General features: G+C 32.4%; 2 protein-coding genes and 1 long non-coding RNA gene across 3 annotated transcripts; 1 reads left to right on the top strand and 2 right to left on the bottom strand.

Moving 5' to 3' along the window:
- Positions 1 to 24,008: 24,008 nt before the first annotated feature.
- LOC120577153 (uncharacterized) lies at positions 24,009 to 24,268 on the bottom strand. The gene is made up of 2 exons (XR_005643206.1): positions 24,212 to 24,268; positions 24,009 to 24,110 (listed from the first exon to the last, which is right to left on the bottom strand). It is a non-coding gene; the product is annotated as an uncharacterized lncRNA (long non-coding RNA).
- A 5,255-nt stretch (positions 24,269 to 29,523) lies between these two features.
- On the top strand, positions 29,524 to 33,594 carry LOC25498476 (receptor-like cytoplasmic kinase 176). Its single transcript, XM_024770627.1, has 6 exons — positions 29,524 to 29,863; positions 30,838 to 31,160; positions 31,538 to 31,673; positions 31,814 to 31,956; positions 32,054 to 32,177; positions 32,913 to 33,594. Exons 1-6 carry the CDS (start codon positions 29,812 to 29,814, stop codon positions 33,356 to 33,358), a joined length of 1,224 nt encoding a protein of 407 aa, XP_024626395.1. The 5' UTR covers positions 29,524 to 29,811; the 3' UTR covers positions 33,359 to 33,594.
- Positions 33,595 to 58,510: 24,916 nt separating this feature from the next.
- LOC25498479 (expansin-A6) lies at positions 58,511 to 61,927 on the bottom strand. The gene is made up of 3 exons (XM_013593405.3): positions 61,703 to 61,927; positions 60,782 to 61,100; positions 58,511 to 59,296 (listed from the first exon to the last, which is right to left on the bottom strand). The coding sequence occupies exons 1-3, from the start codon at positions 61,848 to 61,850 to the stop codon at positions 58,987 to 58,989; spliced, it is 777 nt and encodes a 258-aa protein (XP_013448859.1). The 5' UTR covers positions 61,851 to 61,927; the 3' UTR covers positions 58,511 to 58,986.
- Positions 61,928 to 72,089: the final 10,162 nt, after the last annotated feature.

The raw sequence follows: 72,089 nt of genomic DNA on the forward strand, positions 1-72,089 counted from the left end.
TTACTTTCTTAAATATATGATAAATGATGACAGCCAGTCATGCACTATTTTTAGAGTCTTTTTAAATAAGTTTTTAGTCTAGTTTTATTAGTTTAGTATTTAATTTAGAGTCAATTTAAATAAAGTATGGTATTTTTGGACCTTTGAGTCAAGCAAGCAAATGATTGGAATTAATAGGTTATTATCATTATTATTGGTTATATTTATATAATCAAAGAAGAGAAAAACAAGAGGTGACAAAAGCAACATATTAATTGATGGGCTTATAGGAGAAAACGTACAGGAACAAGGAAAGGTGATCACACTTTTGGAAGAAATAAATATAGGATTTACGTTTTGGAAAAGGGACGCTGAGGGGAGAGAAAAAACAAAACGGCTTGCACATGGAAACCGTAAAGAGAGAAGAACAACACAGATTGAAAGAAGATTGAGGAGCAACGCCGATATCGATGAAACTCTATCGGTTTATTTTTTTTATTATGTTGTTTTTTTTATTTAATCATGTCTAGCTAATTCCCTTTGATTGAGCCATGATGAACCTATTGTAATATATGAATATGAATGTAGTTGATACTCTCTTTACTATTAATGTTATTTAGTCTTTATTCAGAATTACTTGTGTTCATTGCTTTTTATATAATTGTTTTGTATGACTATTAACCCTAGCTTCTTGCAATTACATGAATTGATATTAGGAATTAAATGACTATTAACCCTAGCTTTCAATCCTGAAATAGTAATTCTGTTTGATTCAACATAGAAACCTAGAGATAAGAAATTGAGGATCATGACACATGAATTAACGTACTTTTATCGCTTCCGCGGTTATTCAATCGGTTTAAGAGATTAAAAGGTTATAACTTAAGAAAGGGTTTTGAGTCAAGAGATTGATCAAAACTACTTAGTTAATTTGTCGTAAAGATTAAATAGTAATTAGGAATAAAGGGAGGTAAACTACTCATATAAAATAATAGGGGATTCATCGGCTTAATCATTCTTCTCAAATCATCTTTCAACCAACTTTTACTTACTTTTGTTACACTTAAATCTACTGCCTCAGGCACTTATAAAATTTACACATCCTAGATATTAACCTTATTGCTAAGTTGAGATTAACACAGTCCTCGTGGATACGAACTTATTTTATTACTTCGATAGTTTTAGTACACTTGCTAAAATATCTATCAAGTTTTTGGCGCCGCTGCCGGGGACTGTTGAGTCATTTCAATTTGGTAATTTTGTTTTTATTTAGGATTTCTGTCATTTATATTTTGTTTATATATATATAAAAAATAATTAAAAAAAATATACATGAGTTATGCTCTTCTTTTTCTTCTCATTGTACTCTGCTACTAAAAAGTTTATCCAAGTTTTGCAGCTATGATAGACATGTTATACCTCCATGACACAGAAGAGATTGGTATGTTGAAGTATGAAAAATATATGCTATCTTTGAAGATAGGATATTTGGACAAAAAAATCTCGAGATTAAATGAGAGATATGGTCGTTGTGAGGTGGATCAACCATGTAGTAATTGTGAAGAGAAGAAAGAGGTTATCAACATCGATTACAATACTCAACTTCAAAATATTTTAGATGAATTCTTGGTGTCAAATCAAGTTTCATTTGAAAAGTTTGATGTTCAGTGTGGTGATCTTGTTGAGAAGGCACATGAGTCTCAAAGGAAGTTGGTTAAGATGGAGAGAGAATGTCACAAGATTGTGGTGGAAGAAAATCCCAATGTGAGGAGTGTTGATATTGGTCCGAAATCTGAACCAACGGAGATTAAAGAAATAACTCGTGTGCAAATGGATGCACGTCCTTCTGTAAGGTGGGAGAGCTTAAATTCCAAAAGATCAACAATGAGTGCATGGGAGTATCTGATTCTTTATGCCAAATTCATGGAATTCATACCAAACAAGAGGAAGAAGAATGATGATATATTCTTTCTATCGTATTTGCCACCCTAACAGTGGTTGAAGCGTCAAGCTCAATGACGTAAAATAAAGCGCTTGGTGGGAGGCAACCCATCATTTTTATTATGTTTTTATTTTCAGTATTTTATTCCTATTGTTGAGTCAGACAATTGTCAGTGTGTTTGAATAACTCAGTTGTATCCCCCTGTTTTGTAATTGTTCTTGCACTTGTTTATTATTGATGAATTTGCTTGTTTGTTGATTTTTTTTTTCAGTTTAGTAACAAATGTTTGTTCAAGTGGTATTCCAAAAGTTCAAAAGGAGGAGTGACTTGTGTTTTAAAGGCGAAGTGTATGGCAGTGAAAGATAGGTAGTCACAACTTCCAGAAATCATAACTGTCAGGTTCATAGCCAAACTTTATTTTTCCAATTTTACTTATAAAGAGTGTTCCATGCATTTACATTTCTAGAACTTGCAATTTTTCTCTGCTGTCGATTGATCTTTGTCATATACACACTGAGGCAAAAGTGCTTGGTCCTGTGAGCCTTTTGAAGCCTACCCTGATTGTTTTGAAATTTTATTCTTTCTTTAGCCAAATTGAGCCGGTAGGTTTAGATCTTTTTGTTCGGTGACAAACTACATTACAAGCTTAGAGACTTTTAGGATTTATCCCTTTTTGTTTTTATGAGTTAGGCATTGTAGAATGTTACTAAATATTAAGTTTGGGGTTGCTATTGGAATTTGCAACCAATTAAGTTTGGGGTGGGGATACTAGAGAACAAAAGAAAAAAAAAGAGAACATTCTCATGAAACCAATATGTCAAAATGGTGTATTAGAAAAGAAAAAAGAAAGAGAAAAGAGAATAGAATGAAAAAGGGACAAAGAATTGAAAAACCGAGTAACTTCAAACTCGATTGTCCCAATTGTTATAAATAATCTCTAGTATCTTTGCAAGAATTGTTGTTCCAAAAGGTGAATGAATGATGAATTGAATTTTGTGTTTAACTTTCGTAGGAGTGCCTAACTCAAATTTTGTGTAGCCTACTTATCCAAATATATCCCACCTTCACCTAAGCCCCATTATAACCCTTAAAGACCTCAAAGTGTGCATTGACATTGATTTTGATTGACGTTTAGAAACTTTTCAAGCTTATGGTAATATGTAGATTGCATGTCGACTGTGTGTGAACCCTTTCATATGTTTGCGTGGAGTTGTGAATTGGTGGTTGCTAACAAGTCAAACTAGCTCATCTTTAGCTAGTAAGGTGTTGAACTTTTGGTTACTATCGCTTGATCAGGTAATTGTTATTTTACTGTCGATTGTCACTATTACAAGTAAATTCCTTGAGGACAAGGAATAGTTCAAGTTTGGGGTTGTGATGACAGCCAGTCATGCACTATTTTTAGAGTCTTTTTAAATAAATTTTTAGTCTAGTTTTATTAGTTTAGTATTTAATTTAGAGTCAATTTAAATAAAGTATGGTATTTTTGGTCTATTGAGTCAAGCAAGCAAATGATTGGAATTAATAGGTTATTATCATTATTATTGGTTATATTTATATAATCAAAGAAGAGAAAAACAAGAGGTGACAAAAGCAACATATTAATTGATGGGCTTATAGGAGAAAACGTACAGGAACAAGGAAAGGTGATCACACTTTTGGAAGAAATAAATATAGGATTTACGTTTTGGAAAAGGGACGCTGAGGGGAGAGAAAAAACAAAACGGCTTGCACATGGAAACCGTAAAGAGTGAAGAACAACACAGATTGAAAGAAGATTGAGGAGCAACGCCGTCGACGAAACTCTATCGGTTTATTTTCTTTATTATGTTGTTTTTTTTATTTAATCATGTCTAGTTAATTTCCTTTGATTGAGCCATGATGAACCTATTGTAATATATGAATGTAGTTGATACTCTCTTTATTATTAACGTTATTCAGTCTTTATTCAGAATTACTTGTGTTCATTGCTTTTTATATAATTGCTTTGTATGACTATTAACCCTAGCTTCTTGCAATTACATGAATTGATATTAGGAATTGAATGACTATTAACCCTAGCTTTCAATCCTGAAATAGTAATCCTGTTTGATTCAACATAGGAACCTAGAGATAGGAAATTGAGGATCATGACACATGAATTAACGTACTTTTATCGCTTCCGCGGTTATTCAATCGGTTTAAGAGATTAAAAGGTTATAACTTAAGAAAGGGTTTTGAGTCAAGAGATTGATCAAAACTACTTAGTTAATTTGTCGTAAAGATTAAATAGTAATTAGGAATAAAGGGAGGTAAACTACTCATATAAAACAATAGGGGATTCATCGGCTTAATCATTCTTCTCAAATCATCTTTCAACCAACTTTTACTTACTTTTGTTACACTTAAATCTACTGCCTCAGGCACTTATAAAATTTACACATCTTAGATATTAACCTTATTGTTAAGTTGAGATTAACACAGTCCTCGTGGATACGATCTTATTTTATTACTTCGATAGTTTTAGGAATAGTTCAAGTTGGGGGTTGTTGTGCTGCACTAGTTGAAATGATCAAGTTTTTCAATCAGTCTAGCACTAAACCCTTCATCATGTATTTTTATGAATCTAAAATCAAATTATCACAATTTTTTATATATTAGTATTCAAATTCAAATGATTATGTTTTTACTAAATTTGAAAAGCTTTATTAATATGTCTATAGTACCAATCATGTGCCATAGTTTGTAAAAATCATAATAATTGCTTATGGATTCAAAATATTGCACTCTCGTCAATATCTACGGGCATGTTAAATGCAACAAAAATTTCAATAAATATATGATTATTAGCTTTCAGTCTCAAATTTTTAAATTGAGTAGAGATCAAAGAAACTGATAGACATTCAGCTATTGACACCCCCGTTGAAGACAATGCTGGTACGGTTCTGCCAAAGAGACTCACCAAAAGGCCCGGTTACCTCAAAGACTATGTCACCAGCTTGGGATCCACCAAATAAAATCCAGAAGCTTCTAGAAGAATTACACAAGGATGCTGCTGAGTCATTATGCCTATATTACAATCAATCCTTATCTTTTACTGTCCTTTTTATTTTCTGTCATGAGCTGTCCTCAATTCTACAGAATTGGATCCAATGATTGTAAATGATTTGGCTACCTCTTTATATAAATAGAGGAGTAATGAATAAAAGGAATTATTGAAGTTTTCCAATTTAGTATCTTAGCGTAGTGTAGCAGTTCTCTTAAATTGTTAATCTATCAACTGGTGCTTTCATTGCCATCTTGAACCACCATCACCATGTCCGACGACAACCCTCCACCCTCACCATTAGAAGCCGCCGTTCTATCCCTCACCGCCAAAATTGATGCACTCACCGATGAAGTAAATAACATCCGCGTTAATGCTTCTGGCTTCTCTTCTCCCTTCGACTCAAACACACCACCCCCTCCTCCTCCTCCACCACCACCACAACCACCACACAGACCCCATATGAAACTTGAAGTCCCCAAATTCGACGGTCAAGATGCCATCGGTTGGATCTTCAAAATTAACCAATTCTTTGAATTTCACGGCACACCAGAAAAAGACCGTCTTACCATAGCCTCCTTCTATATGGAAGGACCTGCACTGAGTTGGTTTCAGTGGATGAGTCGCAACCAACTCATTAACTCATGGCATGATTTCCTCCTCACCCTTGAAACCCGTTTCGCACCTTCATATTATGAGGACCCTCGCGGCGCCTTATTCAAACTCACCCAAACCAGTACTGTTAACCACTATCTCCATGAATTTGAACGCATAGCTAACCGTGTGGCTGGTCTACCACACCCATTTCTACTAAGCTGTTTTGTTTCCGGACTTTCGCCGGAAATACGCCGGGAAGTTCAAGCCTTCCAACCTATATCACTCCCACACGCCACAGCCCTCGCCAAAATCCAGGAGGACAAAATCAACGACCGTCGTCATGCTTTCCGACAAAAAAACCCTTTTCCATCTACATCTACCTCAAACCCTACACCACAGACTCTCGCCACCACTAACCCTACAACAAACCCAAACCCACCCAAAGTTAATTTCAAAAAACTCACCCAAGAGGAACTGATTTCTCGTCGAGAACGCAATCTATGTTACAATTGCGACGAGAAATTCGTACCAGGCCATCGCTGCAAAGGAAAATTCTTCCTCCTGATTTCAAAAGAAGATGAACAGAACCCCACCACAGATCTCACTCCACCACCCACAATTGAAGAACCAGACACACCCCCATCACCAGATTCCGACCTCACAGCACAACTAAGCTTACATGCTATGTCCGGAACAAGCCAACACAACACCATTCGTTTTACCGGAACCATTTCCAACACACCAGTCACAGTGTTAGTCGATGGAGGAAGCACACACAACTTCATTCAGACACGCATAGCTAACTTCATGGGGTTATCACTCACACCCACAACCATCCCTCTTCGTGTCATGGTCGGCAGCGGAGAGACCATAGCTTGCACACACAAAAGTTCTCCGGTCAACCTTTCCATCCAAGGTCAAACATTCCAAGTGGAACTTTACTCACTTCCTCTAGGTGGAGCAGAAGTAGTCTTGGGGGCCCCTTGGCTCGAAAGCATAAGCCCAATTCTAATGGACTATGCCAATCTGTCCATGGCTTTCACCTACATGGGCCGACCCGTCAAATTTCAGTCGGACGCTCCCTTCAAACCAAACCAACTTTCACTCTCTCAGGTAAAACGTTCAACCCAAACAAGTTCTGTATCCTCACTTTTCCAATTACAACTCATATCCCCTTCTCCACCCACACCAACACCCACAGTCTCTACTACACCACCACAAATCCTAGACCTCCTCACCAAATTTCAACCTCTATTCGATACATCACCTACATTACCACCACCTCGCAACACAGATCACCAAATCCATCTCCTACCAAATTCCGCCCCCGTCAACGTTCGTCCTTACCGCTATCCCTACTACCGAAAAACAGAAATTGAAAAACAAGTCAGCGAACTCTTATCCTCTGGCCTCATTGAACCCAGCCGCAGCCCTTTCTCTTCTCCCGTATTACTAGTAAAAAAAAAGGATGGTTCATGGCGGTGTTGTGTGGATTACAGAGCCTTAAACTCAATCACCATAAAAGACCGATTCCCAATGCCCACCATCGACGAACTCTTAGATGATTTGGGTCAAGCTTCATGGTTCTCAAAGCTCGACTTACAACAAGGCTTTCATCAGATTCGTATGGACAGTAATGACATACCCAAGACAGCATTCCAAACACACCATGGTCATTACGAGTATAAAGTGATGCCCTTTGGTCTTTCTAACGCCCCATCTACCTTTCAAGCCACAATGAACGACCTCCTAGCCCCATTTCTTCGCAAATACGCCGCTGTTTTCTTCGACGACATACTCGTTTACAGCAAAACACTACAAGACCACATCACCCACCTTCACACTATCCTTTCCAAGCTAACCGACGCCCAATTCTTCTTAAAGCGTTCCAAATGCCTGTTCGGACAACGTCAATTGGAATACTTAGGTCACATTATCTCACAACAAGGTATCAAAGCTGATCCAACCAAAGTCCAAGCCATGATTGATTGGCCAACACCATCTTCTATCACAGCCCTTTGTGGTTTTCTTGGCCTTACAGGTTTTTACCACAAATTTATCAAAGATTACGCAGCCATAGCCACACCACTCACTTCCCTCCTCAAAAAGGATGCATTTCTTTGGCAATCCGAAGCCCAATCAGCATTTGAAAGACTCAAACAGGCCATGACATCAGCCCCCACTCTAGCCATCCCAAATTTCTCAATTCCATTCGACCTTGAAACCGACGCTTCCGGCAAAGCAATGGGTGCCGTCCTAATGCAGCAGAGCCACCCCATAGCATTCTTCAGTAAGCAGTTCTGCCCACGTCTTCTTCGCTCCTCTACCTACGTCCGAGAACTACACGCCATCACTACAGCCGTTAAGAAATGGCGCCAATACCTTTTAGGCCACCCCTTCACCATACATACAGACGATAAAAGCCTCAAGGAGCTCATCTCACAAGTCATCCAGACGCCGGAACAGCAGGTATATCTTTCTAAACTCCTTGGCTTCGATTTTAAAATTCAATATAAAACCGGGAAAACCAATGTTGTGGCTGATGCGTTATCCCGGTTAGAGAACACAGTTCAATCCCTCGCCCTTACCATGCCACACTTCATTTTTCTTGATGATTTACGCTCACACCTCATGGCCACCCCAGAATTCACATCCCTTCTCAATTCAATTCAACAAAAACCCTCCCACTACCTAGACTATAAAATTCACCAAGGCCTCATCTTTTACAAAAACAAAATTTGGCTCAATTCATCCAGTACTTTCAAAGACAAAATTCTCCATGAATTCCACAACTCTTCCATTAGCGGCCACATGGGTTTCCAAAAAACATACATCCGGCTTCGTGACAATTTTTATTGGAACGGTATGCGTGAGGATGTCAAGACATTTGTAACCCAATGCCCAATTTGCCAAATCACCAAATATGAAACCAAACGGCCAGCTGGCCTCCTCCAACCTCTGCCTCTCCCAACAGCCGTATGGGAAGACCTCTCCTTAGACTTCATTACCGGCCTTCCACCTTCAAACGGTTTCAGTGTTATTTTGGTAGTTGTTGACAGCTTTTCCAAAGGAGCTCACTTTGGCGCCCTTCCCACTAACTTTACAGCTTTCAAAGTAGCCAACTTGTTCCTCAACCTGATTTGCAAGTATCATGGACTTCCTCGTAGCCTTGTGTCCGACAGAGACCCTATCTTCATTAGTCGTTTCTGGCGCGAATTGTTCAAATTATGTGGCACCAAACTCCGCATGAGCACATCCTACCATCCGGAAACCGATGGACAAACCGAAGTTCTCAACCGTGTTTTGGAGCAATATCTCCGCTCATTCGTGCACACCAAACCAAACACATGGCACCAATTTCTACCACTTGCTGAATGGTCATTCAACACAGCAGCTCACTCTTCTACCGGCATCTCTCCGTTTGAAATTATCTACGGCAAAGCCCCTCCATCCATTCCGAACTATATACTTGGCTCCTCAGTTGTGGAAGCAGTAGATTCACTACTCTCTTCCCGCACAGAGGCCCTCACCACACTTCAACGTAAACTACAAAAAGCTCAAGAAATAATGAAGTTTTATGCGGATAAAAAACGCAGAGACCATACATTTACCATTGGAGACTTAGTTTATGTCAAACTCCGCCCTTACCGCCAACACTCCATCACCGGAGCAACTTACTCCAAACTTTCCAAACGTTTTTATGGCCCTTACAAAATCCTGGATCAATTCGGTCCTGTAGCCTTCAAACTTGATTTACCTACCAACTCCAAAATACACCCCGTTTTCCACTGCTCCTTACTCAAACCTCACCATGGTCCCATAACCATTGCACCAGATGACCTTCCTAGCGACACCATCAATAACAACCCACTCATTCACCCACTAGCCATACTTGATTCCAAAATGGACAACACCACCAATCCCCCCCACCGCACAGTTCTTGTTCAATGGACCGGTTCGCCCCCAGAAGATGCCACATGGGAAAGCTGGGACACTCTCTCCTCCAATCATCACCTTGAGGACAAGGTGATTTTCCCACCGGATGGTAATGATACACATTCAGCTATTGACACCCCCCTTGAAGACAATGCTGGTACGGTTCTGCCAAAGAGACTCACCAAAAGGCCCGGTTACCTCAAAGACTATGTCACCAGCTTGGGATCCACCAAATAAAGTCCAGAAGCTTCTAGAAGAATTACACAAGGATGCTGCTGAGTCATTATGCCTATATTACAATCAATCCTTATCTTTTACTGTCCTTTTTATTTTCTGTCATGAGCTGTCCTCAATTCTACAGAATTGGATCCAATGATTGTAAATGATTTGGCTACCTCTTTATATAAATAGAGGAGTAATGAATAAAAGGAATTATTGAAGTTTTCCAATTTAGTATCTTAGCGTAGTGTAGCAGTTCTCTTAAATTGTTAATCTATCAGAAACCTTCCACAAGCGGCATAGTCAGATTTAATTTCACCAAAAATGCGAAATGGAGAACTATCCTATATTTTAAAGACGCAAAGTGTGAAAACTCGTGGATCAACAAATTGTATAACTAGTTATGATAGGGAATATCAGAACTAGTAAAGCTAATGTGAATAGTTAGTTAACTTAGTTGAATTTACGTTCAACAAAACCATTTCGTTTCAATTTTGCCATGTTATTTCAAATAAGTTTTAGTTTAAGATGAATTCTTTGGTACCTTAAAGATTGGTTAAATACTTGTACATCATAGTCAAAATCCAATCAAAACTGACATGACATTGAATGATGAGTACATACTCGGACAAACTTCAAATGTATCAGAGTGTTCACCTTAATTTAGTCACTGCGTTGATTTGTTTAGTGAAGTTACTCAAATTTAATGACATATCACTCCTGAGTGAGATTGAGACATGTTGACTCAAAAAATTTCATAATGTAATGGCACAATTATGTGCATCTGGAAGATAAAAAAAATCAAACAATGATTGGTTGTATCTTGTTTGTTTTGAATTTGTATTTATCTTTGTTTGCCTTGTGTTAATCTCTTGTGTGTTTGTTTATTGATTCTTTTTTGAGTAAATTACACTCCCCTCCTCTCAAAGATGCTTGAATTACATTCTTCTCCTCTCTTATGTTAAAATATACACTTCCCTCCCCTCTTATTCAAAATATATTAGAAAATATTTCACTCCCCTCCCTTGAGGGAAGCTTGAATTACATTCCCCTCCCCTCTTATGTTAAAATCTACGCTTTACACCCTCAATAATTTTTTTTTTATTTCTACAAATCTAGCAAAAAAAATAAATCTAACGCCCTTTGAAGAAAAATAGGATTACAGGTTAATTTTAATATAATCAAAATTTGAATACATATTTTTCACTATTTTTAATTCACAATTTCATTAATATGTAGTTTTAAACCCTATTAAAATTATGAAACAACCCAAAATAAAATTAAAATGTGTGAAAAAAAATACTAAAGTTAATTAAGTAATGCTTATTTAAACATGAATTTTACACTCCAAATTAGAAAATAAATAACAGCATATTTAAATTTAATTATAATTGACATTTAAATTATAACAAAACGAATTTATGTTTTTTAAATCGTGATACAAAATAGTATATATTATAAAAATATTTATTTATGTTAAAATATATTAAAGTGTATTGTATATTTAATTATTAAGGGAGGGGGTTTGAAATTCAAGCATCTCATAAGTGAGGGGAGCATCAATTTTTCTTTCAAAGGGAGGGGATTGTATATTTTAACATAAGAGGGGATGAGAGTGTTATTCAAGCATCTTTGAGGCGATGTGAGTGTAATTTACTCAAAAAACTATAACCATGGGGTACCGTGTATATGCGGCATCCTCGGAAAGAACGAAATCACCAGCAAGCAGTAGGGATCCCAATTAAAGCCAAAACAAAGCTTTGACACCAGAGGGAATCGAATCTGAGACCTTGAGAGGAGCAAACTCCAAGATTCCAAACCAACCCTTCGGCCAACCCCAAATGGGTTTAGTTGTTAGTTACATTATTAATATATATCAACATATTAACATCTTTAGCATATAAATATGAACATATCCTTTTAAAAAAACATATATGAACATCCTCTACAATATTTTGATTTGATACATGAACATACAAACATTTTTTTTTTATTTATAGAAAGAAAAAAAATCACATTCTTTTTAAAAAATTAATCACTTGTAAAGAGTTTGTTTTTTTTTTTTTTTTTGAAAAGGCCAACAAGATACGAATATATTAAGAAACCAAAATAAGTCCTTTTCGTACAAGGTGTACCAAAAGCAGTTTGCCAAAATTATATTACAAAAGTCAGAAAGCTAGAAAGAAAGAGGAACATGCTAAGACACCGATGTTAAGCAAGATATAGGTTTTAGTCTCCAAAATTGGAAATCAAAATCAAAAGTAACATATTTCGACTTCAACCACAAAAAAGACCAAAACTTCACCCTTTCAATTAACTCCTGCAATTTGCCTCCTTTTGTTGAAAAATTTGTCTGTTACGCTCTTTTCATATAACCCAAACGACGGAAAGCCAAATAATTTTAAGAGAAAGTCGAACATAATTTGAAAAATCTCCTAAGCCGCCAAACTGAATAAGATGATCCAAAACACAACCATGAAATGCCGGAGAGAATCCTAACCAACCGTAAATAATAGACCAAAGTTTACCAAAAAAATCACAATTCACAAACAAATTATCTTTGTCTTCATTTGAACCACAATTCGCCAAACAACCTTGATCATCAATAGCAAGAATTCGCCTTTTAACCAAAATATCCTTTGTCGCCAAGCAAAATAGTGACTTTTAGAGGAACAACCTTTAACCACAAAAGATGAGAGTTATTCGGATAATTGTTTGTAATGTATAATTTCTTTCAGTATTTTTTGATTAAATTGCACATTTGGTCCCTTATTAATTTCTGGGATTCATTTTTGTCCCTTAATTAACAAAAGTTTCGTATTGGTTCTTTAATTTCATCTTAGTTTCTCAACTTGGTCTCATTATGTTATTTTTGACCTAAAATATCTAATGTGTACCAACATTATTTTAGATGGTCCACAATAAACCTTATTAATTTATTTAATATTAAACCTTTGATCATTTTGAAACAAAATAAACCCTTAACGGCCAAATTTGAAGTTCAGTATTTTTATACACTTAACGGCCAAATTTGATGTTAAGGACCAAAAATGCCTAATGTAATGTCCTTCTTACCATTTATTTACTTCCAAACAATAAGAGCATACCACCTACACACACAATGAACACACCTTCCCATCCATCCATACTTCACTATAATAAAGGCCTTATCGTTATGTTTCTACAACATTTCAAAAACTCATAATCATCCTCATTCATTTGCATTCTTTTTTATTACCACTACCTCAATAATGTAACTTCACTCATATGATTTCGCATACCTTCATGATCTGATTGTGCTTAGCATTGCACTTGTTGTTTTTTGTTCTTTTCTTTGTTCATTCTCAAACTGATTTGGAGTGACCAAAATCTGTATTTCGGTTTTGGATATAGTTTGATGAGCTAAAAATACTTTTTTTTTTTTTATTTCTTTAGTTTTTTTAGTTCTTTGTTTCATATATATTTTGGTTTTCATAATAGCTACTCGTGTTGTTGTAGAATGAACAAGCTTGGTTGAACTTGAATATAATGAAGACACTGGGATATGGTTGTAGAGAGGTGCTATATAGCACGACTCTCATAGAGAGAGAGAATAAGTCCAGTGCTAGTATGCCTCATCCAAGGGCCATAAAGCATTCATGTGTTTGTCGTGCATGCTTTGTGTCGTGTGAATAAAGTTGTATTGTGAATATTATGTTGACGAAATCATTGTTTTATTTAGAAAGACTTGACAAAAATAGGATTTACTTTGTCTCTTCTTTTCTCTCTTTTGGTGGCTACTCTTCTCACCAAAAACACTCTCTTCTCAACCCTATTATGACATCTCTCTGTTTTTTTTTTTGTCCAAAGAGATGAGATTATCTCTCCACTTATATAAATGAGACATAATGGACTAACATATTTGGGTTTTTCTCTACATAAGAAGGAGCCCAATACCCAACATGATATGCTTTGAATCCATGATAAATATGTATGATCATCTTAATGAAGCCTTTGAATTCATTGAAAATATGTCATTTGAAACAAGTGTTGATGTATGAGAGACTTTGATCATTTGGTGTCAAGTTGATTAGAATATCGAGTTGGGGTTGTTGTGTTGCAGTAATTGAAATGTCCAAGCTTTTCAATTAGTCTATCACAAACTATTTCAACTTTGTATTCTTATGAATGTGACCCTAACTGATTAGTAGTTTTATCAACATGTACCAATCATGCGCCAGAGTTTGTAAAAAAATCATAATCGCTACTTATGGATTCAACACTCTCTCGTCAATATCTGGCATACTAAATACAACAAATATCCGAATAAACATTTGATTATTAGGTTTCAATCTCAAATTTTTAAATGAGTAGATCAAAGGAATCTTCAACCAGCGACATAGTCAGATTTCAACAAAAATGCAAAATGAAGGACTGTCCTATTTTAAAGATGCCAGTGTGAAAGCTTGTGCATCAACAAATTGTATAATTAGTTCTGATAGTGAATGCCGGAACTAGTAAAACTACTGTGAATAGTTAGTTAAGTTAGATGATGTTATTCTTCCCTAAATATTATTTAGGTTTAGTTATGCGAATGGTATGTCGGTGCAAATATGGATCATTTAAATTTTCGTTCAACAAAATCATTTCCTTTCAATTTTACCATGTTATTTCAAATCACTTCTAGTTTAAAATTTTTAGGTACCTTGAAGTTTGGTTAGATACTACTTGTACCTTTGTCCTCGTGAGTTTAACTCAGTTGGTAGAGACAATGCATAATATATGTAAGATTCAGGATTCAAACCCCGATCACCATAAAAAAATAAAATAAAAAATACTTATACCTCTTAAAAAAAGTTGGTTCAAAAATGACATGAATGATGAGACATATTTAGTTAAACTTTACGGGTATCGGAGTGTTCACCTTAATTTTGTCACCTAGTTGATTTTTTTTGTGAAGCTACTCAGATTTAATGACTCATAAAATTTCTTACTCTAATGGCACAGTAAATAGATCTGGAAGATAAAAAAATCAAACAATGTTCGGTGGTTTCTTGTTTGTTTTAACTTTTAAATCGATATATAAACACTAAAACACACAAACCACAATTTAGAACCATACCCCGAGTAATATTTGTAAATACTATTATTTTTCTTGGTTCATAATTCCCTTGATTTTTTTTTTTGTTTTTTTTTTTTTCGCTTTCGCACCGGTTTCCGATCCACCAAAGGTGAGCGACTAATCTGAGTCATGCGCACTGGCCAAATGTTGTTCCCCCTGGGAATCGAACCCGGTATTCCCCAAGTACGTCCTTGGAATGAGCTCCTTGCCACTGGAGCCCAAACAACTTGGTTTTTTTTTTTTTTCTTTTTTTTTTTGCTTGGTATCAAAACCTGCAATTTAGCACTCACCTTGAATTATTGAAATCTCGACAACTTAATACACCAAATGAGATGTGAAAATAATGGTAATTAATTTGATTTTGTTGATGATGTTACATACATCATAAATATGCTAAAAATAGTTCACTGATTTTTAACTAGTACATAACCTATAAAGATTCTTCACTTACTAGGTTATCAAAATTTATAGTAGTGCTAATCTTTCATGAGTCACACATTAGCATATGAATAAAAGGAGGAAGAAATAATAAGCAAAACCTAGCTTGGCGTGCAAGTTACCCAACTAACAACATTTGAATTTACATGTAATTTCATTTACATTTCACTTTCATTTAGTTAGTTAAGATAGTTACTATGAGCTGGCATTTCTAGACTGTATATAAGCACTTATCATGTACAATTGAAAGCTAATGAATCATAATTGGTTTTCTCCATTTTGGAACTTTTTCTTCTTTCTCCCATGGCGGTTATTTCTACTTTAATTTGATCACCCAAGCTTGATCCTACAAAATACCAAAACCAACAAATGGCTGAAGCCAATAAAATACAACAATCAATGTGAATAAGATAACAGAAACCAAGGGAAATTATTTTCATTAGAAACTAATTAAAAGATATAGTTTATCTACGCGTTCTGTAAATAGTGTTCTCTAAAAAAGCACTGTAATTGTTATTGGCATAACCATTTACCAACATTAATAAAACGTGAATCAAGTTTCTAATAGTTTCAAATTCCTAAAACATAAAAATGAGAAGATATGATAGAAACTAAGAAACCTAAAGACACATAGAGATATACCACTGTTTTCCGTAAAAATCTCATTCTCGTCGAAGCTTCATCCTTCCGCCATAATTTCTTATTCTCCACCAAATAGTAGAAAGTTGGAATTTTTAAAAATCAAAATATAAAGAAGAAGAACAACATTTACTAACAAAGAAAAAGAAACCATAAATCAAAGTGAGGGAGAGACATACTCCTCTTGAAGTAAGAAATGAGCTAGTCGTCAAGGGAAAGTTTCCAAGGTTAACAAAGAATAACGGTTAGCCGGCCCGCTGAGGAAAGTATTATTTGCATACCAATCTACTAATAAAATTAAGTGTTAACTGTTGAAAATTGATGGTGAAGTCTGGAAAAATCGTGGCACGTTTGCAGGGCAACGTGGCACGATTTGATGGTTCAAGTTTGGGTTGTCACTGGAAAAATCGTGGCACGATCCAGGAGGAGCATGACACGATTCAGGAGGAACGTGGCACAATTCAGACGGATAAGGTGTAGTATTGTACTATCACCTGCTCCAACGTGGCACGATGGGTTCGAAACGTGGCACGATGTTGCGTTTTCCTGAACACTATTTAAGCACTTCATGACCCATTTGTTGGGCAAGCTTGGTGAATCTCATGGAAACCAAAGGAGGGAACATTTAGGGTATGTAGATACTAAAGTTTGAGGGTCTTTGGGTGAGGTTCAAAGCTACAAGATGTGAATCTTGGAGAACCAAAAGAGGGGCTCTTGGGAAAGAGTTGGTGCCTTTTGGGGAAGATTCATGGGGAGGGGAAACACATGAGTGGAGAGTCTATTGAGAGAAACTTGGGTGAGTCTTGTGAAACCAAAATAGAAGATCCTTAGTGAAATCATAGGCTATGGGTTGGTTCTCTTTTGGGGGTTAGATTCTAGAGTTGGAAACAATTCTAAACACCTTGGGAGAGTGAAAATTCATGAGTGTCTTGTTCATTGGTGAGATTGGGAAAATGGGTAGAAATTAGGGTTGTTCTTTGTGAGCTTGTTGAAGCTAATTTCTTGTAACCCATTTGTATCTCTTTGTAAGAACTGATTGATAGTGGATTGGAGAGATCAATCTCTCCTCCAGAGTAGGTCAAGTTGGACCGAACTGGGTGAACATCTCTTGGTGTGTTTGTTCCTTTCTTTCATTGTTTATCTTTATTGCTTTGATTATGATTGTGGTTTTACTATGCACTTGTTGTTGTTGCTTGTGGTTAATTTTGGTTGTTGGTTGCCATTGATACTTGCTCCACACATCATAGTTTGTATTGCTGTGAAATTTGAGTCCGAATTCATAACATTAACAAAATAAGGTTTTTTACGTCCGCATAAATATGAACATAAACTAAGCTCCAAACCAAACCAGTTCAAACTTTAGACCAAGATATAAAACGTTAATTACCTTCTTTTTTTTTTATACCTAAAGGATGTTTAGTTTTTATATATCGGTTTTTCTCGGGAGATATGTCATTGTGCTTGTCGCGACTTCAACATGCAGGAGGAAATTTTCTATGCCTCTCGCGAAAAGGACTATGACTACTTCCTCCTCCGTCTAAGTCTTGTGGAGGAGATTCTCCACGATGAGAAGGAGAAAGACATTTCTGGCATGGATTCTGATTTCCGATTTCTCAGAGGTAGCATCCGCTGCTACATTTATTTGAGTAGCGGTTTGTTGATTTTGGCGAGCGACCTCGATTTGAGTTGGTATTGTGGTAGGAATTTTTTCTTGATTTTCTTCTACTCAGGAGAGACTCACATTTTGTTGCTGGAGTAAGTTGACAATGTTTGTGATGTTTGCAAGAACATCATTCAAATAAGTGACGTCGAACTGTGCTACTGAGAGTTGAAAGAATCGCACTTGGTGATTTTGGTCTTGCTCGTTCTGATTAACGAAAGGCGGTTGGAATTATGGAGGATTGTTGAAGCTTGAGGAATCTCTTGATTCCCTTGAACTAGAGTAACCTCCCCTTTAGGAGTTGGAGGAAGAACGGTGGTGTTATGATTTCTACTAAGGGGAGTGATAATGATTTTAGTGAAATTGGCAAGTGCATCAAATCGTGCAAAGTAATAAGGTAGTAAGTTAATCGTCTTCATAGGGATTGTCGTTCAACTCAGTAATTATCATAATATATTTTGAAAAGAAAATAAAAGAGAAAGATTTGAAGTGGTTGCAGGGTTTTAATTTTCGTGTGAAATGCAAGATTAAATTTTTGTGATTCCAAAATGAAATGACAGATTATGAAATCCTTGAATTATTCAGCAATAGGTTGGGTGGCACACTTACACTGAAAATAGAAATAGGCCTGTTATTAAAATTGGTTTGAGATTAGAATGAAAGATGAATCGAATTTTTTAGTGTTTGAAGAAGGGAATTTCTTTTGCCCAAAAATTGATCTTTATTTAGAATTGATTTTAAATTGAAGTTATAATTTACAATTTTTGCCTCTAAAATGGTTGTGTCTATACTTTTAATTTTTAATCCATTTTTACATGAATGTAGTTAGCCAAAAAACTATTTTATGCCACATACATTATGAAGTCCTTTAAGTTTAACGTTTGTAACGTATAATTTCTTTTAGTATTTTTTTGACTAAATTACACATTTGGTCCTTTGTTAATTTTAGAGTTTTATTTTTGTCTCCTAATTAATAAAAGTTTCATCTTGGTTCTTTTCTTCCATCTCGTTTGTCAACTGGTCTCATTCTATTATTTTTAACCTAAAATGTTTAAGGTGGACGGACATTACTTTAGATGGTCCAAAATAAACCTTATTAATTTATTTAATTGTAAATCTTTGATCATTTAGAAACAAAATACACCCTTAAAATCATGCAAGACTGTTGAATCTAATAGTGAACCACTAACACATAATTTTTCATTCCTTTTCTATATTTTTTTATGAGTCATAGACCATTATGATAGCAGGTGCACATCCAAAGACACAACTAGTTGTTTTTCCTATTAAAAATATTTATACCTGAAAATAATTTCTTAAATTTATAATAAACATAAGTATCCATCTTAATCACTTCAAACCAAAAGAGAGTTGGTACAAATAATCCATTGATCAGTCAGAGTCGAACCAAAACAAACCCAACAATTGCATGAGTTCACTTTTGCTATTTTGATCTATAAAACAATATATCTTTTTACTAGTAGTGTCCTTTTTACCATTAATCTACTCCAAACAATAGGAGCATGCATCTTAATAATTTTTTACTCATACATAAAATGAACACCAGCTACACACAATGAACACCTTCCCATCCATCCAGACTTTACTATAAAGGCCTTATCATCAAGAAATACAACACTAATTTTCTAACCACATGTTTCTACAATATTTTAAAAACCTAATAATCATCCTCATTCATAATTTATCTTTGTTTACCTAGTGTTAGTCTCTTTGTCATGCCTTGTTCATTGGTTCTTTTGTGTGTTAGATTTTTATTGCATCAAGTTATAATCTCTATTATCTCAAGTCAACTTTGGTTTAATTTCTTGCAAATAGCATTTTATTTTCTGCATATTTCTTAGAGCACGTCAAATTTCATGAGGAGGACTTATAAATATTAACCTTAATGTAGTTCAAAATATTTTTATGCACGAACTGGAAGTGTCAATGCAGACTCTGGTCAAAGCAACTTGAAAATGCAACATAAAATGTAGTGTCTAATTGTAGTTCATATAATGACAATATGGAATTAGATAGTTTCTATATAGAGGGTAAAGAGAAGAAAGCTGCAAATGTCTAGCAAGTGTTGATATTAACTATTTGACTGAATTCAGATTGTCAAATGTTTGTTGCTAGGATTTTGCTACATGTAATATATTGCTAGTAGATATTGATTAGGGAATGATATGCTTTGAATACATAAGTAGATATAATGGCATTGCACCAACTATAACGAATTTTGTCCATAGACATGATAAGTATATGATCATAAGCCTTTGAATTCATTGAAAATGTCATTTGGAACAAATGTTGAAGTATGAGAAACTTTGATCAATTGATGTATTGTTCATAGAAATATCGAATTAGGGATTGTTGTGTTGCAGTTGTTGAAATGACCAGTTTTTCAATTAGTCCAGCACAACAATCCTTATTGTCGGTTCTCTTATGAACCTGACATCAAATAATTACAACTTTTTATATATAGTCATTCAAATTCAAATGATGGTGTTTTCATTGAATTTAAAAAGCTATACTAATATGCCTACAGTATCATGCGCCATAGTTGGTAAATAATTATAATAGTTGCTTATGGATTCAAAATATTGCACTCTCCCTTCAATATCTACTAGCATACTGATGGCAACAAATATCCCAATAAACATTTGATTATTAGGTATCAGTCTCAAATTTTTAAATTGAGTATATCAAAGAAATCTTCCACAAGCGGCATCGTCAGATTTCACCAAAATTGCAAAATGGAGGACAATCATATTTTAAAGATGCAAGTGTGAAAACTCGTGGATCAACAAATTATATAACTAGTTATGATAGTGAACTAGTAATAAAGCTAATGTGAATAGTTAGTTAAGTTAATTGATTGTTATTCCTCATCAAATTATTATTTAGGCTTAGTTATGCAAATGGTACATCTGTGTAAATAGAAGTCATTTGAATTTTCGTCCAACAAAACCATTTTCGTTTCAAATAACTTTTAGTTTAAGGTGAACTCTTAGGTACCTTGAAGTTTGGCTAAATACGTGTACATCGTAGTCAAAATTCAATCAAAACTAACGTGACATTGAATGATGAGTACATACTCAGTCAAACTTCAACGGTACGAGAGTGTTCACCTTAATTTAGTCGCTAGTTGATTGTTTTTGTGAAGCTACTCAAATTTAATGACATGTCACTGCTGAGTGAGATTAAGACATGTTGACTCATAAAATTTCATAATGTAATGACACAGTTACGTACATCTGGAGATAAAAAAAAAAATAAAAAAAATCAAACAATGATCGGTTGTATCTTGTTTCTTTTAAATTTGTATTTATCTTTGTTTGCCTTGTGTTAATCTCTTTGTTATGTGTTTGTTTAGTGGTTTTTTTTGTTTTTTTGCGCTTGAATTTTATGGCATAAAGTTGCTATCTCTATTCTAACAAGGAAAACATAAATAGGGTCTTATTTTTGCTAATTTCTTGAAGTTCAGGTATGCTCCATTTATCGCTTGTGGAGCAAGTGAAACCGCATTTGGAATACATATAAGTATCAACCAAAATATAGTTCAGAATAATTTGCGAGGGCATAATTGCAATGGCAATGAGAACTCTAGTCAATGCAATATAAAGTTGAGGTATTTAATGATAGCCAATATAGAGGTCCAATTGGTACATAAAGGATAAAGTGATAGAAGCAGCTGAAGTTTTGCAAGTATATTATGGCATTGCTCCAACTATGGTCCATTTTGTTTGTGCAGTGGACACGATAAGCATGTATTGGGCATCTTCAAGAAGACTTTAAATTCATTGAAAATACGTCATTGAAATCTAGTGGCTAGATTTTGATTAATTAGTGCAGAGTTTGTGAAACAACCAAGTTCTGAAGATTTTGTATTGGATTGGTTGAAACGATCTAACCTTTCAATCAGTCTAGCACAACATCTTCATTTCTTGTTGTTTCAAGGTATTTTGTAATGATTTGTCTATGTTCTCATGCATTGATACCAAGTTTTATGACATCTTTCAATGAATTTAAAGGCTTCATAAAGATGCGCCACAATACATATCATGTCCACTATAAGAACAAAATGCGACATAATTGGTAAAATATACTCCATTTCTCGATCTGCTAGCATACTACATGCAGCAAATATCCCAATAAACATTTGACTATCAAGTTTCAATCTAGCTTTTAAATTGAGTAGATCAATGGAATCAGCTACAAACTATATTATCAATTTTCACCAAAATTGCAAAATGTGTGGAAGACTAACCTATTTCAAAGATGTATGTATGAAAGCTTGTGGATCAACAAATTATATAGTTAGTGAATGTCTATGCTAGTAACTAGTAAAGTTAATGTGATAGCTATTTCCTATTTTGTTTTAGTAGTTAAGAGTTAGTTACATCCACTTCAAACTAACTGATTGTGAAGGGCAAATTATAAATAAAACCGATAGGTAAGTGTAGCTACTATCAGTATGATAGGATGATCATTTTTGTGAGTGTTTTCAAGATTATAAAGAGAGATCAAGTGAAATTTAGTGGGCCATTCTTGTAGTTTTTTTTAAACAAAATATTGTTTAGGCTAACAACTCGTACAAGACGTAATTGTTGTGCCACAGAAGAGAAAAAAACCACAACCACGTGTTGCCGTATATATGCGGCATCCCCGGAAAGAACATACCACCACCCGGAGAAGTAGCTGCCAATAAAACAGCAACTTAAATAAGGTGTGTGTTCACATGGAAAAGGTTAATCATTTCCCACCATGGGAAAGTTGATTCAATGATTAGATTAAGTGAAGAACATATTCTTAACATGTTCTCTCAACACTAGATTTTTCTTCACACTATCTTCTAACAATTTAAAAATTTTGAAAATTAATTTTCAGAAATTAAAAATATATAAAAAAATTCATATAATTTTTTTTTAATTCTGTTTTCATTTATTGAATGTTAGAATTTTTTTTTTTGCAAAAAAAAATAATTATTTCAATAAAAATAAAATTTTGGAAATTAAGATAAGTTTTTATTTTTCTAAAAAGAATATATTTTTTAATTTCATAATAAAATAAGATATTCTGAAAAATAAAATAGAAATCCTAAAAAAAATATTTTGAAATTAAAGTTTTTTATTTTTCTAAGAAAATAAAATTCTGGAAAATAAGGTTTTTGAAAATATTTTGAAATAAAATTCTGAACAATTTTTTTTTTCATTTTTTCAAAAAACAAATTCTAACATTCAATAAATGAATTACAGAATTTAAAAAAAAAAAATCTGAATTTTTTATATTTTTTTAATTTCTAAAAATTAATTTTTAGAATTTTAAAATTGTTGAAAGATAGTGTGAAGAAAAATCTAGTGTTGAAAGAGCATGTTAAAAATATGTTCTTCATTTAATCTAATCATTGAATCCAACTTTCCCATGGTGGGAAAGGATTAACCTTTCCCATGTAAAATATTTGCATAGTCACATAATAAAAGCATTAGCTTTGAAATTGTTTTGATCAAGAAATAGAAAGTGGAAATTGATCTCAACCATAATCACATAATTCCTAGTTTGCAGTGTACGCGATATACAATACGGATTTACGGTACTCGACATGAGAAGAATTCATTACGTATGTGATATAAAGTTCCGGTACACGTCGGTTCGTAGTACTAATATTACCTAATTAAGTATATAAGTTATCTTAATATTGCAAAAAAGTAGAAAAATTATAGTAATCTCCTGCAACAAAGTAGTGACATTTTTAGAAACATTTTTTTTATATTCATTTTGTTTTAGTCAGTGTTATTTTGCAAAAATATGTTCTCTTTCTCCAAGCTACAAAGAGATTTTCATGTAAAATTTATTTACTTCATTAAAGCTTTTTCTTTATCTTTTATCTCCTACTCAACTTCTTTATCTTTCTTCGATCTTCACCCATTTTTTTCGATTCATCGATTTTCACGAATTACAGGAGAATTTGTGTGAACCAATTTACTAAAATACCACAAACCGGTACGCACATACCAAATTGCGGTTCACAGCATAAATCATGTTTCCTTTTCTTATATATTATCTACAAGAATTTGATGCAGTACCCGTCACTTTTAAATTCAAAACAATATGTTTGGTAGGAAGCATAGAAAGTTCTATAATAAATAAGTAGTTAGTCCAAAGAAAGTTTTATAAATAAGGTAGAACTTTGTCACCGGTAAATCAAACAAGTAAATAAGAATCAAAGTATTTTCTCAAAACAATATAAGTTTTGCTTTTATCAAATTTTTTCTCCTCAATTCCTTCCGAAAGCACATTATAACCTTCACTTTTTTCAATAGACATACCTCCTTAAATTTGTTTTACATATACTCTAGATAAAATATTGTTGGTGCTATTTTTTTATGATAGGCTGTTGTGGTTTTTTTTTTAACAAACCAAAATGGAATTTATTAACCACCTTTATAGGCAATCTTCTCAGCACAATGTGTGTTAAAAAGAAGCTTTAAAGTTCAATACATAATACAAACAAAAAGAACACACTTAACCAACGCCCAAATAGTCGAAAGACGCTGCCACCAGCCATAAAGACCTGTAGAAACATTAACAATTTTTGTCTTCAACCACCAAAAAGACATATGTTTTACTGAATCTATAAGTTGGGAAAAATATTTTTTCCATAAAATTAAAGACCTTGTTGTTTCTTTCCTGCCAGATGACCCAAACACAAGTAAACCAACATCAAATGAAAAGAGCGTCTTTCTTTCGAGCCACCTGCCATATTAGCATATAAAATGATCAAAATGATCTAAAATAGAATGCGGGTCAACTGAAGAGATACCAAATATTGCCAAAAATATTACAAGTCAAGAGCAAATGATTTGCCGATTCCATATCCCCACATCCAGCTAGACAAAGACTCGCATCAGCAGCAATAACATCGCGCCTTGCCAAATTATCTTTAGTTAGAAGTCTATTTTGATGAAGCCGCCATGCAAAAACTAAAACCTTTAAAGGAACATTCTTATGCCAAACCAAGTTGGAAACTGCAGACGCTTGTTGCGATTGCAAGCTAGTAAGGAAGAGATACACACCACATATTGAATATCGACTGCCCCTGTCTAACTGCCAATTTCATGAATTTGCTAAGTCATCCCGCACCTACAGGTTAGTAGGAAAAGTGCAACACTCCCTAACCAACTCCTCCTCTCAAGCCAACAAACGACATCTCCACCGCCAATCCTCCCCACCCTCATCTCAACCCAAAACAACCATATATGCAATTGAAACCCACCTATCCTTTGCCAAATCAAAAAGCCGTCTAAACCTAATCCAAAATGGAACTTCCCCCAACCACCTATCAAGCCAAAAATATGTATCTGCCTCATTACCCACCCTACGCACCACATTCTCATTGAATCAACTCCCTCCCTGAAAACCGACATCATCACGAATCCTCACGATATCCTTCCACCAACTCGACCCTCCCAGACCCCCCTCCTTCACCCACCCACTTTATACTTCGTACCTCGCCACAGACGTACAATACAACAATCCCCCTGATCCACCAACATCATTTTCCCAACAGTGCAACATTAAACTCACTTAACCACCTCACCCCCATACCTCCTTCCTCCTTACTCAAACAAACATAATCTGAATAAACCTAGAAAATTTACCTATATTCCTCACCCCCACCCCAAAAAAGACAACATAAAATAGAATCGATAGAGGAAATGATACCTGAAGAGGCTTTGAAGAAGTAGATAGCATAAACATGAAAAGATGATGGTACATACTTCAACGCACAATTTCATCTTTTATTTCTAGCCAAAAGTCTTTGAAAAAACTAAAATTTATACCATCCGGACCAGAACTCTTAAAACAGTCCCAGATCTCCACTTTAACTTCCTCGAAATTGAATAGTTTAATCAAGACATGAGACAAACTACGAAAATGTAAATCATCCACCACATGTCTGATCTCATTCCTAGCCTTAAAATGTTCAAAGACAACACTACGCACGTCAGACGCCCCCTCCACCTGAACACTGTCAACTATAACAAAAGATGGATTATGTCCTCTCCAGCGGATAGATTGTTGTGGTTAATGTTATAAAGTTACGTGGTCCTGTATTGTATATACCATGGTTTTAAACTGTGGACCGCATCACGTGAGACTTGTGTGGTAATCGGTACATGTTTCTAAATAGATGCGGAATTGCTTATTCAGATCCTCAGACTCAAAATAATCTTTGTCACTTATCACACACAAAAAAGAGTAATCTCTGTCACACAAATGTAATTGTTTCTTAAAGTTAAATACGACTATTGACAAATCATATCATATAATATCAGTTTTAATCATCAAAACTAATAGTAGCAATAGATTCTCCTATGTATTTTTTATTTTATTTTATGACGGGAACAATGTGTCTTATTGAATATTGTAATTAAACATTCACGCACATGCTAGTGTCTTCTTAACTAGCAAGTGGAAAGATTTCAAGAATTGAATGATCTTTTGAGTGGCCTAAAATTCTAACATCAAATTTAGCTGTCAATTTTTTATTTGTGAACAAGCTAAGTAAATCGTAGTTCAACTTTAGAGAAGAATTAATTGTGTGAATCATAGTAGCTGGTTTCACATGTTAATGTTAAACTTCGATGTTGTCATGATGAACAATACAATTCTTTTTTTAAATTATTCCTTAGTAAGACTTTAATTCAAAAAAATAAAAAGATTATGTAGTGAGACATGGTCCAATCTCGATACACAGCCAAAAACAGTGTAATGTATATTATAATTTTTTCAAGGCATGATTGTATATTATAATGTATAAATACACGTGATTGTGTATACCGTATACGACACGGTCATCTACACTAGTCAACTAAACATGTTTCTAAACACCAAAATTGCTTGTTCAGAGCATAAAATTCCAAGTAATCTTTGTCACAAAAATGTATTTGATTTTTTCTCTCGTAAACAATATAATTGTTTTTTCCCCTAAAAAAATGGTTTGTCATAAACTAAACACGTCTAACGTTTGACAAAGCATTGATGTCAAGTTCCAATCATCAAAACAGGGACAGACAATGCATGTGCTTTATTTGAATATTACTGTATTTAAACAAACATTCACCCACATGATAGTTTTTTTTTTTTTTTTTAATAACCTACATGACAGTATCTTTTACAACTAGTAACTTAATTAAATGAAAATGTTTCGAAAATTGAATGATCTCTGAGTTGAGTGGCCTAAAATACTAACTTCAAATCTGTGCCTTTTTTTTTTTCTTTCTTTCTTCCAACAAATCTATCATTCATGTAAAGGATTTTAAAAAAAAAATATTGACAAGGTAAAGGACTTTTTTTTTTTTTTAATAATTATGTCACTATTGTTAGATTTTCATAATTATCTAAAACGAAATTCTACCTAAATATTAACAACAGAAATGATAATCAGTTATGAAACATATTATAATTGAAATCCAAATTGTCCAAAATATTAGGAGAGAAACAAATACTTATTATGAATTCGTTAAAAAAGTCACACCAATAATAAACTTGATGTGTGGATCAAATTAATCAAACAATTAAGATTAACGTGGGTAACAATTATAATGATAAGCAAAACTTTAAGAGAGAGAGACCACAAGAGAATTTGTTTATCCAGATACTGATCTAGTCTGTGGTGAGAGCAGCTTTCTGTTTCACTATAATGATCAATAACTTTACAAAAGAGATATCAACGGGTTACAAAAATCAATCTTCAGACATACATTTCTGTTTTTCTGCATCAGCGTAATCGGGCACCGATTATATCACTTCGGGCGCCGATTTTTGTTGAGACAAAAGTCTCCAAACTCAGCCAAAATTGGGCCCCAATTTTGCCAAATCGGCTGTCGATTTTGGCAGTCCTGCAGAACTCCAATTTTGAGTCATACAACAACAATACTAACTACCATAATATAATTGAAATCCATAAAAGTCATATCCAAATAAATCACTTAGTTTCCATTAGTTATATTGTCCACTAATTCCTTAGATTTTTATGTAAAAATGCACAGATTCCATATTCTAGAACAAATCCTACTCTCATCATATAACTTCTTTACCACATCTGCTCACAAAGATGTGGAAACTCTTAGTTTATTTTTTACCGCATCCAGACAGTAATGCAACGATCTTTACTCATTTGATATTGTACTCAAACTATAAAACGTATTGTTTTAGGGTAACAGTCTTGCATTCACACTATTACATATTTGACCTATGCAATAGAGATTTGAATCTTTTTTAAGTTCGCTAGAGAAATAGCATGAAAATGAATTGAATTACCTAAAACTTGAAGTTTCTTTGGATAAAACTTGTGTAATTTTTTATTTAATTTTAAATTGGGGAAGCCATGACATCCATGAAATTCCAAAGAGATCCGCCATTGCCTCCAACTACTGCTCTTTTTTGAAGATATTGAAGCTCTTCTAAACTCTCTAAAATCACACTTAGATTGTGTAAATTTTTTATTTAATAGACTTTTTGGTTTAGCGAACCAAAATCAATGAATGTCTAAACTCCTTTCTATAACTTTCGTCCATTACAAAAACGATCGAATATGCAAAAATTATAACTGCTCCTCTATGAAGGGAGTTTTGTAGATAGCTACTAAAAAGAGGGAGAAAAAAAACCTATTTTAAGATTAATTTAGATTGCAACTGTTCACTTGGCTTGCTCCATCATTTATAAGAAAAGTCTTCCATCCTCCGATCACTAATATAAACAAAAATCTAATTTTTAGATATATTCAATTAATGATGTATATGACATATAATAAAGAGTACATTCATCATTAATTCAATGTATTTAAAAAGTAAATTTTTGCTTATATTAATAACTGAGGGTGTACATCATTGACGACTAACTTTCCACTATTAGTAAAAGGAAAAAAAAAAAAAAAAAAAAAAAAAAAAAACTCATTATCTAGTAAGGATTATATGTTCCGTAGCACACAACTTTGACATTATATATTCCGGACTTACATGACCCGACAAACCAAGACCCAATAAGGTAAGACCAAGTAAGGATTGGTCCACAAAGGCAATGGAACAGATTAAGCTCTATGGTCATAATTATAATCAAAACTTTATATTTTCGATTCTTTCATTAAATAACATAACATATGTGGTCTTTATTATAGAGCACATACATCATTTAATGAATAAATCTAAAATACAAAGTTTTGCTTATAATAATGACCGGAGGGTATACTAAAATACACATAATTAGCAATTTAAATTCCTTAAATTAAACTAGTACTCCCTCCGTTTTTAAATATAAACAAAAATGATTTTGTATGTCCATTCATTTAATGATGTATGTAGTTCATCCGGATCTAATGTTAAAGCATACGTACCCTTTTGCAGACGAGTCACCTATTAAGAGTCGAACATCCTCAAAACCTTTTCCAGACGGTAAGCCGTAAAGTGTCACAGCAACAAGGGAAGTCAGCCTTCTGTAATTAAGACTTCAATAAAAGACTGAAAGATATGATTGATATATTAAATTAGACATTATAAATTATACCACCCTTTCCTAAATCTTTTAAAAAGATATGTTTGATTAAATGAAGACTTCGCTTTAAAGACTATTCTTCACTCATTAAAACTGAATGTTTTCTAGCTTTGAGTATTATTTATGATTGAGTCCTTCCCCTCTGGCTAATTTCCAAGAGAAAGTAATATATGTGAACTGTTTACATCATTAAATGAATGAACATACAAAATTATTTTTGCTTATATTTAGAAACGGAGGGAGTACTAAAATAAAAATACACATAATTAACAATTAAATTCATTAATACCCTAAAAAAAACAATTAAATTCCTTAAATTAAACTAGTAAAAATACACATACACATAATTAACAATTAAATTCCTTAACTAAAAATGTTTGTTGGATTGAAAAAGACAAAAAGAAAAGAAACTTAGGTAAAGGTGAAGTCAATCTTCTATTCTATTTCTACTTTTCTCTTTGTTAGCAAAACTAAGTCCAAAAAGCTACAACCCATCATTATTAAAAGCCTCCATTAACAAACTTCCTCTTTTGACCCTTTCTTCTTCTTTCTAAGATCCTTCTCATCAAAACTTCAATAAACAATAAAAAAAAGGTGTTTTTATTTTATTTTATTTTCTTCTTATTTTTTTGTTTCTACCCTTTTGTACCCATTTCATGAATTTTACTTGCATGATTGCATCTGAAAAAGCCTTAAACTTTTATCAGTGATTTTGTTTGATGGGTGCTTGTTGGAGTAATAAGGTTAAGTCTGTGAGTCCTTCAAACACAGGTTAGTTTTGATGAATCTTCTTATACTTCAATTTTGATTCTTTTTGTAATGATTATTATTATTATTATTATGAGAGAGAGAGAGAGAGACTTAAAGTTGTGAACTTTATGGGTAATTTTGTAATCATTTTCATGTACCTGAATCTATGGAATATTCTTGAGATCTTAGGAAGTGAAAGCTGCTATGATTTTTCTCAGATTTTTTGATCTGTGCTTTTTTAATAAAGGGGTTTGATTTTCAGATACCCTTTTGGATTTTAGCTTTTATAACCCTTTTAGAAACTTTACTTGGGGTCAATTTGGTTTAGGAGTGAATTTTTTGGGATAATTTCAGTATAATTTTACAAATAATTTATAAATGTGTCTCCTAGGATTTTGATTCTGTTTTAAATTGATTAGATGAAAGGTTTTTCTTTTCTGTGATATAATTTGGGTTTGGGAAATAAATTACTGTGATTTGAGTCTGAGGGGATTTCTTGTTGAGACAAGATAAGTATGATTTGGATTTTTGTGAGAGCTCATGGAATTTGGTATTAACGGCTTGTTTGGATTGACTTATTTGAACTTATCTACTGTCATAAATTTTGTGAGACTGTTTAGGAGAACTTTTGTATGACTTGGATTTTTGAGAGAGTTGATGTGAATTTGGTATTAATGGTCTGTTTGGATTGGCTTATTTGAGCTTATTGTGAGAGTGTTAATGAGAACATATGAAAACAGCTTATGATAATATAAGCTGTTTTCAGCTTATTTCCATAAGTTCTCTAAGATGGTTTATGAAAACAGTTTATAGCTGATACAAAAACAATTTAACTTTATTTTATCTTTGCTATAGAAATAAGCCCTTGTGCTATAAGTTGCACATAAGTTGTTTATCCAAACATGGCGTAAGAGTGATTATTGTGTTTGGTTCAAGGCCAATGATGGTTGTGATTATTTTTAAGAATTTTTTGTTTATTGGCATTTTTTATGTAGGGTTCACTTCAAGAAGTGTAAGCAGAAGTGGCCATGACATCAGCTCAACTAGCAGGAACTCATCAGCCTCTATATCGGTCACTTCTCGAAGTGAGGGAGAAATCTTGCAATCTTCCAACTTGAAAAGCTTCAGCTACAATGAAGTAAGAGCGGCTACGAGAAATTTCCGGCCGGACAGTGTCTTGGGGGAAGGTGGTTTTGGTTCAGTTTTTAAAGGCTGGATTGACGAGCATTCACATGCTGCAACCAAACCAGGAATGGGTATTATTGTTGCTGTGAAGAGGCTTAACCAAGAAGGGCATCAGGGTCATAGAGAATGGTTGGTAAGTATCATTTCTTCTTTCGGCACTCCTTAAGTTTCTCTCTTATGCTGATGCTGATGCATATTCTTTCGGCTTTATATTATAATTCATTGTATATTAACAAAGTTCTAGGCAACTGATAGTTATTTAGCACTTAGGCTTTAGATTAAAGACATGTCCAATGTCCGACACATGCAGTTACATTCAAATTTTTCCATTTTTCAAATTATTATCAATGTCTGTGTCAATGTCATTATCGTGTTGCTTAAATCCAATTACTAAAACAGTTCACTTTGGGTGTACTTAACTAGTCGTACTGAAGTTCAACCGATGTCCATTAATGATTGTGTAATGCATAATTTGTTAACAGTCTTCATGTTTTGTGCTGTTCGGTTCAGGCTGAAATCAACTATCTCGGGCAACTTCAGCATCCTAATCTCGTCAAATTAATAGGATACTGCTTTGAGGATGAACATCGGCTCCTGGTTTATGAGTTTATGCCAAAGGGAAGCATGGAAAATCATCTATTTCGACGTGAGTATCTACTATTTCAGTTGAATTTATAAATTCCTTATTCCTTCTTTATGCCTGTAAAAGTTTTTTTACCCTCAATAGTGACTTAATCCTATATGTTCTAATACTAACGTCGCTTGAAATCATCATCTTCAATACAGGAGGTTCTTATTTTCAACCATTCTCTTGGAGTTTGCGAATGAAAATTGCCCTCGGAGCTGCAAAAGGCCTTGCTTTTCTCCATAGTACAGAACCTAAAGTCATATACCGTGACTTCAAAACTTCGAATATACTGCTCGATTCTGTGAGTACATAATTTCAACTTTAGCATGACCTTTTTGTTGTTGAATATAATGTATTGAGTAGTTGCTTACTTAACTTCATGTCCTGGGGCTTTGCAGAACTATGATGCTAAACTTTCTGATTTTGGGTTGGCAAGAGATGGACCAACTGGTGATAAAAGTCATGTCTCAACTCGGGTCATGGGAACCCGTGGATATGCGGCACCAGAGTATCTAGCAACAGGTATTAACAGCTCTGCTATTTCCTCCACCGGTTTTCTCTCTTTAATTATATGAAGCACTGACATGGACACAATACTGAAACGTAGACACTAACAATAATGTGAGAAAATAAATTAACTGAATGAATCACACATGGCAGCGTCTGACACCAACATGTGTTGGACACCAACGTGTGTTGGACACCAAACACGTCTATGATCAAAGGTGTTGGTGCTACAGAGGTCATTAACAATGTTGTTCTGGTTGATAGACGATATTATCAAAAGACTTTTTCTGGTCACTTTCTTTTGTCTTATACGCAAATTTTCTTGAGCTGTATTTACTCAGTTATTCTACCAGCAGGGTTATTTACAATACTATAATACTCCCTCCGGTCCTATTTATAAGAGAAATTTAGGTCAACAAAAGTGAATGTATTTGGACTGAATTTTTAAATAGATACATCAACTTTTGTTGACCCAAAATTCTCTTATAAATAGGACCGGAGGGAGTAGTTCCCTGAATCTTTAAGGTTTTTACAGAATAGCAATGACGAAGGTTTTCACCAGTACCATTTTACTTTTGATAAATTTGCACAATCGTTAACTTCATCATGAAATCTTCTCTTGCAATTTTCACCTAGTTTTCTGCCCTCTCATGTGATTTGATTACATCTAAGCGGCTTTATAGATTTCCATATTAAGTAATAAGTGATTCCAATTAAACTTTCATCACTGAATAATTTTTGTTTTGCTAGGCCATCTTACTGCAAAGAGCGATGTATATAGTTTTGGAGTAGTTCTTCTAGAAATTATATCAGGAAGACGTGCCATAGACAAGAACCTGCCATCCGGAGAACACAACCTAGTCGAATGGGCCAAGCCTTACCTATCCAACAAACGCAGAGTTTTTCGCGTAATGGATCCACGACTCGAAGGTCAATATTCACATAGCCGAGCTCATGCTGCGGCCGCCCTTGCTTCACAATGTCTATCTGTGGAGCCCAGAATAAGGCCAAATATGGACGAGGTTGTTAAAACATTGGAGCAGCTTCAGGAACCAAAGGACAGTCAGAAGAAAGGTTCTGATCACCGTGCACGCAATTCCAACCTCGGCCTCAATGCATCCGGCAAAGGTAATGCGGATGCTACTAGAAAGGCTTCTGCTTATCCTAGACCGTCTGCTTCTCTCCTTCATGTTTGAGTTTTTTGTGACGCGGCATATGTAACGTGAACGCAAAAAAGTTTAGAGGTATAGGTGGTTGTAATGTGAACCGTATTTATGTAAGCAATGTATAGTTTCTGCTGTTTTTTGTATGGTTGTATTTTGAGGCACATTAGAAAATTCAGTTCTTGTGGTCCTTAAGTTGTTTATTGCTGTTGAACCATGTCTATATAAAACTGTAGCATTGTCTATGTGGATGATGTTCTACTTTTTGATCTTCCTTGTAAGGCTAAGTCTAGTGTGCACCACCAAGTGGTGAGTAGCGTGCGTATCCAGGACCGTAGTCCAGGGGGTTCACATTTTGAGTTCTCGAGCTTCTTCGGCTACTGGTACAAAATAAAAATTATAGGAGTTTAAAGTGTAAAATATATAGGGGTATATTAGTTTTTCTTGTGATCTGCCCCTCGTCGTAGTGAACCACACCATTGTCAAATTAATTACAAACTGATCCCTCCACTTTACAATATTTTTCCAAATTTCCCCACCTCCCATAACCTTGAATCTCCTTAATAGTATATACATCAAATAACCTTAATCATAAACACCATCTTGAACCAAAAACACCAGAAGGTAACACAATATGGATGGATTGGATATCTCATCCATAAATTTGATTTTATTTAGTGGATGATGAAAATATTGAATTTTATTCTTAAATTTTTAGTGAATTATAATTGAATTGTTTTGATCCATGTATTACCATCCAATCCAAATTCATTGAATCAATCTATTTGGTCACCCCTATTTATGAGATTGTACATGTTTTTGGTCTGTAACATCTTAACTGCAACTAATATAATTCTTGAAGTTGTTGTCTTGATGTGGGGGTGGGTGAGGTGATTATGATGAGGAGTTAGTTGTAGAGGTCTGGTGGCTGAGGCAAACTTGAAATAATATTGTGAAGTGGATGGTTTCATGGTCTATTTACAAATAATTTCTAACCAAGTACTAGTTGTATGCAGAAGATGTTTAATACTGGTATCTTCTATTTATATTCTCTTTTTTTTTTTTATTTCCAAATAATTTAGCGACAAAAATATTCACCATCTTTAAAGTGAATATGTTTGTCAATTGAATTATATATCTGATATTTATCGTGATGTCTCTGACAACTGAACTATATTTATGAGGGACAAATTTTCTCTTCCTAACGAATTAACTACTACATTAAATATGAAGTACATAACATGCTTTCATCACAGAGTGCAATCCACTAGTTTCACATAAATTGAATTGTACTTCCCTCCTATCTCTTTTTGTTAAACTTTACAATTCTTTTTGTCTTAAAAGTAAATATACATTTTTAATGGTAGCGAACAACTTGCAAAGACCATTCGTCGGAAAAAAAACAAAATCAATTTTTGCTTTTGTTTACAATTTTTAATTGCTTTTACAATTATTTTTAAACGTCATTATTAATATTATAATTTTAGAATTCTTCAAAAAAATATTACGGATTTAGAAGATAAATTTGATTTTAAAGTGACTTTTTTTGTGATGTTCGAAATTCAAACTTTAAACCTTACATATATTATGCATTATCGCTACCAATTGAACTAAGTTCAATGGAATAAGGGATGTTCCTTTGGCCAAAGCAAAGAAAATTCTCATTTAATTTTTTATTTTAAATATTGCAAGTTTTACCATAAAAGAATAGAGCTTATAATCCTCAGAAAAATTAACTAGAGTTAATAATTCATATATCTTTTATACATACAGAGACGACATAAATTTTCTCCTCAAATTATTTACTTTTTTTTACTACTTTAAAATCAAAAGGATAGTTTTTTTGTCAAAAAAAAACTCTTGATTAAAAGATAATGGATACCATTGACTGACTACTAGAGTTGTATCACAAACTAACAAATACTGCTTTTTGTCCAGTCGTGGCAGCATTTTAGGTAGGTTTCGTCTCCAACGTGTATAGTTCACTTCATTATCTTTTCAATTTTTGAATACTAAAGCTTCTTAGTGGTTGACCTTTGTCGCAATTTTTATTTATTTTTTTCCATTATCTTTTCAATTATATATTTCTTCATAAATAAAACTAATGATCGGTTTCATGTTGAAGGAGAATGACATAGAATCTGAAAGGTGAACTCCCCTCATAAAGCACGTAATTTGTTATGGAGAATCTGTAGGGGGTGTGTTCCGACGCGTCTCCGACTACAATCACGACATGTACAATGTGAGGTGCTATGTCCGTGGTGTGATACGACTGTTGAGGATGATTGGCATGCGTTTGTGGGTTGTACGGTGGCGCATGAGAGTTGGTATTGGGCAGAACTTTCGAATGTGCTGCAATCACGAGTTGGCACTGCAAGTGGTTTGGTAGATTTTGTTTTTGACATATGTTGTTCCGAAAATCGAGACACAGCTGGTCGGGTGGCTTTACTTCTTTGGCAAATTTGGACTGCACGTAACGATGTCATTTGGAATTACGCTCATCACACTTCAACAAGCATTGGGAGGACAACACTAGATGCATGGCAGCAATGACAGGAGGTTCATAAACAACCCTCATCATCGGTTGTGCAACACGGGCAGAATAGAGTGCAAGCTAACAACTCAGTTTGGGAGAAGCCGCGTGAGACGTGGTTTAAGTGCAATGTGGATGCCGCGTTTCATGACCGTCAACATATTACATCTTTCGCGTGTTGTGTTAGAGATTCCCGTGGGCAATTCATTCGGACTCAGACGAAATGGCAACGAGCAAATATGACAGTTTTGGAGGGGGAGGTGGTTGCCTTACTCGATGCCATTCACTTTGCCGTTGGGAACAAATGGGACCGGGCTGTCTTCGAGTCCGACTCAGCTACTCTAGTGCAAGCGCTATCGTCTCCGGGCCATGGTGATTCAGAATTTTATGCTATTGTTTCTAGTATTATTTTTCAGTTATCTTTACATTCCAACTTCGAGGTGATGTTTGTTAGGAGACAAGCGAACATGGTTGCTCATAGCTTAGCTAGGGCGGCCTGTTCTTGAACTAGTTACCGTATTTTTTATTTTTATCCTTCTTATATTGAACACTAGTTGATTAATGATAATAGTTGATTTACTTTGATAAAAAAAAAAAAACTAATGATGTCTCACAAAGGAAGGCTAACTCGGTAGTATTGTTTTTTTTGGTGTTGAGAAATTACCAATAATATCTACAATTGAATTAAACAAATATAATGCTTTTTATTTTTTTACAAAAAATATAATGCTTTCTTGCATAATACTAGTTTTAGTTGTCAGCTCAAAAAATAATTTATTTCACTTAGGTTTCTTAGAATTGACTAAATTTAAATACAAAAGTGGCGTGGAGTTGTTGGGTATTACAACTCTCTCAAAGTGGCCAAATAGAACCTCATCTTCTTCAAATGTTGTAATGCATAGTATAGTATCAGCAAAACAATCAAATTCTTTCTCTTAAATTTTTAAAAGTTTCTACAAACTATGTGTTTTGTGAATTGTCAGGGAGTAGCAAAGTATCTCTTGTTATATATTTTGGGCTTTTATTTAGAAATAACCAGCTTTTGATTGCTTAATCATTCAAGAAAGAAAATCAAGCTTTTGAATCATTTTAACACAAAAATCTTTTAATTTACTATTTCTATTTATTTGGCAATAATATATTTAACTCAGCCATGCCTTTATATATAATTGATTCAAATAACATGCTTTTGATCAAAACAAAAGCTTCATACCATGGTCAACATTTCCAATCTTGACAATGTTTTCAACCATGAGTTTTATATCATGGTTATTTTGATAAGATGCGACTGTATTTTGCGGATTAAAGTTTTATATCAATGTTTCCAGCCTTTTCAAATTTCTTATACTTGAATCTTGATTATATTGTGGTGTTTGTAATCATTATGAGAGACTTAAAGTTTTGAACTTTTGGGGTAATTTTGTAATCATTTCCATGTAGCTTAGTCTATTGAATATTCTTAAGATCCTTGCCATTTAAGGCTGCTATGGTTTTTCTCATGTTTGGTGATCTGTGCTTTTTTTAATAAAGGAGTTTGACTTTTAGATACCATTTAGGATTTAAGCTTTTATACCCATTTTAAAAACCTTACTTAGGGTCAATTTGGTTTAGGAGTGAATTTTTGTTGTTGGATAAATTCAATATAATTTTACAAATAATTTATAAATGTGTCTTTTTGAATCTTAGTTACATTTCACGTTGATTAGAAGTTATGAAGCATGGAGACTAACATCTGACACGACACTGAAACAAACATGTTGACACCACTAATTTAAAAAATATAGGACACCGATACCACTACATTTATGTTAATTTGTTTAAAGACAGTCTAAAAGGAAAAATAAATTACATATATAAACAATTAACTTAAACAATTTATTTCATTAAAAAAAGTTCTACAACAAGATATCATTGTATTTGACCTTTATTTATTAATCTACTATCAAAAAAGCTAAAAATTATATAATCAACTCTTGCATCTATGTGTGTGGAAGCAAGAGAAAAAAAATTATTTTAGATAATTGTGCGAGTTGTCCTACACGGCTCGTATGAGTGGTATATACGTGTCGGATACCGATCGTAGGAGTGTCGAAGTAAAGAAAAAAACAATTATTTAGGACACCGGTTCAACACGTGTGGTACGGGTGTCATAGGAGTGTCGGACACCGACGCGTGTCGGACACTGCGACATGCCTAGTCCTAGAGGTTTCCGTGCTTCATAGATTAGAAGAAAGGTTTTTATTTTCTACAGCATAATTGGTTTGGGAAATAAATTATTGTGATTGGAGTCTAAGAGAAATTCTTTGCTGAGATAACTTAAATATGATTTGGATTTTTGTAAGAGTTACTTTGAATTTGGTCGTAATGGCCTCTTTAGATTGACTTATTTAAGCTTATCTAGTGACATAAGTTAAGCGACATGCATCGGAAGAACTTATAAAAACAGCTTATGATATTGTAATGTGTTTTCATCATATTTCCATAAGTTGTTCAAGATAGTTTATGAAAATAGTTTATATGTTATAATACTGGAGTTCTGCTGTTTAGCAAGTTTGAATTTGTCCCATTTAGTGATAAGATAATTGTTCGAGTTGGAATGTACATTCCGGAATGTAATGTAATGCAATGTAATGTGATAACATATATAGTTGAATATGCATAATACATTTTGTTTTGAATGGAACAATAATTTTCTTATTTATTCACTTTTCGAATTTATTTATTCATTACGCAATTTTAATTAGTTGAATTCATGTTATATTTAATTAGTTTTTATTCGAATACGCAATTATTCAAAATGCGATTTTAATCAAAATTATTCAAAACGCGATTTTAGTTGAAATTATTTAAAACGCAAATTTATTCGAAGTACCAATATGTCAAGAAAAATGTACCATAAAAAAAGATCCAAAACAATTAGATATTACAACCCATTACATTCAATCATCTTCCTCATCACACAAGTCAATTAGGTTGTCCTCGACAGTCCCTGGGGCACCTGCTTTTGGCTCAGGACCAAAATAGCATGTCCTCCCGCTCCTCCTCAACCTCGAATGATTATACACCAGCACCTTTGAATCCTTCTTTTTGACGGATCCATCACATGTGATTCCGTGCCATGTCATCGGCGATTTTTCTTTCTTCTTGTCGTCACCCTCCTTCTTCTTGTTCAACTAAACGTTTCCCTGATTCTGAGACATATCTACATAAACAAATCGGCGATCAAAACCTACATCATGTCGTAACAATTCTACAATAATTCATCAAAACCTAAGTTAATCCTAAAAATTATACCGTAACTAATCGTAACAATTCTATCACAAATTCATAACAACAAAATTTCATAGCAAACCTAAACTAATCGCAACGATTATACAACAATTCATCTAATCCAAAAAATTCTACCATAATTTCATAACAATTCTACAATTCTAACAATCTAAACAATTCTAACCTAAACCTAACAATTCAAACAACCTAAACTATCATAACATCATAAAATCAATAAAACTCTATAATCACAATTTAACAAAAAAAAAACTATCAAATCAATCACAAAATAGCAACGCAATAGGATTCAAAAAACTTACTTGATTTTGTGCTTGAAATTGGCTTGGAATGGCTTATGGTTTGTGAAATTCGCACCTATGGAAGCAAAAAACGTAACAATGGATTTTTGGAAACTCCTATGTTGTTTTGTTCATATCACGAACACAACGGTAATTAACTGTCGGCGCATTGCCTAACTGCAGTTAACTGCCGCTGAGAGTAAAAGCATCATTTACTTGTGTCAATAGAAAATATTCATTGTCAAAAAAGTAATTTTCTAACTTCAATGTTCCACACTTAAATGTAGGCCAGATTATTTTGTTGACTCAATAAATAGGTAGTAATAATAGGTAGTAATATATTACTTGACTCAATAAATAAGAAAATGATAATTTATTTAAAACGATTCTAAGTTAAGTACTAAACTAATAAAAATAGAATTAAAACTTAATTAAAAAGACTCTAAAAATGTAATATGATAGACTGTCATCACTAACCCAAAAAAGTAGGGTTTCTCGTCACCATATAACGATAGTTATTCCCTCTTCTAACCATTACCACCGATCAAATTCTACTATGTTTCTCTTCTCTCTAATACTATGTTTCCTCTGTTCTTCTCTTTAATTGGGAAAAAATTGTTTGTTTTTGATCTAAATTAGTGTTAACTATTAAGTAGTCAACATTAGACAAATGTGTTTTTTTTATAGTACTTATGATGATCTCTTTAGATGGTACTAATGATGTTTAGCTACATTCTATGTAATTTGTAATTGTCACTCTCTGATCATTTTCATTAACTTGAATGTTTATTTATTATCATTTTTAGTTATGTTTATACATTGTGCACTTATACTATTAATTTTAAATTTAATTTTTTAATAACGTATCGAGTTCGTATTGTATCGGAAATTTTGAAAAATTTCTCATATCGTCGTACCGATATCGTATCGTATCCGCATCGTGTCAGGTATTGGGACTTCATTGAAACTGAGATAATACCACTAGTAATGCATGTCCAAAAAACAGATAAAAAATCAATTAATTGCCATCACTATCCATCGCCATACCTATGAAAATCAATCAAAGCCATAGACCTAACAAAAGAAGAAAAAAAAATACAATGAAAGTGAAAGTGATAATCCCTGCATGTTTGGTAAATAAAAAAAATAGAATATAATTCCTGCATGATGGTTTTTTGTTTTTTATTTGACAATATTACTCAACAGCTCCCGGCAGTATCACATGCACAAGCTAAAATATTACCAAAATGATACAAACAACAAACTCACTTTCTTAATGAAAAATTAATAGCAATATATTTGACATGGAATTGTTACAAACTGTTCTCTATGTACCGAAGGATGCTTTTAGGTAATAATAGTAATATTAAATATTAAGCATTAAACATCAAAAACAAAATAGAGAGTGCTTCCTTTCATCTATAAAAAAAAACTATTGGTTAGACCTCAACCTCATATCACCACTACCACCAAACTCATCATTTTCTTCTAACTCATATTCAAAATCAAAAGAGAGCTTGATCATGGTTACATTCTCATTTCACATGACAAGATCACAAGCTTCATGAATCATGCATCAAAGCCAAAATATCATATACCACTTTTTGCTTGCGTTTGTTTACCCTTTTGTCCCCATTTCATTAATTTTGCTCTTTCTCTCTTGAATCTTTTTGCTTCAATGATTGCATCCGAAAGGCCTAAACCTTTTAGGAGTGCCATAAAGGGAAACCTTTCTTTTCATTAATTTCCCAGAGGTGTTGCTAGAAAAGAAAACCTTTCTTGTATAGTTCACTCTTCAACTATTTGTTTATTGATTTTTTTTTCTCCTAAAACCTTTGGTCATCACTAACAAAATATCAGAAACTTTATTCTTTCAATTTACCTTCTTTCAATTTATCTCTTTCTTCAAATTATGCTAAGTCTTTTAAGAAAGTCTCAATAGTTACTCACGTTTGTGCGAATTTTATTAAATGTTGTATTACATTAAGAAATAGATGTACTACAATTGAAATGTCGGATTACCAATGATTGAGTTTGATACATTATTGTAAAATAAAGGGAAATGGTGAATTTTAAGATTGTTTTGTTGAAATGTTTTCGAAGCTTGATTTTTCGTTTTGAATGAGCAACCAAAAGCTGCTGAAAATTTGCTTCCAATAATCGTCGAGTTGATAAAAAGATATCTCCCAAATCAAAAACCTATATACATTGCAGGAAATACTCTGTTGCTCCCAGACGTTCACAAAATACATAGTTTGCAGAAACTTTTAAAAATTCAAAAGATAAAAGCAGACTATTTTCCCGACATTATACATGAGCCTTGCGACATTGAAGAAGGAAAAGCTCTGCACTTTAAAAGGATTGAAATTGCCAAACTACTATTTGACACTTATGTTTGAAGTGCCGTACTATATTTAAATACGTTCATTTTTGCATATTGCCATATATATGTGAGTTATGTCAATCTACATAGATGAACATGTTCAAATATAGTTAAAAAACACTTCAAACATAAGCGGCGTGGAGTTGTTTGGGCCATTCAAACTCTCACAAGGTGACCCAGTCTTTTCTTCTACTTTGTAATGCACAATATAGTGTGAGCAAAACAATCTAATTATATAATTTAAATGTTTAAAAGTTTCTGCAAACTATGTTTTTGTGAATGTGAGGGAGCAACGAAATTTCTCTGGCTATATATTTTGGGCTTTGATTTAGAATATCTATTTCTTTCAAATCAATAGTTCTTGGAGGGAAATGAACAACTTTTGATTGCTTATTCAAGAAAAAAAAAATCAAACTTCTCAATCAGTTTAACACAACAATCTTCTAATTAGTTATATTTAACTCAGCCATACCTCTATATTTGATTCAAACAACATGCTTTTAGTCAAATCAAAAGCTTAATAATAATGATGGTCAACTTTTCCGGGCTTCATGATGTTTTCAACCATAAGTTTTATATCATGGTTATTTTGATAAGATCTGCCTGCATTTTACTGATAAAAGTTTTATATCAATGTTTCCCGTCTTGACAATTTTCTTATACTTGAATATTGATTCTTTTATGGTGTTTGTAATCATTATAAGAGACTTAAAGTTGTGCACTTTAGGGGTAATTTTGTAATCATTTCCATGTATTTTAATTTATTGAATATTCTTTAGATCCTTGCAATTTAAGGCCGCTATGGTTGTTTTTCTTTCATACTTGGTGTTCTCTACTATTTTTTAATAAAGGAGTTTGATTTTCATATACCCTTTTAGGATTTTAGCTTGTATACCCCTTTTAAAAATCTAACTTAGGGTCAATTTGGTTTAGAAGTGATTTTTCTTTTTTTTTTGGATAAATTCAATATAATTTTACAAATAATTTATAAATGTGTCCCTTTAGATTTTAATTACATTTCAAATTGCTTAGAAGAAAGTTTTTTATTTTATGCATTATAATTGGTTTGCGAAAGAAATTACTGTGGTTAGAGTCTGAGGGAAATTCTCTGTTCAGATAACATAAGTATGATTTGGATTTTTGTAAGAGTTCATGAGAATTTGGCATTAAAGGCTTGTTTGAATTGACTTATTTGAGTTTATCCGGTGACATAAGTTCTGTGAGATTGTTTGGGAGAACTTTATCAAAATAGCTTATGATGACATTGTAATGTGTTTTCATCATATTTCCCAAAGTTGTCCAAGATAGTTTATGAAAACAATTTATAGGTTATAGGAAAATAATTTAACTTTATTTTATCTTCGCTATAGAAATAACAAATACATAAGCCCTTGCTTGTGCTATAAGCTGCAAATAAGTTGTTTATCTAAACATGGCGTAAGAGTGATTATTTTGTTTGGTTTAAGGCCAATGATGGTTGTGATATTTTCAAGAATCTTTTGCTTATTGGTATTGTTGATGTAGGGTTCACTTCTAGAAGTGTAAGTAGAAGCGTCCATGACATCAGCTCAACTAGCAGGAAGGAACTCACCATCCTCTATATTGGGTACTTCTCGAAGTGAGGGTGAAATCTTGCAATCTTCCAACTTGAAAAGCTTCAGCTACAATGAGGTAAGGGCAGCCACAAGAAATTTCTGTTTGAACAATGACTTTTGGTGTCTTAGAAAATTAAAACTTTTGTAGGCATTTTCAAAGTCTATACGAATACAAATGGAGTTTAAACAACAATATCAATACTTTTGTAGACATCAAAATATATGCATGCAAATGAATTTTAAACATCTAAATTAAAACTTTTGTAGACTTAACTGTTTTTTAACTTATAGAAAAAACCGTTTTTCTTTTAACTTATTTGTGACTTTTATAGACTACAAAATCTATGAAAACAAACGGATTTTGCACATCAAAATCTATAATTTTGTAGATTTATAAGTGTTTTGACGTATAGAAAAAGTATATATTTTTTTTAGAGAAAAAAAGTAGATGGATTCTAGGGTGAGAGTCCAACTAAGTCCCTCACCGATGTACCACTAATTTTAACCTTTAGATTAAATAGACCCACACGATTTAATTATTCATCACCGCACTGGATCTTTGCACGTTGCATCTGCACTCTACCAGATTTCTTCTCTCTCAAATGTTCATGGCTGCATTTCTGCAATCCAAAGTGGTACTTTTTTTTTTCGCATTGTTTGCAAGTTGAGATTTACCAAACCTAGTTGAATTTAGTTTTTTTAAAAGAAAAACATGAGAACTATGTTTCGTAACTGAGAGAACAAATCGGTCATATGTTGTTCATATAGTAATCATTCAATTTCCATTTGTCAACTAGTTATATTGTTCATATATTAATTGTTTGATTTATTATGATTCATTGTTGCTTTATATTGAATCACATGTATTTGATGATAAACATCAAGTTATATTTGTCACAAAGAATATGAAAATTTCCGTAAACATAATAGAACATATAAACAATAACTTTGGTGGAAAAATTATGAAACAATTCTTGAATCTCGGTCATTTTATTTGAAGGAATTAAATCCTAGCCATTATTTTAGCAAAAGAAATCCAACCTTTTTCCCTTAAGTGTTTTATCTACCAAAGGTTGTGGCTGTTGAAGAAAGGAAGGAGAAAAATATCTTATTAGAGGATTCAGACTCGGTGGGTTAGGGAAGTTCCAGTGATGGCTCGAATTAGGGTTGACATATTTGAATCTGATGATAAAATTGAGAGAGATAGGAGGAGAGAAAGAAAAAAAAAAGAGAAGGTGAGGAAAGTTATTGTGTGAGTAAAGATGCACGTATTCTCCTTACTTTTCTAACTCATCTAAACCTTTAAATATATCTTGATGGTATATAAAAGTGGTCCACCGATGAACCACTTAATTGATGGTTCACTCTAGAATCCACCAAAAAAGTACTCCATCCGTTTTAAAATGAGTGTCGTTTTAGCAAAAAAATTGTTTCAAAATGAATGTCACTTTCAGTTTCCAATGCAATAATAACTTTTTCTTTTCAACTGTACCCTTCAGTTAATACTATGTTACACTACTTCCAAAGTATTATTTTTTCTTTAATGAAAAACAAACCAATAGTTGATTAGGATAATTTGGTAAAATTGCTATGACATTTGACTACTTTACTTTATTCCATTCCTTAATCTGTGTGCAATTGGCTAAAACGACACTCATTTTGAAACAGAGGGAGTATAAAACAGACTTCATACTCTATATTTCAACATTTAGACTTCGTCGTTTTTACTTTAAATCTTCACTTACTTAAGTTGAAACTATAAAACAACACAATCATCAATCTTTAACAATCTATACATTGTGTTGAACTTCAAAATTTATACTTTAGAAATTGTTCTTAGTTTATCAATATAAAAATGCAGGCAAATAGTCAACTATAAGCAGGAAAAAAACATTTACAACTCGCCGGTTTCCTGGACAGTGTTGGACGAAGTGGTGACATTTCCAGCTTCTCCTCTCTTCTTGTCGACGGATTTATTAAGAGTTCAATTTGATGCGTTTCGTGTTGCCGCATATGGTTTAAGGACAAGAGACATGGGTTTTTTGGTGGAAGCCATCGAGGAAGTGTGAGAAGGAGAGAAGAAAGGATCTGATTTTTAGAAGAGGAGAGAGGAAAGCTAAAACACAACATATTTTCAAGCAATGTTTTAAATTTCATCCAACATTACAATTTTATTTTCATCCAACAATGTTCCCAACTACATAGACCAAATTAAAACGTGAACAAAAAGTAATCCTATTTGATAAGAAATACAAAAGACTAAAATTTAATCATTATCGAAGAGTTCAAGGACCACATAAATAAATTTTTGATAGAAAAAGCAAAAAAGAAACTTAACAAGAGAAAAAATTGTCATTTTGTTAAAGTTTTCATTGAATTTCTATGAGTATTGATTTAGATGATAGATATTTAATTAGTGTTTTTCTTATATTACGGATTGGTTTGGTTTGGTTCGGTTGGTAAAATCAAAACCGCAAACCGAACCAAATCATGCTGTTGAGTGAAAAAATGATTCTAATACATCAATTAACGAACAATAAATCGCAGTGTTCGTTTTTAAAGCTAATTAACAAATCACGACCAGAATGGTTGCTAGCCAAATTAGAATTTTCACCCTCTTAACTTTCTTTCCTTTGATCAATTTTCTAAACTTGAGCATATATTATGCATCACACTATCATTTTTATTTAATTCATCTACTCCATCCACCTAAACACCTCCTTCCAAACCTATTGAGAAAAACTACAAATTTAACTCCATGTGCAACTTCTATAGCCCCACTGTTGAGAGAGTGCTCTCATTCATATGGTTAAAAACATCAATTTTATGCGTAGACTCATCATCAGTATTAATCATCGATAATGCCATTAGTAAAGTAATGCATGTATATAAAACAGATAGAAAATCAGTTAATTAGCATTACTATCCATCACCTTGCTTATGAAACAAGCAACTCACGAGACATGAAAGCCATAAACCTAACAAAAGAAGAAAATAAATAAAAAAAACAATAAGTGAAAGTGATAATTCTTGCATGATGATTCTTTTTGACAATATTACAGCTTGCAAAGATTTAAGCACATGCTCACTCAACAACTCCTAGCAGTATCACATGCACAAGCTAAAATATTACCAAAATGATATAAACAACAATACTCACTTTCTTCAAGAAAAATTAATAGCATTATACTTGACATGTAAGAGGAATTGTTGCATGCTGTTCTCTATGTACCAAAGGATGCTTTGAGTTTGAGGTAATAATATTAAATATTAAGCATTAATAAGCATCATCAAACGCCTAGTGGTTGGCTTGGGATCTTGGAGTTTGCTCCTCCAGAGGTCTCAAGTTCGATTCCCTCTGGTGCCAATTTCGGTGGGCTTTAAATGGGGCTTGGTCCTCTCGGATTAGTCGATTCTTGAATCGGATACCGAGTTTTCAAAAAAAATAAATAAATAAGCATCATCAAACAATGAATGAGAGTGTTTCATTCATCTATAAAAGAAAACTATTGGCGAGACCTTAAACTCATATCACCACTACAACCAAACTCATCACCTTCTTCCAACTCATACAAAACCCCCAAAAAATAATTCAACAAATAACAACCAAAACCTAAACAGATCTTGCTCACGGTTACATTCCAATTTCACACGACAAAATCACAAGCTTCATGCATCAAAGCTTCTTGAATCTCTTGACCAAAATCTGTGTTTTATCCGCGTAGGGTTAGGAGATGACCTTCATAAAATCTTTGTGTTATTAATTTGCATCATTTATTTTTGTGAGTTTTAGTTAAATAGAAATGCAGAAAATTAGTGTGAGTGATTTTTTTATTTTTTTTGGTTAAATGAAGTCATTTTCTTTCTCAAAAAATAAAATAAGTGAGTTGAAAAGAAACCAATGAGAGAACTAAAGATGGAAACGATATAAAAAGGTATCTGTGACAATCCCCCTCAAGATGGCTTGAAAATGTCTTTTCCTTGGACAACTTTCTTATTATGTAGTCTAAGGTTTATTGTATACTCATTTGGTATATCTATCAATTGTTCCATACTGGAAATGTAGGTGAGAGACACATCGATCCAATTTCTATATTTTCCTTGATGAAATGTTTGTCAACTTTAACATCTATTGCATACTTGTTAATCAATACAATTTTATAGGTAGGAGATTATCAAACTTTAATTCTTCTAGGAGCTCACATGCTCCAGTTTTTCCGCCAGTATGCACCTGTTTCAGACCTTACCATCACCTACGAGCTCCAAATTAGGAGTAGATAAAATTGGCCATGATGAAGGAATTTTAATTGAGACCTATCGGAACAGTTGTGTTGATTATCATGCTGATATGGATGAGGCGGCGTTGCTGTTGTGGCCGGACTGCGCCAAGAACTTGTTGTATAATTAGGTGTGGAATTATCACAAATAAGAAATCAAAGAGAAATATCATAACAAATAAATATGACTAATAATAAAGTGAAACAAAGTAAAAGGAACTTATCGAATTTGGTTGTCGACATGATTCCATCAAAACCTTCACAAATCAATTTAGGGAAACCTGCAAAACAAAATACTATTATGTAACCTGAGGCGTGACATAGTCACTGTCCTTGAGGATTTTATCCGCCTCATAAGCGCATATCCTCCCAAGATACAACTCAGAAACTCAATATTTTGGATGAGAAAAAATAATATGTGTATAGATAAATATGAAGTGAGGGAGTATTTAAATGTATGCTATGTGCAGGTTCAATTTTTCAGACTTTTCTAATGAAGAGGAAATTGATTTTCTGTGTGGAGGTAATTGTTGTTTTGTTTTCGTGGATGAATGTAGAAAATGTGCTTCTAATCAATTTCTCTAGTGTCAAGCCTTCAATGTATGTATATTGTGAGAACATGCCACTTACTCCACATAAATAGCAACATGAATAAAACCATTTTTTTTCAGTTGAGAAGATTAAGGCATGGCTTGACTGACTAAGTAAATATACTAAGTCATGGTGCTCATTTAGGAATTGAGAAAAACGTGGTCAACAAAAGAATATCAAGTCAGTAACCCATTAAATCAAATATAACAATTTTTCTTTCAAATAAATTAATAAAAATTAATTCTCAAATAAAACAAAATAATTGGATCGAAATAAATCGTAGAATAATTAACTTTTGAAATATACAAAAATTACAACAGAACTCACTTGTATGTTGCATCATATTGTGGTGGTTTTGGTGAAAGTTTTCCGCATTGATAACGTCCATCTTGAACGCTATCTCAAAAGCATCGTACCGTAAAAAAAAACATTTCAAATACAATATGGACTACAAACGAATCTAAGAAATTTGACCAAAACGATTCAAATTAACTTGACCATAATTTGGTTTACTGAATCACGGTTTTTATGAAAACTTGCTTTTAGTGATTATATGCACAAGTATCTAGTTTTCCATTCATCAATAAAAACAGAAAACCCTGGTAAACCCTGGTTTTGACAATTTCATGCACCTTTTGTGCAATTTGCACCAAGTGTTTTCAACCTTTAAAGGTTCAATTTTTGTGCATGTTACAAGTTTGAAAACCATGTAACTTAGATTATTTGAAGTTATAAATGGCGATTCTAATTCTTTCTCTATTAAAGAGGGAAACTCCATGTACAACCACTATTAGGAAAAGAAAAAAAATTAATGATAGAAATTAGTGACGGAATTAGAGAAGGAATCCATTTTTTCTTTCTAAAAAATTTCATTAATTATTGTTTTTTTAGTAGTGAACAATCAAAGAATTATTTTCCTCTCATACTTTTCTTTTCTGTTGGCTCATTAAAAAAATAATGAATAATGTTATACTTTGATTTACAAAGAAAATAATTTCAATTAGACAAAATATTACTACACTGTGAGGAAACTCCAAAAACACATTAAGAGTAGATTCTGTCTAACATTTTAGCCGTTAATACCTCACTACTCTTCGACGACCGCCCTAATGTAACTTTTAATTAAAAAAAGGAAGAAAAATCATAATAACACTTTGCATCTTTTGGGTTCTTGTTTGTCAAGCTTGGATGTTGAAATATATGTAGCATGATCTTTTGAAATAATATTTGGAACTTGTTTGTTGAAACATAGTGATGGTATTTGAAACTTTATCCATAGTATTATGCTTTTAGAAGATAAGTTTTGGCTGAAACATAATATTTGGTTTTTTTTTAAAAAAAATAAAAAACCATATTGTAAAGGAAGAAAGACAATCTTGCAATGATTCACTTACCATCACCAAAAATGGAAAATAAATTCTTACAAGATTCACATACCATCACTAAGAATGGAAAATAAAAGGAAAAACACATTTGTCAATCATCCAGACCATTTTTTGGGTTCGGATTATATAATTCGGTGACAAAATTAGAAATTCAGAGGATGCGCAAGAAGCTACTGGGGTGAGAAAAGAAAATCTCCAACGAAACATGACAAATGATGGAGAAGACCCAAAAGGTCTAGATGGAGCAAAAATCTTGAAGGCACAATAGGCCCAACTAGAACAGAAAAATCTAGGAAAAATTCTTTTTAGGCCCCTTCAATATCTCTTACGCCCTCCAAAAATATGCTTTTACCTCTAATATACATCCGGTAGATACATCCCGGATGGCTTGAGAGTTATCTCCTGCAGAGTTAGGGAGTTATCTCCCGGATGACTGTTTAGGTTAGCATATACACTTCAACAACCGTAAAAAAAGGATTTATACGAACAAATTATGTAAACAAAGAACTTAAAAAAAAAAAAGTTTAAATATTTGGCATAAATTACTTAAGTCAAATACATAGGTTCCTAACCAAATAAATTACATAGTTTAACATCAAGAACTAGGTGAAAAGTAGGTTTGGATAGCAAATAGGATGGTTTGAAAACTTTGAAACACTAAAATAACGTAACTAACAATTTGCTCATTGTGTTGTCATGTAAATTAGTCATCCGAGAGATAACTCCCTAGCTACGGAATAAATACTAGATTAAAAATGGAATTTTATGGGGCCTAAGAGATATTGAGAGGGCATGAAAAGAAATTATCAAAATCTAGAAAGTTCATCAAGGAAATCATCGTGGACGAAAAGATTTTACTCAACATTGTGCATCCTCCTTGTATCTATGCGGTTGTGATGACCGTTAATTTGGTTCAGTTCGTCCTTCAAGCAAAACAATGTGACATCAATTATGCGAGCAACTACATGCGAGTAACAACAAAAATTGCATATATGGAACTACATGAATTATTTGTCCATAATAAAATGTGTTCAATTCTTGACAATTTGTATCATGTCCTTGGAAATTTATATGTCAATTTTTTTTTATTTTCATCAATGTCATTTTAATAATATACCACTAATTTAAAAAAAAAAAATGTTAAAAACGATCAAATTTTATGATTTGAAATACACCAAAAATGAAGTTTGAATTATATAATCTGAAAATTTGAAGGGCCTATGAGAAGAGGGAAAGGTGAAAAAAAATTCTCTTATTAATTTCTCCAACCATTTTATTTTGCATTCGATTAATCTTCTATTTGGTCATTTTTGTAATTGGCTTTATTGTTTGGGCAATAATAGAGATCTTTTAGAAACACTATAATGCAAATGTACAAAGGTAAAAAATAGCTTTGTCCAATAATAACTGCCACAACTTACTGAAAACCTTGGTGGTTCCATTAATGAACCATGGGATTGAATGAATCAAAAAGTATATAATATACTGTTCAGAAGTTTTTAGAAGTTTTTTTTTTCATGTTTTTTTAAAACAACAAAGATATTTGGAAGTGATGAAAAAACCGTGCTTTGTTTTGAAGTACTATACTTCTAGTGAGTAAAAAACTAATATTATTTGTCTCAATATTTATCGTTTTTGACTCTTTTACACATTAAAAAGATAAAAAATTAAAAATAAAATAAAGATAATGATGATAAAAACTAAAAGTAAACTCCTTAAAAAAAACTAAAAGCACACAACGTTTTAAGAACTAAAAACTAAAAGCATAATGTTACTTCTTCTGATATAGCTCATCTCGAGAACCTCACGACTACTTTGTAAATGTTAAGTTGTTATAGTAACATGTTATTATTTTTATTCAACCACCCCCTAATTTCCGCTAAATTAAATCCAATGGTGGCAAGGAATTCGCGACAGGTTCGTGAGAATTTATTTCGCTGCAAATAGCGGTGCTCTTCTAATTTTATTTATGAAAGACAACAAAAATCAAAAGAGAAATAACTATTTCCTCCTCTTGTATACAAAAAGAAATAACTATTTACAAACATATTTTACCTTCAACTTTTCATGTTTTGCGTGTGTATAAATATCCCAAATATAGTGATTTTAGTTTGAGCACTGCTATTTGCGAAGACATAATTCTCACGAACTGTTACGAATTCCTTTCCACCATTTGATTTACTTTACAAGAAATCATGTGATGGTTGGATAAAAAGATGAGAACATGCTACAGTAACAACTTAACACTTACAAGGTAGTCGTGAGGTTCTCGGGATGAGCTATTTTGCGAGAAGCAGCATTTTTTTCCATAAAAGAATAAAAAAATCTAATACAAAACTTTTTTTTTGGTACAACAAACCCAAAACTTTTAATATACGTATATGTTTAGTCACCATGACATAATAGATAAGAATTTCAATAAATTCGCCATAGGTCAAATAGAAAGCCATAAACCATAAAAAGAGGGTCAAACATAAAGCTTTTGCATATATTCATCTTTGATCATTTTTGTTCCAAGAAAACCTTGGAACCCTCTTAAAAGATAGGTACATGGATGCTAGTATGCTACATCCCCAGTTTTACCTGGAAAATAATCTCAGTTGGATTCTTAGTTTCTGATACCATCAGAGATATTGGATCTAGATATTTTTCTTAACAAATTAATCAACTTGTTCATAGAGTCAAGTAAAAATGCCTCCCTTTTTCTATGTTTGGATGATGAATTTTGTAGAAAAAATTCAAACAAGATTAACTTGTTTTTAAAATTAGAAGAATTGTATAATATATATAAATATATAATTTTCTTACTGAAGATATTAGGACATTAAATTTCATATTTTATTACATAATAATTTATCATTTTATTATTTATTTTATTTTATTACATAATAACTTTTTTACATTAAAACTATCCGTCCAAACATACCGTAGAAACAAAAGATTATTCTTCATGCCCTTGTGTACTTTAATTTGTACGTGATCTTATCAGAATCAAGCTATCTAGTACCATATGCATCATATCTTGCAGACAAATTCCTTGTGTACAACTTAAGCCATTTAAGAGAAGAAAAGTGTGTTGCAAAAACGAGATTCTAAGCTAGCACAAATTGGTTGGGCTCAATGCAAAGACATTTCAACGGCTAAACTTCATTGCACTGTAATTTGCATGCTGAGTGGTTTAGGGTTTTATATTTTTCTTAAAAAAAATATATATATAATTTCATGAGATAAGAGTTACTTGAATATTCCCTCAAAAAAAAAAAAGAGTTATATATTTCGTTTGATTATCTTGCGATAATGTCTTCTACACGTAGCAATATTTTAATTGACCGCAAAGTTGAATGTCGAACTATGATTTATACCGTCCATTTTATTGTTATTAAGCTTTGTCAAATTATAGTGGTGTGTCAATATTCATATGGAATCAACATATATCTTCAGATAAAACTTAAGGGCCACAAACCGATTATGCAAATTAAATAGCAATATAGCAGTAAAGTAGGATATGAAACTTGTGGACACAAGAAAAGTATAACAAAATTCACTACGTTGGTTTGCATATCAAATCTTTTTTCTTCATTTTGGAATCAATTTAGAACATAATTTCAGCAGTTGGGTTTGAATTGATGGCGTAGGCCTAAATTCAGTCCTTATGTATGAAAGCACGGATGCAAATACGGATAGTGGATACGACATCGACACTATCACGCTGAGACCGCTAATAATTTGAAAAAAATCACATAATTCAGTGTAATCGTATGTATGAGTGTCGTATTTGTATTAAACATCGACGCATATTCGACACCCCACCTAATCCGAGGAGTGTCCGTGCTTTATTGCTCATCGACTTTTCAAACAAGAGTTAGCCTTATATTAAGTGAGTAAGGTTCATACTTGAATGTGGAAATTGTATAAGATTGACTAAAATACAATATTATTAAGGAAAAAATTTAGGTTCATCTCCTAAAATATTTGTTGTGCTATTTACTATTACGAGTTTTTATTCAAGTAAAAAATAATTTAAAATATTCATAATAATTACCTTGATTATCTCACATCAACAGTTTTTTAAAATTTGGTTATAATCACTAAAAATATTTTAAGGTAAGAAAAAAAAACTAGACGAAAAACACATGAAAACGGGGACTAAAGTTTTTTCTAATATATAAACTCTTTTAAAATTATGTGGTTGTTCTATCAGACTTCGATCATTATTTTGGATATATCGTAATATGATTTCAGCATTGCTATACATCGCGAGGCATATTATCCCAACGGAATCACGACACCATTGTCGTGAAAATTTCGCTAGTTTATCCGTCGGATAACTAGCATTATTCATATGATTTATGTAAACTATCCATATGAATATATTTAAATGGTAAAATATAAATGGAAGTCGGTGTAAACTATTTTACACCAGATATACATGCAAATTAAATTATGTAAGATTCTCTTAACTTTAGAGACAGAAATACAAAACGCCTAGTGTATGTTAATGTTACTTTTTAGTTGGACCACGTAACTACTAACAGAAACTTTACAAGAAAGTTACTAAGATAACAAGTCTTGAATAAACATAAAAAAGTTAACAATAAAAGTGGAAAGAAGTTAATTAACAATTAAGTATTAGGTTGAAGTAGAATTACACTTGATTTTGAATTCATCTCGTTTGAGCTATATGCAATTTTAGTACCTCTAGTATTTATTAAGAGATTTTAGTCTCTCTATTTGAAAGCATAATCAAATATGATCCTATCCTTTGATAGAATAAAATATGATCCTATCAGTAGTTTTCTTTGACATAAATTCATTAAAGTCTCCTTGTTAATATATTTAGGAATTTGATAAAGTATATGTTTGTTTGCACACGGGCCTTTGAATTCTTGTGTCCCCAATGTAAAGTTATTTGTGTTGGAAATCAAGTGTCATGATTATGTTGCTAAATAAATCATATCATTGATCTCATCATTAGTTATGTGTGTTGGAAACGTTGGAAATATAAGACAGTAGATTCATGTATCTAATGTTTTAAAGTTTTGCGTACAGATGTGGTGATTAATTTTTTTAGTAGATCCGGACGTTTAGCTCTCGACGCTACTCGATCTCCCCAATATTTTGAGAAAGTCAAATTCTTTGTAATGAGCGACCATGTAGTGTGGATCATATACATTTACTGAGAAAACAAATCCGATTGTGTAAAATGTGAGATTAGTATTTCAAGAGAGAGAACACACACTTAATTGGGTTGGCTTGGTGGTATTGGCTTAAGACTTAGGGTTTTGCTCCTCCTCAAGGTCTTAAGTTCGATTCTCACCGATGCAAATTTGAATGAGCTAATTTAGCTTCTTAAAAAAAGTTATAGACCATGGAATAAGGACCATGGAGTGAAAAAGTTATAGACTAAGGAAGTTAGATTCATGAGTCACACACACTACCAAAATATTCCTCTAACTTTAACTTCCAAATATCACTCACACGATTCCTTCTTTTCCACTATCATTCATGTTCACATTTGGCAACCGTCAAGATATGGATGAAAAGGGTGAATGAATCAGTTTAATTTGTAGAAAGAAAAGTAGTATGCAAGCAACTCTTTTTTGTTGCATAAACTTTTTAGTAACAACTTTATAACTTTTATTTTCTTGGTAAAATAATTACTTTATAACTAATATATGCTTTGGAGATGGGTCTAGCCGTTTAGGTATTATTTTATTAAAAAAAAATTTAAGAGTGCTTTGATATTTTTCTTCCTCACCATCATCCCACTATATGTGTGTTATTCTCATCAACCATTCACAACAACTAGCTATAGCCTAGCTAGGTATAAGCATGCACATTTTGCTCTCTTTATTCCCTTGCATAGGTGCTATTAATATCTTTGTCTCGTTGATATGATTTCTTAACATAATCAATTATGGCAAGGGATATTAAAACCAATTTGGGTGTGCAACCATTTTGCAATTGAATATGAGTAGGTGACCTATAATATATTGGTAACAATTTATAAGTTATAAGTGTTAATTAAGTTTTTCATGCATTTTGAAAATATAAGTGTTTTTGTCCCAATATATTTTAAATATGTTTTTTTTAATATTTTCTAAATATGTTGTTCGTGATCCTTGTAGTTAACATCGGAGACTAAAACCGAATTTTAAAGGTTACAAATGGTATATTTAAAAGTTTAAATGATGTGTTGGGGTGCGAGTTCGAGTTTGAATCATCCAACTCTCCACACTTAATGAGTGTTTGGCATGATATTACATCAAACGAAATTACGGAAGACTCTCACGTTAACGCTAAAGTTAAGAATTTAAGCTTCTCATTTTTCACGTTCAGGAAAACAACAAACGTGAGTTTGGAACTTACGTCGGCTAACCAAACATCCGCTTAATATGTGGAATTATCACCACTAAGCTATTTAATTTGGAAACAAAATAAAAATAAATTAGACAAATTAAAGAACAAATAGTTTTTCTAAAGAAACAAAAATATCTAACAAAATGCCAAAAATATGGATAATAACATGACAATTCTCATTACCATGCATGAAAACGAAATTAGGGTAACATAGCTTCTGATAGACTCGTTGTTCTTACTTTTTAACTGAAAAATCGCGTGGCAACACCATGTATCATTTTTGTGGAAAAAAGAAAATGACCACACATGAAAACGATTGTTTCGCTCATACTTTTAAGGCAAACTTTTTCTTTGCTTTTCTTTATTAAAAAAGTGAGCTCAAAGAATATAAATTGAATGAGGAAAAAAAAAACTTACTTCACGTTGATTAGTTGATGAGGTCAAGACATATCCTCCAAAGACTTACTCAACTTCCATTATCGACGTGGAAACCTCTTTGATGGATGATATATAAGTATCAGGTAAGCCATCTACGAGTATGTGGGGGTTGTGTAGCTCAACTCATTTGTTGAGGAGTTTAAGGTCCAAACGGAGAAAAAAAACTAATATATTAACTTTTGTCATTAAAAAATAACCATTTTTTAGTTTAGACCTCCCCTAATCTTGGTGAACCTTCTAAACCAACTAAACTAAACTTTCTTTTATAAAACAAAAAAAAAACTTGAACCCTTTGTCCATTTATCCTAAGAATTTTAATTTGTTAAAAGTGTGAATTTCATCCCTTAACAATTAATAGTGCAAGTTTGGCAAAGTTACAAGTTGGTTTACCTTTCTTCTTTCCCAAATCAACATTTTTCCATATTTAAGGTTAGAGTTTTCCCAAATAAAAAATCCTCATCTTTCTCAAATTTCTATCGATTATGTAATAACTAATTAGAATGCCTAGTCAAGAACATGTGCACAATGTGAAGGATGAAAACCACTGCAGCCATTCATTTCCTCTTTCTTTGTTCTTTGTTAGTCTTTCCCTTCTATCTTTCAATCCTATTCTTTTTTTAAATGTTCACATTCCCACTTTTCACTTCTAGTTCACTCATGATAGAAACACACATTTGTAAATATGGTGAGTTGTAGAGTGTGATGGAGCAGACCCAACTTGTATTAATGTTGTCAAGTTAAGTGTATGTTTGATTCTACGATCTCAGAAATTGATTTTGAGTGGATTGAGTTTGGTAAAAATTGAGTTGAAGATAAAAAGATTTATGTTTGGATACATTCTCGTAAAAGTGAATTGAAAAATAAATTTAAGTGTAAAAATTAATTCTAGAATTAGAAGCTATAATTTCTTCTTATTTTTTGGTTATTGTGATATTGATATGAAGTTTTCGTCGCCGCTTAGCAGTGACTAATCTCCGTCAGAGAATTTGTGGGACACGCAAGGTGGGTTCTTCCTTCACAATAGAATTAGGAATCGAAACCTATAAGCACATGTTTAAAGAGCTCAAGTCTCTTATCACTTGGACCAATTCATTTTTGTAGAAGCTATAATTTCTAACTTCAAATAAAATCAATTTTTGAAAACAAAATCAATTCTATTCGAGAGTAACCAAACATATCAAAATCAATTATACATCTTTAGAATCAATTTTAGCTACTTCAAGAGTGGAGTCAAACCTAAATTAAGTGACTTAATTGACCGTTTTAAAAGTTAAAAGATCAATTTACTATTAGCTAAAAAGCTACACACTAATGTGAGGTGAATTGCCACTTAGAAGAAGAATGAGAATGTATGAGTGAATAACTAAGTAAACTTTATTCAAGGTAGAAGTTGTAAAAATGCATGATGAAATATGTAGTGCAATAAATAACCCCTTTATATAGAATGAATTATGCTAACTAACTATGGTTACTCGACTATCAAGTAAACTTTATGATCAAGTTAATATCTAATCAACTAACTCAATCTTATTAAACTAACTTCTGTCTAATAACTAAATATTTACAAATAATTTGAATTATTAAACCAATATTTACAAATAAAAAACAAGAGTTATATAGATAACTAAGCCTTTAAATTTGAAAGTCTTATGTAAAGACCCCGAGCACTCTGAAACTTCATAAGCCACTGATTTTAGGTTTATATCACACAATTTTTCCTTAAAGTGTAATTTGTTGTCTAAAGTAAACTTAAGGAAAAATTAATGGACGTTATAATTAATCAATATTTTATACAACTTAGTATACTAAAATAAACTATATTTTTCAAAATTTGATCATTATCTAATTCTGTAAATCAATAATCAGTTTAATTTCTCCATTGTTCAAATCATGAAATCCCAAAACCATATGGATTCATTCTTTAGTTGAATTTTAAGCAATGATTATTATTTAATTAAAAATGAAAGCTTAACAACCAAGTCAAAATTAACAAGCAACAAATGGTAACAACTAACAAAATCTCAACTAACAATTATAACAAAAAAGAGCAATTATAACAACTTAAATATATTATATCATTATTTATAAGGTAGCAAACTTTAGTTGATAATAATAAAACTAGAGCTGCGGGTTACATGTTCATTATCCTTGCAACCTCTTCAACCCTATACACACTTTTAAGTAAAAAAAAAAAAAACATAAAGAAATGGGTTTCAATGCTGGGTAATAAATATACCAGCATCACCCATCACATTACACTTTATAACATTTAATACAAACACCCCCCTCCCATTCATATATTAAACTAATAATATAAAATAAACTTACTTTCATTTCACTTTCACCTTTACTTTTCCTAAAACTACCCAACTTTAACTTTCTTTTTGAAACCCTACTACTACTATATACCCACTTCAAATTTTTCCCGGGAAAATAAAGGAAAATTTGAAGGAGGGAAACTTAAACAAACAAGTCAAAAATAGGACAATAGAAAGTAATGGTTTTTGTTTAAATTTTATTTTCCTTCTTTTTAGACTCGGAAATTTTTTCCGGTGAAGGTTTGTCCAAATTGCCAATGAGGTGGTGCAATGTTCATCGATGTTGATGTACGACGGTCACTGCCGGTAACCCTAAAAGAAAGAGCCTGACCAACAAAAACTGCGTTGGATTGCCAGTTTTGCCCCCAGTTACGACTCATTGGCATCCATGCGGTGTTGGTTCCTTTAACACTCACGCGGATGATATCCCCTGCACCCGCGACGTTGGTGACTAGAACCAAGTTGAAGTAACGGAAACCGTTGATTGTGAATCTTATGCCTCCTGCTTTTCTACATGGTACCCTGCAATTCAATCAAATAAAACTATATCAAAACATTGTATTAATAAAAAATGGAAATTATTTTGTTCCAATGCAATGTATATCAAAGCATAAATAATGATATGACATGTGCCATACTGTCCAACTAATGTATAATATGCAATAAAAATATTTTACTAAAATAGTTAAATGTAACTATCAAATTTTAAATTAAACAAATTAGGAATGATTCATGTGGTTGAACTGAATTATTATTATTCTAGGAATTTGAACTAAGTGAGTGAGGTACTTGTAATTTTTATTTGATGTTACAAAGCCCCAAAAAATTGAACCTTTTTCTAAGGATGTGTGACCTAACATAGGTATGGAACTGTTAAAGATGTTTCTTCTGACTATAAATCCAGATTTTCCGGAATTATGTATTTTTCTATAAGATAGATAATTACTAACATACCCTCAAAGTACTAAAGTGAAAAAAGTGCTAGAATGACTATAATACCCCAAAAGAAAGGTTATTTTAGTCATTTGGCACTGACCACCGAAACAGTAAAGCATATGTACCAAAACACCGAAAGAACACAAAAGTGATAAAGAACACAATGAATTTAAATGAATTTGGTAACATTTTAATTTCACAAATAAGAATCAAATTAAAATAAACTTTCACCAAATTAGTTTTTTTTAACTATACACGAAATATACATCTAATTGCAATATTAGTAACCTTAATGGTCCTTATGAAAAGTTTAACACAAATATTTATTACTCAACATGGCTAGAAGGAAAAATTGTCTCTTGGTTCCTATTAATGTGTGTGAAATCGACAAAACAGTTGAATGGGACTATGATAAAACAGCTGAGGAGATTCTAACACAATTTCTTGTTTGTTTCCTAAGAAAACAAACAATATTGGAAAGAAAACTTTGGCAAAAAAAAGCAAACTTTTTTTCACATTTTCTGTGTTTTGTACTATCTGTGGGGGCGGTTCCTTAACTATGCAAGCTCATAATTTCAGAAATTTCCAAAAAGAAAATTACTTATTTATTACAAGTCATTTATTAATAAATCAAAAAACTAGTAGTGTATTTAATACTCTATTTAATAATCTTTAATGTATAAATATGTCAAAGTTTAATTTTTCATCATGTATTTATAAGAAAAAATAAATATATTTCGTCATTTTAAAATGACTCGTTTAATTTATAAATGTCGAAATTGTTAAATCAGATATATGGAACGTTTTGGGTTCTCACTCAAACCCTAGACTAACTTTATGTGCATGAATTCATGTGATGTTTACCACTTTATCTACGGATACGACAGTTATTTTAAAGGAATCATTTAAGGAAGAAATGAAAGAAAAAGAAAAGAAAGAACAAAATTCTCTTTCAAGCTTAATTTTGTTCCCTTATTTTCTGCACTACAAAACAATGAAAAAGTTTTGAACTTGAAAGCAACCCAACAAAGCAAAACCAAAGACAAAAGAAGGGTTTGTGATCAAACTCACCGGCGGTAAGCGACGGGGACGATTCCGGCACGATATTGAGCGATCTTAAGGAACATAGGCATAGCAAGATCAAAGTGAGGTCTAGGTGGGTTGCACCAGCCACCATTGTCACTAGGTTGAGCAAAATTTGGAGGGCAAAAGTTTGTTGCAGTGATCAAGATTGATGGGTTTCCAGGGTTACACCAACGTGGATCTTGATCACACTTGAGTTCAAAACATGCTCCACAACTTAAGCCATTGTTGAATAGTGCTGTGCTTAGTGCTGCTGTGTTTACTCCATAGCCTTGGCTGTATAGGTTCCCATATCCACAAGCACCGCCTGAAAATACCCAAAAAATATAATAATAATTAACTTAAAGGTCATTGCTTCTGTTGCAGACACCGACACCAGACATGACATTGATCACACTTGACATTAGTAAAAGTTTAAAAAAATTAATAAATTAACAGAATGTTTATGTGTGTCAAGGTCGTGTAAGATATCAGCGAACACGTCTTCAATCAAAAGTGTTGTAGAAGTAATTAAAAAAATTGATAAAAAGGTACAGTTGAGTTTTTTGTGTTATCATGAAATGGAAAAATTTGATGAAAAGATTGCAACTTTATGTTATGGAAATGGGTTTTGAGTATAAGGGTAGCATAAAAATTAAAACTTGGTTAATACTAGAAATGGGCTTGGAGAATGGATATGAAATTATGAAACAGAACATTTTAACAGGAAAATGTAAATAAAAATAGGAATTTAGCTAAATATGCTTCAAGAATTGTTGCATGTGAGTATTTTTTGTGTGAAATTGATAATGCAAAATGGTTAGTGGAGTGATGAATAAGAAGTTGGAGGTGATTTGAGGAAAAGGGTAGTAGAAAACAGAACAAAACAGGGGAAAACAGAGGAAAAACAGAGTTTGAAGTTTGTTATACCCATTGTTCCAGAGGCATCACTACCACCATAGAAAGTAGCATGAGCACTTGTCCAAGGGCCACCACTATAAACACCAGGGATTCTAGCAGTTGTTGCAGCAAAAAGTGATGCTAATGATGCAATGGTGAGGAGAAGAATTCCAGCCATTGCAAGAGAGAGAGAAAGGGTTAGTTAGAGAGAGAGAGAGAGAGAGAGGAGGGATGTGTTGTTTGATTTGGGGATGAGTGGAAAGTGTGAAGGTGAGGGGGTACTTATGGAGGGAGGCTAAGGAGTGGTGGAATTAGGTTATGGACCTGCAGGTGCAGTAGTTTTTTTTTTTTTTTTTTTTTTTTAAGTTATTACTCACCATCTAATTAATGGGCCTTCTATTCAAAAAAAAAAAAAAAAAACTACTTTGCTTTTCTCTTTTACATGTGATCCTATAGTCTTTTTTGTTTTATGGTGAATGTGATTTTATTGTTGGAAATTGGAATTGGAATTTTGATTATATTTTTATTTTTTCTTTCTCTGTTGTTTTGATTTTTGTGTTAATAGCTCTTTTCCTTTATAAAATTATGGTTGTCCTAAAAATTACCTATCAAATAATTTTTTTTTTTGTTACAGCTATCAAATGGTTGTTCAAATAACACAACTCTAATAAAATATAAACAAAATTATTTTATAACTTCTTTTTCAAGTAGTTTAGTGGGTGTCCTGAGTTCTAACATCAATCCCTGCCTAAATTAATTATTATTTATTAATAAAATATAAACAAATTTTAACAACTATTCTCCATTATACTATTTAAGACTAGTATTCTTCTTGAGCGAATTGCAATCCATTGTGATTCATTTTGGTTCGAGAAATTAATGTATACAATTGCATATAGAAAAGATTCGGTTCACATAAAAAATAGTATCTCTAAGATATATTTAATTTAATTTAACCTTTTACATATATGGTGGTTAAATTTGACACGGGTCTCCTTAAAAATTTTAAGGCTCCTGCATGTCCAAGGTTGGATTGAAACTCATGACCTTGGTTAAGTTAGAAGAGACATATGTCATCCCATCAAAATTATGTGATGATCACATAGCGAACTATTCTTTTCTCTTTCAATTTATATTGCTTTTGATATCAAATTGGTAAAGCTTTCTAATTTTTGGTTGTATATTTTGATGGGAAATAACCCGAATCTTCTTATTTTGGGAGTTTCTAATAATTATTATTTTGAAGGTTCTTATTTTACTCAATTTGGAAGCATTTTTTGTAATAATTTAATTGGTTAGTTTTTTTGTTTTGTTTTACCTTTTCTTACAAGAAATGTTTTTGGGGGCCATCTATCTATTATTAATAGAAACATGAACTGATGTGCATGTGCATCACACATGCTTCTTCCTGATGTTATACTGTTTAAGGTCAGAATGAGCAATGCAAGTTGAAGATCAATTTAGGGAGAAGTAATGGCAAAAAGCACATGATGCATTGCATCATTTAAAGACATAAGCAACAAAAAAATTGATATGTGAGAATATGCAGGTCCCGCTCTTGATTTCACGCTATTACCATGATTCGTGTTATCCACAATGCAAGCAAAGTTTAGTTTTATTTAAAAGTTATTTAACATCCAATTTGTTGTGGGCCTCTTATTTAGCAAGGGTAATGTTATTCAGTGCCCATCAAGTGTTTCGGGTATTGGTTAAGGAGTATTAAATGAACAAATTTCATTTATTTTACTTTAATTAAAGTGATAAATAAGACAATTAATTAAAAGAAAAAATATATATATTTAATACTCTATCAAATTTCCTATTTTGTTTTGAAGAATATTTTGTAATTTTTACAAATCTGATGATTTTTGTATTTGATATGAAATGGTAAAGGAAATTTGACGGACTATTAAATACAACTTTTTTTTATATTTTAATTAGTTACTTTATTTATCACTTTAATTAAAATAAAATAAATGGAATTGTTCATTTATTGCTCCTTAACCGGTGTCTCCGGGACACCGGTTAGGAACACCCTTTGAGCAATATCAATTACGACAAACTGTTTATTTTGATCATAATGAAGTGAATGTCATCATATTTATACTTTGGGTCATAAATAAACAAAGAAAAGAAAAGAAAAGGGAAAGGTTAACGAATGTTTCTGAGATATTTTTAAGACCTTTAAATGATACTATTTTTATGAAAATATGTGTATTCATTATAATGAAAATTGAAATATTTGATTATTTATGATCGATGTTCTTATGTCGAAAAAGTTGTTTTTTACATTTTTAATGTGTTTATTTATAACTTCTTAACAAATGTCTTCGGGACATTTGTCAAAAAAATATATGTTGTAAGTATACTAGTTAACATTTTGGGTTAATAGTGTTTTACCCTTGTAATATAGGTCATTTTCGGTTTTCCACCCTGTAAATTTTTTTTTGTTTTTTCGTTCTTGTAATTTTTTTTGGACCTTCATGGCAAATTCCGCCCCCTGTAATTTGAGAAAGTTTTAGTTTACCCCATTGTAGTTTGAGCAAATTTTGGTTTACCTCCTGGTAATTTGAGCAAATTTCGGTTTACTCTCTTACCATATCATTGATTTTGCACAGTTAGATGGCCTAGGGAGGTATTTTGAAACAATTTTTTTTTATAAGGACCGAATCCAAAAAAAAAAATTATAGGGGGCAAATCCGAAAATGGCTTATATTACAGGGGTGTAAAACACTATTAATCCTACCATTTTTCATCAAATATAGGGTCGGGGCCGTCCCTATGAAACTGGAGGCTTGATTCTCATAGTAAAAATAGGCCCCTAATAAAAAAAACGTACAATTTTTTTTTAAAAGATTCATCTTCTATTTAAATTGAAAATACTACTCGTATAATTATTATTAGTCACTGAAATCAAAATTAGAAATTATTTTTACTACAGACGTGTTTTTTAACTTATAAATAGAAACATGAAACATGATTTTTTACTTAGAAATTGAAACATAAAACATGTTTATTTTTCTTTTTTGAGTGCGGTCGGGATATTGAGCAATAATTTTTTTCTTGAGACCCATCACTTTAAGAGGCCCAGCTCGGTTGAACTCTTTGCACTCCCCTAAAGAACGGCCTTGTATAGGGTATCGAACTTGAGACCTTGATGAGGAACACGCTCTCGGTTCCCAAGTCAATACCACCAAATCAACCTAAATGAATTGTTCATTAAAAACTCTCAATTAAAAAATTATTTGTTAGAAAAATTAAATACTTTAATTTTCAAATGCATGAGTTTTCATGAAAACTTACTATATTAAAGAGTATTTTCAGGACTCATATTATAATTGTGTGCAACACATAATTTGTCCAAAAATAGAGTGCAAATAAAATTAAAACAATGGGCTCATCATTATACTAATTTTTTAAATATTTTTCTCCACATAGTTTTCGTTGTCCCCAAGTTGTACTAGTTCAATTGATCAAAAGATCGAAATTTTAAATTTAGATTTGTCATCAAGGTTTAAACGCAAACTCTTCTATTTGTCAGTCTGAGTTTTTAGTGGCTATTATCGTTTCATATATCTACTACCAAAAATTAGTAATAGTTTTTTTTTAAGGAGTGATAATTTTCTTTTAAAAATAATATATTTAAAAATAATTTTGCTATTTGTTTTGAAAAAGAAGATTGTTCAGATTTATAAGTAAGTATATGAAATATTACTTCAAAATGATAGAAACAAAAACTTTCACTCATCCCTCAAGCAGGGCTGGTCCTAAGTATATCAAATAATAAAATTGTGCCCTTTTAGTTATTTCAATAGTTTTTTTCTTACATTTTTTGTTGCAAAAGATTTATTTATAATTAAAGTTTTCTAAAAATATATTCTCAATATAATTAATCAAACGGAATTAAAAGATACATATCTATATAATATTAACTACTAAATAAAAATAATAATTTTAATGTCCTTAAAAAAGTAGTATCCTGAGCTGCCACCTCTCCTGTCCACCCTTAAAGCCACCCCTGCTCCGAAGCATACTTACTTATGAAGATTATGCAAATTATGCATACGAGTAAGATATATGAAATATTTATTACTTGAGTAAAACTTTTACTCATCTCCCAAGTATACTTACTTATATATGATGAGTAAAAGTGAAGTGATACATAATTACACATCTTCCAAGTGTAATAGTTTTTTTTTTTTATTTTTTTTATTTTTTATTTTATTTTATCATATAGCTATTATCATTTCATATTCACTTTTACTCATCTCGCTATTTGCTAGCGGCATACTCACTCGAGCGTCATAATATTTTTTTGGCAGATACACATCCTGCTTGGAGAAGAAGTACATGATCAATCGCAGTGGAACGAGCCTGTTTGGACTGAGCTTACAAAAAAGAGCTTTTGCAAATAATTAAGCTTTGATGTTAATTATAATATCTTACTAACGAAAATTGTATATTCATAAGTTGTTGTTTCATAAACTATGTTAACAAACTTATGAATAATACATTAATGTTTATTTATTTGCATAAACCTCTTTGCATAAACTCTAAAATAAGCCAATCCAAACGGACCCCAAATTATTACGGATACCGGGAGGATAACGGAGATATAGGTACCCACTTTGAACCTAGAATATAGATGACACACAACATGCAAGTCTCTAATGTGATCCCTACTTTTGAGATATTTTTTTAACTTTTAATCACTATTGGACATTTATCTGGTTTGCAATTAACAAATACATATGGTGTTGGGTGTTTTCCTACCACAAATGGATTAGATTAATAAAAAAATGAAGAAAATTAACTTGTGGTAGTAGGTTCGGGTTTGGGGAGAATTTTTGGTTTTGAGCGGATTCAGGTTAAGGGTTGAAAAAACTATTTTTTTTATTAAAAAAATGATTTTACTATGGAGATGGGGATGGAGTGGGGATACCGAACCTATTGGAGACGGGGATGAGGTTTAATTTCTCATTTCCATTGAAGATTGGATACGGTAATAAATAAGTATATAAGATTCGGCGACCGGGACGGGAAAGGTGAAATTTGTCCTCGCCCCATTGCCATGCCTATTCTTGACAATAGTTAGTTATTTTTTACAGACACTAAATAATATATCCATTAACACCGCCAAATCTCGACCATCCATTGTATTCGATCAAAGGCCTATAATCGTTTGTTCACCAAATAAACTTAAATTGAAAACACAGTAATATTGTACTCTTTTTTTTTTTTTTAATGCAAATTTTGTCACTCTTCCTCAAACCAATCCAACAATATTTTTAATGCAACTCGTCAAGATATTTCCTATTTATGTCAAATTTATTCAATTTATCGCAATTGGAGTATGGTAGTGAATATGGTAAATCCTTTGGCTTGCTCAAAGAATGTTCTTGATGTGTCAAATATTGATGTAGACATTGATGACCATTCCATCTCCCCTTTAGATATCGATGGTCAAGAAATTGCATTATTCTTGATACCAAAATCAGACACATTTTAATTTTAAAAAAGGGCCTATTATGGAATAAAATATCACATTACTTATAGACACATTTTCTAGACATTTTTCATATTATTATTTTCTATAGACAATGCTAAATTCTTGAGTTTGTCAAAACTGTAAATTTTTATTCAAATGTTTCAATTGCTTTTTGAATTCTCTTAACTATGCCAGTAGTGACTACTATATCTGCAAAAAAGAATTTTTTTTTTTTTTTCGAAGTTAAAATTGTTCAAAAACTACTTGAGATCGTCAATGTCACTAGAAAAGTTGAATGTTTTAGCCATTTTATGTATTGAGAAAGATATGATAGAACATACTAATGTAGAAACAATTGTTACTTGCTTTTGCATCTAGAAGTTCTTGTAGGAATTGTTGTGTTTGAGGATTTAGATATCCTTGTAGGTATTGTTTTTTTTGTATGAAGTCTGATGTTTTTATTAGATTATTTACACTTTGGGAATTCAATTTATTTATATTGCTTATATATCATGGGGTACGAAAAATCTCATAAATGAGTTTTTTTTTTTTGGTTACATATGATCATCAAACATTTTAAAATAAATTGTCATAAGTTTATGTAGCAAACATGCAATACACTTCCAGATTGAAACTTGAAATTAGATGATAAAATGAAATTAAAAAAAAAACTCCTAACAGGAAACAATATTACAACTTCATGTTGGCAATAGTTAGCTCAAACTCGAAGATATCCGCTTCTTCATTTGAAAGTCTCACTCTTGCTTAACGTTTGAGTCATTTGACCCACCACATGGTGGTCTCTGCAAGAAGCCAGCTAAATAAATATTAGGAGGCTGATGAAGGATTTTTACCTCTCATAAAACTATTTACACGTAAGTATATATAGGATCGTGTCCACAGGGAGTTGCATATTTCATAAGCATTTTCACAATATTTGTCACATTAAGTGTTTGGGTATAAATTGTTTGTTTGTGTAAAACTATTTTCCTAATCGACATAAAAGTAAAACGAGAAGAGATAGGGCTATTCCGCTTGCGGTCAGAGACATCAACCAAGCGTAACAGCTGCAATCTCTCGATCGATTAACAGATTCTAGCTTTTTAAACTATATTATCACAATCACTCGACAATATCATTCGTGTCCAAATGATATCGTTATTTCTAAGGGATCGTTTAAACATCGATTTCCCAAACTTTTAAACGATCAAAAAGTCAATTGGGTAGTCTAATCGACGATTTCCCAACCGATTAAATTACCCAAAAGCATTAAGTTCTAGATTAAAAGTGATTATCAAATATTAACATCCATGTCTAGAGTGATAACTTAAGATATATTGTTATTCTATTTCTAGATTCAAAAGTATGTGTCCATATCATTTTGAATCTCAATAAAACAATAAAAGCAAGAATAACAACAATATGAATAAATAAGCTAGAACCATATATTAAAGGATCAAAAGATTACATAATAGCTTGTTTGAATACCTCAAAACTACAAGAGTAGATGTAGCTACATATGTCTATGATAGCTTTGCAAAGGATGAAGAAAGGGTGAAGATTCCATGACAAGATCCATGATGTCTCAACAAATCTTGGCTTGAATCTACTCCTAACTAACTTGCTTTGTATTTCTCTCTCTAGAAAAGCCCTAGTCTCTTTCTAAAAACCAGAAAATATCAATAAAAATGTAATAGAATATATGGAAAGAGAAGAGAAAACTATTTATATGGGCTGACTGCGTGGCAGTTCGCTTAAGCGAAGCATAGTTCGCTTAAGCGAACATCCAGGAAATCTCATGTTGACCATTGAGGAGCTGCCACGTGGTCCTTATCTTCTGAAGTTGGATGAACTTCGCTTAAGCGAAACGCAAGCGAACGTGTGAGCGAACTTTCCTGGAGCTCTCTGGAACTTGTTCGCTTAAGCGAACCATAGGTCGCTTAAGCGAAATGACCTTTTCTTCATGAGGGAACTGGAAGCGTGCTAGTAAGTGAAGAATCCTGGAGTTCTCTGGAACTGGTTCGCTTAAGCGAACCATAGGTCGCTTAAGCGAACTGAGCTTTGTCATGAGCGAACTGAAGGCGTGCTTGTAAGCGAACAGAACGGTTGCTCTCTGTAACTGGTTCGCTTAAGCGAACAGACCTTGGTTCAGGAGCTTCCTTCTTTTGGTCCTTGCTTGTCATTTCCTGCATAAATTGGGTAGAATTAGGTATGTAAAGCATAAATGGTAAAATTACACTCAAATGGTAGCTTTTCCTTAGATAACTTGCAAAACAAGTCGCTAATTTGCCTAAGTTAACACATGAAATATGTTACTTTTGAGCACTTATCAGAGGCATAATCAAATTGCAAGAGATAAATCATATGATTACACAATGTAAAAGTTAAGCATAACAATAATTGCAACTTCAAGTGATTTTGATGGGTGGTATAAAGATAAGAAAATATTAAAATATATAGTGCTTCAAACCAAATTAAACTTCTACAAAAATAAAATAATAAATTAGTACCTTTGATTGAATATTATATATTGCAGATTCCATTACATTATTTCCAGCAACTGACCTCAACTTCGACACGAAATCATCACATGAAATCTTATTTGACTGCATAAACATGACATAATACATTAGTGATATTTTTACTATTTAAGACATAGGTATAAGTTGGATATCATTTACATACCATCAACAATGCATAATGAACATCAATAAGAAACATAGTACGGGAAGGAACCATGTTTCTTATAGAAGATAAAAGCACTGAAAAAGGCATCCTAGGGACGAAAACTGGAAATGATCTATATTACAGGGGTGAAAAGCACTATTAACCCAATTATGAATGATGATAGGAGTGAATTTTTGAATTTCAAATGAATGGATGATGATTAAGATAAGAGTTTATGAACATTTAATTTCTTTTAAATGAGAAGGTCAAACAAATATAAATGATGATAGGAGTGAATTTTTGAATTTCAAATGAATGGATGATGATTAAGATAAGAGTTTATGAACATTTAATTTTTTTTAAATGAGAAGGTCAAACAGATGAATGATTTAACTTTGTTTGTTGGTGTTGAACTACTATTCAAATTTGAAATGAATTGTCTTAAATCATTTAATGAATGACAAACAATTTGAAATGAAATGAATTTAGTGCGTGTTAAATGGATGAGGAAGTCAAAGGTGTGAATTAAATGCAATAGAATAAAATCAGATTGACTAATTAGGGAATGCTCTCAAATTTGAAATGAATTTCCTTAAATTATTTAATGAATGACAAACAATTTAAAATGAAATGAATTTATTGCGTGTTAAAAGGGTGAGGAGGTCAAACCTGTGAATTAAATGCGTTAGAATGGGAGGGAAATTGCTAGGTTAGATTTAGGGTTAGGGTTAGCTTGACCAAACAAGCTTTAGTAAGTATAAGATGACTTTGATTATTTTGCTCATATTCAATCTACTAGACGTGATATTTTAACTAGTTAAGTGACTCTTAACCGATAAAGCAACTGAGTTTAATTGATTAAATGATTCTAACCAATTACATAAAACGCTTTATTTTTTTGTTACAAATGCTTTAATAATCAATCATTCAGCTGACAACTTTATTGGCAAAAGCTTTTAAAATGAAACGAAATATTATGCCGAAAATAAATAGAAAAACTTTAACGACCTCCTTTGAGATCCACCTTGGATCAAACTGTATGTCTACCAACCGAATAATTGAGTTCAAATGATTAATAAGCTTTATCAAATCATGAATCGTATATGAGAATTCGATTTCGATTCTTGGATAGAACAATTCTTGACCAGACTATACTTACATCAGGAAATTTGAATTACTAGGGTCTCATTCCCTAGAAACTGAGGGTTAATACCAAAAAAGATTACATGTCTACCATATTATTATTATTATTATTATTATTATTATTATTATTATTATTATTATTATCTTTATTTATTAATTTTGTTAGGTCTGCAGCAATTTAACCTAATTGTTTCCCGCTCATTTACTTTTTTAGGTTTGTAATTATTCAACCTAACAAATTTCATCTAAAAAAATGCATCGCACCAATTTCATTCCTATCCTCTTGCCTTTTTTTTAAGGAAATATTTTCTACACTTATTTGATGCGACACGTTTGTTCTAGAAACTATGAGCATATCAATGATCATGTTTGATGCCTTCTATTTTATACGTTTTTTTTTACAATTTTTGTACACTTTCTTTTTTAAGGAAATATTTTGTACACTTATTTAATACTAAAAAAATGGATCGCACCAATTTCATTCCTATCCTCTTGCCTTTTTTTTTGACAATATTATGTACACAATACTAGAAAAATTCATCGCACTAATTTCATGCCTTTTTTTTTTTTTTTATAATATTTTGTACATTTTTTTTTAACCAATTTCATGCCTTTATTTCATTCCTTCCTGTTGCCTTTTTTTTAAAATATTTTCTACACTTATTTAATACGTTTACAAACAGAATACCCTAATTTCCATGCAAACTCGGCTACCCTAATTTCCATGTAAACTTGGTTATATATACCAAGCCCTAAACGTTTTTCTCTCAAAAAAAAAAAAAAAACCCTAAACCGTGTAAAAATTTCACACAACACAAAAATCATATATTTTGATATTTAGAGCTTTGCAAATGGAAAGAAGTGACCTTACAACTTATTTTTTTCACCGTTACCAATTATATATTGCATTTTATTATTCGTATGTCAATCTCTTTTCAATAAACTCGAGCGGAGCATGGGTCAAAAATCTAGTTATTATTATTGTTTTAAGCAAATGGGGTGCATTTCGATCTACAACACCCTAAATAGATTAATTAAACATAAAAAATACAAAAGATTGCGAGGACATAAGGCACGACGACCCAATGAACTAAAAAACAAGCAACCCGAATGCGTGAC

The sequence above is a fragment of the Medicago truncatula genome, chromosome 7 (assembly GCF_003473485.1).
Source record: "Medicago truncatula cultivar Jemalong A17 chromosome 7, MtrunA17r5.0-ANR, whole genome shotgun sequence".
In the NCBI taxonomy this organism is placed as follows: domain Eukaryota; kingdom Viridiplantae; phylum Streptophyta; class Magnoliopsida; order Fabales; family Fabaceae; genus Medicago; species Medicago truncatula.

Excerpts from the sequence above, each read along its gene's own strand:
- LOC25498476 (XM_024770627.1), top strand. The coding sequence starts at position 29,812 with ATGGGTGCTTGTTGGAGTAATAAGGTTAAGTCTGTGAGTCCTTCAAAC. Across the intron at positions 29,864-30,837 it reads TGTGAGTCCTTCAAACACAG|GGTTCACTTCAAGAAGTGTA; the intron begins GTTAGTTTTGAT and ends TTTTTTATGTAG. Across the intron at positions 31,957-32,053 it reads CGAATATACTGCTCGATTCT|AACTATGATGCTAAACTTTC; the intron begins GTGAGTACATAA and ends GGGGCTTTGCAG.
- LOC25498479 (XM_013593405.3), bottom strand. The coding sequence starts at position 61,850 with ATGGCTGGAATTCTTCTCCTCACCATTGCATCATTAGCATCACTTTTT. Across the intron at positions 61,101-61,702 it reads TGATGCCTCTGGAACAATGG|GCGGTGCTTGTGGATATGGG; the intron begins GTATAACAAACT and ends GGGTATTTTCAG. Across the intron at positions 59,297-60,781 it reads GTCCCCGTCGCTTACCGCCG|GGTACCATGTAGAAAAGCAG; the intron begins GTGAGTTTGATC and ends ATTGAATTGCAG.